The sequence below is a fragment of the Pistacia vera genome, unplaced genomic scaffold, assembly GCF_008641045.1.
Source record: "Pistacia vera cultivar Batoury unplaced genomic scaffold, PisVer_v2 Contig939, whole genome shotgun sequence".
In the NCBI taxonomy this organism is placed as follows: domain Eukaryota; kingdom Viridiplantae; phylum Streptophyta; class Magnoliopsida; order Sapindales; family Anacardiaceae; genus Pistacia; species Pistacia vera.
The window spans coordinates 85,891-157,979 of record NW_022196822.1 but is presented as its reverse complement, the minus strand read 5'-3'; the positions used below and the strand labels follow the sequence as shown (position 1 = coordinate 157,979).

Sequence of the window (72,089 nt, the reverse complement as noted above, 5' to 3'; positions counted from 1 at the left end):
GGGTAGTGGATTAGTTGGTTAGATGGGTTAGGTTTGGGGGCTTCTGATATCATCATTTTGTTGTTGTGGGGCAGAGCTCCATTACTTTACCGGTTCAATCCAATTCCAACCCCACCTACGGATTCTACACTTATCTCCACGCGATTTATATGCCTTTCATCATACTTTTTCTTAGTTATGAAGAATAAAATAATAAAAAAATGGTTCAACCGTTGGGTCGAACCTGTTGGACCAATAGTTCATAACAAAAAATTCAATCTAATTACGGTTCAAACTGTGTCATTCGAAAATTCTGATTTTTTAGTCGAACTGACTCGGCTCGATGACTGGTTCCTGATTCAACCAGTTGAACTGGTTGGGTCGGAGTGGGTTTTAAAACCATGATTTCAACCCCACGCACGGATTCTACACTTATCTCCACACGATTTGTATGGCTTTCATCATACTTTTTCTTAGTTATTAAGAATAACTATTTTAACTAAACTTCTATGAACAATCAAAATCACCAAGTTGAAATTTGGTTAATTGATTCAAAAACACTCAAAACCGATATAAAAATTGGTTAACTGATATTGGGATATTGTAACTTGCTTTCCTATTTGTTTCTAGGTAAAATTATTTAATAAAGAATACAATTGTAATATAAATAGAAGTATGGGAGTTCTATTGGGAATTGAAATATGAATCCTATTAAAAGTAGAATATCCTATATACTATTTATAAATAAAGGGATGAGAATCAATTCAAAAATGTGAGAACACAATTGGGTGTGTTTGTTTTTTAATTTTGAGTAGTATTTTTATAAATATAGGGATGAGAACCAGATTTGGCCTGTCATGCACTGTTATGGTCGGATTTGGCCGTTGACGATTAGATCTGGTCACATCTGGCTGTCAACGACGACCACATATCAGCCGTCATTAATAGCTAGATGTGGCAAAAGATCCGGCTGTCAACGGCCAGATATTTGGCTGTGGATATGCCATTTTTCAGCTAGATTGGCGCACAACCGACCAGATCCAGCAGGTAGTACGCTATTACGTCAGATTCTGGCTACCTTTCGACAGTAGTTGTCGGAATTTGACAAATGTGGGTGGGTGAGGGTGTTTTTGTTAATTTATAAAACTTTTTTGTTGGCGATGTTTAGTTAAATAGAATATATATATATATATATATATTGAAAACAGGGTCTTCGACGTGCACGTCAACTAATTCCTTTAGATGACTAACACAAAATTCCATCGTCATAATCACTTACTTAAATCTTGGGAGATAAGATGATTCGAACCTGAATAGCAGCATGTATACAAACTTATGGGAGTTCTATTGGGAATTGAAATATGAATCCTATTAAAAGTAGAATATCCTATATACTATTTATAAATAAAGGGATGAGAATCAATTCAAAAATGTGAGAACACAATTGGGTGTGTTTGTTTTTTAATTTTGAGTAGTATTTTTATAAATATAGGGATGAGAACCAGATTTGGCCTGTCATGCACTGTTATGGTCGGATTTGGCCGTTGACGATTAGATCTGGTCACATCTGGCTGTCAACGACGACCACATATCAGCCGTCATTAATAGCTAGATGTGGCAAAAGATCCGGCTGTCAACGGCCAGATATTTGGCTGTGGATATGCCATTTTTCAGCTAGATTGGCGCACAACCGACCAGATCCAGCAGGTAGTACGCTATTACGTCAGATTCTGGCTACCTTTCGACAGTAGTTGTCGGAATTTGACAAATGTGGGTGGGTGAGGGTGTTTTTGTTAATTTATAAAACTTTTTTGTTGGCGATGTTTAGTTAAATAGAATATATATATATATATATATATTGAAAACAGGGTCTTCGACGTGCACGTCAACTAATTCCTTTAGATGACTAACACAAAATTCCATCGTTATAATCACTTACTTAAATCTTGGAAGATAAGATGATTCGAACCTGAATAGCAGCATATATACAAACTATAGATTTTAACAAATGTTATATTTTTTATTTTTTATTTTTTTTTTGAACATTTTTTTTTATTTGTTGACTTTATGACAAATCCCTTGAATTTATCATTAATTAAAATATCATAAAAAATAAATCTCAAACACATGCAACAAGCATGCTTGCACAATCATAAAAATACGAACAAGTAATAAAAAAAATCTAGAAGAAATTATAATATACTATATAACTATCTTTACTTATTTTAATTTTCAAGATGTTGAGATTAGTCATAAAATCACGTGATTTAATTTATTTTCCGTTAATAAAAAATAATAAAAATAAAAATAGTCGAAATATATTAGACTACAAATCGACTGTTATATGTCATTTTTTTTTTTTCATTAATGGAATTTTCTACATGTGTCAATCCCCGGTTACATCATCTGTTAGACTTTTAAGTTTTACGCTGCCGCCACGCGGCACTACAAACCACGTCAGACACAGAGACACACGCGCTCCCTGTCCCACGCACATCAATCACTTTCTCCCAAAACACCCCACCTTATCCGCCAAATCCCACAGTGTTTCCCACGCCCCCCACCCGCTCGTGCAATAAAATCCCCTCCCTCCCGAAATGTAGCCGTTGGGAAATCCGTCGTGTCCACTTGCCGACATCCAAGGCTACCCTAAACGACTAGTCGGTTATTATTATAATAATAAGAATAAAATATGAATAAAACGTAAACATCAAGCTGAAATGAATGACCCACCCTTACAGCACAGCACAACGCTTCGTTTTAGCCTTTATATTTTATGAAACGAAACAAAATAGATTTCGTCTCTCTGTAAATTTACTTTCCTTCTCCACAAACACTGACGATTCTTGTTTCTGGAGTTGTCTATAATTATTCCTTTCTTTTAATTCTCTCTTTTATAGTTTTATCAGTGCGTGGAGATGATCATATAACATGATACATGAACCCTCTTTCTTACTGTGTTTATCATGCAGGTGCGCCTATTAGGATATTGTGCTGAGGACTCCTTGTTTTTGGTCTATGAGTTCATTGAGAATGGCAATCTAAGTCAGCATTTACAAGGATCAGAGAAGGAGCCATTGCCATGGTCAACTAGAATGCAAATTGCCTTAGATTCAGCTACTGGACTTGAATATATCCATGAACATACTGTTCCTGTCTACATTCATCGCGATATCAAATCAGCAAACATATTAATAGACAAAAACTTCCGGGCAAAGGTTGAAACAGTCCAAGCCTATACTAATAATATTCTCTGCAATTCCTTTTTATTACTAAGTTTAGTTACTCTTGGTTAAAGGTGGCTGATTTTGGGTTAACCGAACTGATTGATTTCGAAAGCGAGTTATCACACACGGAACTGTTAAACCTTTTGCATTATGGTCCTACACTTTTAATATAATTACATTATGGTCATACACTTTACACTGATGTGGACTGATGTGGTCATACGGTTGTGTCTCTTCTCTTGGGCAGTTGTCTTTGATGCGTATTAAAATGAGACTTTACAGGTTCCCATTAGACGCAAATTTTATTTTAGATTCAAAACCATCACTCTAAAATTGCAGTCAGTGGAAGGTCCTATATTTTGAAGAAGCAAGAAGATTAAACAACAATTGCTATTGCTGGAGGTTTGTCATTTACTTTTGCATATATTCCATGGAGATTTTTTGTTGAAGTTGATTGTATTATCAACTTTTATATGAATATTGGAATATGAATGTATTTTACATTTGGTATCAGAGCATTGTTTGAATCTCTGCCTAGCATGAAAATGTTAGTTGCAAATCTGAAAAATATTGCATAAAATTCGGATTTTTTTCATTAAAACCTGTACTGTAAATCAAGCATAACTTTTATTATAAATAGAGTATGTTTTCGATTTTAATGTCATTGGAATCCTTGTTGAAAAAGCTTTCCAACGGTATATTATTTGTCAAAAACGGAGTTCTAGATGCAAAGTTATACTAGTTTAAAGTTTTGTTCGAAATTATTGTTTGGGTATTTTCGGAAACTATTTACGGCACCGATTTAGGACAAAATTGTCATTTGGGATGTCATCGATATAAGTTAAATGTCCACATTCAAGTTTCCCCTTTAGAATGCCAAAAAAAAGGCCGAAAACGGGCTGTTAATATTTGTAAAAAACTGGGTAAAAAGTTACAGAAACGGGTCAAGAAGAACCGACCCAATAAGATAAATGGGTCAAGCTGACCCGGTCAAAGTCAACAGTCAAAACGAATCAAAAGACCCGGTCATACTAGCCCAAAACCCGATAGGTCAACCCGACACGATCAACGCGGCCAACGGGTCAGATCAGTCAATGAACCGGTCAACGGGTCAATCCGGTCAACGAACCTGTCAACGGGTCAATCCGGTCAACGAACCTGTCAAGTGGTTCAGACCGGCCTGATGGACCAAACCGGGTCAACCCGACCCGGCCAAACGGGTCAAATCGACCCATGTCCAGACCCGACGCATGGAAGAGTTTTTGCTTACGTCAGGCGCGTGAGGATGTGTGCTTAGGTGCGTGACGGCGCATGCGAGTAACGTGTAGGCGCATGGGAAAGTAGCAGTTTGAGCTGCAGTGCTTGGCAGTGGTACCTTGTTTAAGTGCCCACATTATGAAAATTCTAATCAATTTGTTACATGATAATTTTGGTGTTCAATTTTTCATTGTAATTCTTTTCCAATGAAGATGAATTTAGTATATGGAAACACAAAAAATTCTCTCTATAGACCTCTGACAGTAGGAAAATATATTGTAATATTAGGATTAAGCGTTTATCAGCAGGCTAAAAGCTTAAAGCTCTTACCCAGGATGCAACTTTGCAACTTTATTTTCATATTCCATCAATGAGGCAATGACATTAACAGCGCAAAACCCACGTTTAATAGGGCCGGATATGTGTTGGACGAGTAAGCACCGAAGTCATGTTAGGATCCTACATCGGGATCTTATACCTATCAAGTGTAGTACTTAAGTTTAGGGGCTCTTCCATTTATCATACTGGTCTTTTGGGTTGGGCTCTCCCTTGGGCTTGAGTTCTAACATTAATATTCTCGTTGAGAGTTGGATTGCGAAAAAGGTTACAGATAGGATAGATTAAGGTGCAGTGTGCTCTCCTTGGAAGAGGATACTACTTCGAATAATTGATATGTGAGTGAAGCCATCCTAAGGGGGAAAAGGCTTCCGTCAGGTTAATGTCGATAGAGTGAAAGTCATTATAGACGTCGGCTCTTGAAGAGAATGTAATGCTAGGATCTCACATCCACCAAGTGTGGTACTTAAGAATAGAGACTCTCCCACCTATCAAGCCAATCGTTTACGTTCGGTTCTCTCTTGGGCTTGAGTTTTAACATGTCACGTAGATGGAGTCTCTTCATGGGAAATTCATGACCCCATAATGTCAACACAGAAATCAGGAGAAATAAAAGAAACAAAAACACACAGCCATTGTTTCAGCTACAGCATGAATAAATTGAGCAGCTGATTTAACAAAAGTAACTACTTCTATTCAGGTAGTTAGATTAGGTATACATCAATTATATACTGTTCTTAATATCCTTTATTTCTTTTATGTGAATTGATGGGCAGCAATATCAGGAATGACCTTTACTTAATTTCTGGTTCATCTTTTGTGTTTTGTTGATTTCAGAAGACACCTAAAGAAACCAAATAGAATACAAGCCAAGCAAAGAAAGCTTCTTCTACATACAAACAATTGCAGAAAGTCCAAATTTTTTTTTTGGCTGTTTCCATTAATGAACAGTAAACTTCCAAATCACAAGTCTACTCCACCTTCTGATAAAATATTATTATTGAGGAAGAAACTGGAATGGCGGTTGAACTAAAAACATTTTGTGTCACATCCTGATAAGCTGGAAGCCACAACAATTATCATTCTTGCTTTGCCCTCCATTGATAATATCTTCTACAGTGTTTTATTTCTCTTTCACATTTTCCAGTTTTAAAACACCACCCATTATAAGATCCAATCGATTGCAATATGTAAAAAACTCAAAAAAATTCATTCTAAAACTAGTATTAAATTAATAAAGCTAAAATGGGTCAAAGAATTGATATTTAAGCCAGCTGGGGTTTATGTTTTCATTGGATTTTCTGATATGTTCAATGTTAGCCTGCTGTTATTGATCTTAATTTAACCATAATATAGAAAGAAAAAAGGGAAATGGTCAATCCAAAATGTCACCCACCTGAAGAATCTTGAGGATTAATTGATTAAAGCATAAAATGTTGCAATAATTCATAGTCAATCTGTTTTTTTTTTTTTTTTTTGGTATCCAAGGGTGTTCAAGTCAGCTTGAACACACATCAATTAGTCCTTCTGGACCTTGAAGTTAATAATCAGGTAAGCCTCTAGTAGTTACGCCTTATTAGTAGTCGCGATGACTCAAATTCAGGACCTCTTGAATAATATACCCAAGAGTCACAAGTAAACTGCCAAACTACCTAAAGGTGATTAATTCATAGTCAATCTTTCTTGTGGATATCCTAAATTTTTTAAGTACAGATTAAAGGTGAACGTTTAATCGTCAACTTTATAAACCTTAAAATCAAAATTAAACTATGAATCATTTTTTTTTTTATAACCGAGATGTCCGAACTAGCGTTGAATAACTATAAAAGCACAATGAGTCAGAAACCTCTGGATAACTACCCAGATAACTAAAGTCTTGCCATCTACCTATAAAACTTTATACTTTTTTTTGTTCCTTAATGATAAGTATTGTATAATGAGAATCATTTTTGTTCCTTATTAATAAATACTTTATACTTTTTTCTCCTTCTAATTCCATTCAAAATTATTAGATGAAAGTAGTAATAGGTAGTTGGTTGGTGGTTTTACTTTTAAAAGTCAAATTTTTAAACTTTAACTTTGGGAATTGAAAAAGGGATCTCCATTTCAGAATGTCACAATTAAATCTAATTAATAAAATCTAAAATCAAAGAGGGTGACATTAAAGACACCGAAAACCTTGAAATTCCAGTTAACATTATTAAAACTCTGGCTCTGGACAATGGACACAAAGCTTGCACAAGGATTTTAATGATGATATAAACTAATAGAAATTTAAATGGAGAGCACGTTGAAATCAAGGTCATGGTTTGGGGCACATCTCTCTGGTCAAAAATTGCAAATTAATTAGAAAAAAAATAAAAAATAAATCAACATAAAATAATATGTGAAAATAAATAAAGGTGATTTGGTAGGGTAGTGGTTTAGATGGGTTAGGTTTGGGGGCTTCTGATATCATCATTTTGTTGTTGTAGGGCAGGGCTCCATTCCTTTACCGGTTCAATCCAATTCCAACCCCACCTACGGATTCTACACTTATCTCCACGCGATTTATATGGTTTTCATCGTACTTTTTCTTAGTTATTAAGAATAAAATAATAAAAAAAGGGTTTAACCGTTGGATCAAACTGGTTAAACTGACGGTTCGTAATAAAAAATCCAGTCCGATTGTGGTTCAAACTGCGTCATTTAAAAATTTTGGTTTTTTAGTCGAATCGACTCGGCTCGATCATTGGTTCCCAGTTCAACTAGTTGAACCGGTCAAGCCAAGCCGAGTTTTAAAACCATGATTCCAACCTCACCCATAGATTCTACACTTATCTCCACGCGATTTGTATGGCTTTCATCATACTTTTTCTTAGTTATTAAGAATAAAATAATAATAAAAAGGGTCAAACCGGTTAGACCGACGATTCATAACAAAAAATCCGATCTAATTGTGGTTCAAACTAAGTCATTTGAAAATTTTAATTTTTTAGTCGAATTGACCCGGCTCGATCATCGGTTCCCGGTTCAAATAGTTGAACCGATCGGGCCGGACCGGGTTTTAAAACCATGATTCCAACCCCACCCATAGATTCTACACTTATCTCCACACGATTTATATGGCTTTCATCATACTTTTTCTTAGTTATTAAGAATAACTATTTTTACTAAACTTCTATGAACACTCAAAATCACCAAGTTGAAATTTGGTTAATTGATTCAAAAACACTCAAAACCGATATAAAAATTGGTTAACTGATATTGGGATATTGTAACTTGCTGTCCTATTTGTTTCCTATAAATTATTTAATAAAAAATTAATTGTAAATATAAATAAAATTACAGGAGTTATATTAGGAATTGACATATGAATCTTATTAAAAATAGAATATCCTATATACATTTATAAATATAAGGATCAGAACCAATTCAGAATGTGAGAACAAAATGTATTTGATGTAGAGTTATTAACATCATAAGTAGAGTGCCTTAGAACTAAGATTGTTTCCGTTCTAGGTATTGGTGGATGTATGTGGGTTATATCGACTGCGTAATATCATATTTCTTTGTGTGGTATATATTATATTCCTATATATTAATCTCGAATCATGTTTTTTTGTTGTGCGATCTCTTAGCAATGATTCCCAATTGGCTTATGAAATTTTTAGGTGTTAGCCCTATTCTAATACTTACGTGGTCACTTGGTGTTTGCTTGTTATCAATTAATAAGAGTAATGCTACAGTCATCGAAGGTTACGCACCGAATCTGTGCACCGAATGACGTGACAAAATCTTGACCGTTGATTCTTTATTAGTTAATATTAATCAACGGTCAGGATTTTGTCACGTCATTCGATGCACAGATTCGATTCGCACCTTCAGTGGCTCTATTATTTTCGTACTAATAATATCGGGGGTGAGCTACTTTGAGTTGCCCAAAACCTTTGCAGTTTATATAGGAATCATTAATTTAATCTTTGAAAGTTGAGTTTTTTTTTGGCCTTCTCAGATTTTAACTTCAACTCTTCAACCCTAGTAAAATGTAAATATGACTTCCTAATTTTTCTTTAATTCCCTCATTCATTAAATTTTACAATTTGGCCTCTCAATATAAATTTCTCGGCTCCATCAACTTTTAGTGCAGATAGCTATAAAATTAGCATTAATAGAAAATATAATATTTTGAAATAGGGTCTCCGACGTGCACCTCAACTAATTCTTTTAGATGACTAATACAACATTCCACCGTCATAATTACTTACTTAATCTTAAGAGATAAGAGGATTCGAACCTGAATAACATATATATACGAACTAATGAACTATATTTAACAAATGTATATTTTTTTTTATTTTTTTTTTAGACACCTTTGTTTTTTATTGTGACTTTAGACAAATCCCATAAATTTATCATTAATTAAAATCAATAAAAAGTAAATCTCAAATACATGCAACAAGCATGCTTGCACAATCACAAAAATCGAACAAGTAATAAAAAAAATCTTAGAAAAATTATGTACTATATAACTATCTTTACTTATTTTAATGTTCAAGATGTTGAGATTTTGATTACCATAAAACACATGATTTAATTTATTTTCCGTTAATAAAAATAAAATAGTCGAAATAAAGTAGACTACAAATCGGCTATTATATGTCAATTTTTTTCATTAAAGATAAATAAATTGCATAAATCGTTTTTCTTGATGCAATTTTCTACATTTGTCAATCCCCTTACATCATCTGTACTTTTACCCAAAATTCCGAGGGTCGGTCCAATCCGAACTGGGTCCGAGCTGTCTTTATGCCCACTACACCCACGCAGACGACGCTGCAGCCACGCGGCACTACATGTCTACACACCAGAGACACACGCGCTCTCTTGCCCACGCACATCATCACTTTCTCCCAAAACACCCCACCTTATCCGCCAAATCCCACTGTGTTTCCCACGCTCCCCATCCGCTCGTGCAATAAATATCCTCCCTCCCGAAATCTCACGAAATGTAGCCGTTGGAAATCCCTCGTGTCCCATTGCCGATATCCAAGCAACCCTAAACGGCTAATCGGTTCAATAAAATTGAATAAAACGTAAACATCAAGCTGAAATGAATGGCCCACCGCTACAGCACAACACAACGCTTCGTTTTAGCCTTTATATTTTATGAAACGAAACAAATAGATTTCGTCTCTCTGTAAATTTACTTTCCTTCTCCACAACCACTGACGTTTCTTGTGTCGGTTGTCTAAATTATTCCTTTTTTTTTTTCTCTCTTTATTTTTTTATCTGCGTGGTAACGTGCGTTGTGTGTTGTGCTTGTGTTTTTCCGGGAGGATAGTGGTGAGCGTGATTCTAACACCAACATTCGACACGTGCGTAACGTTGATTGATCAAGAGACACACGTGAATGGATAGAAAATATGAAATAAATGCAATGGGAGCTTTTTAAAGTGGTTCGGATGCTAAGGTAGCAAGTCCTACGTCCTGATTTGTATTAGTATAGTGGGTCGGTCACAACAGCAGACTGACTTACAAATGATTGGGAAAAGTAAATACAAAGTTTGTATGAAGAGAGAGAGTTTCAGTGTAAAATGGTCGAATCCCCTTAAGAGGGTCTTCCTCTTTTTATAACGGGATAATGCGTGTAATCATCATTAAATCATTGGGTTGGTGTGGATGTTAGGACCTAATCCGGCTTTACGTCCCATTGCCCACTTCCCAAGCCGATTTCACGCGATTTGGAGCAGGGAAATGGACACGTGGAGCTCCATAGCGTTTGGCGGTCTGACGTGCGCTTACCATTCTGACGGAGCAGGTCAACCTCACCACGTGACCTCCCATGTCAGCCCTTGTTTTTCCCAGATAAAGGTGGAAAGTAACCCGCCCGGCCCGGCCCGGCCCGGCCCGCGGCGGTTTACTTGTTTTGGCGGGCTGGGCTCAACCCGCCCGCCAACAAAGGCGGGCCGGGTTAGGCCCGCCAATTAAGGGAAAGTGGCTGGCCCAGCCCGCCCGCCAGCCCTAACCCGCCGGTTAGGCACGGTCCGGGCCGGTTAGCCCGATTTTATTTTATTTTTTGGTTTTGTTTTTTTAATTTATCTTTTCAAAAAATAATTATAAATAATTGTTTTTAGTTACACTTTCAATATCAATGATTCATTCATTCAATTTTTTTTTTTTTTGTTAACATTTCAAATATTAATTCAATTTTATACAATAAAATTGTAATATAAGAAAAATTAGACTTATTCATTATCAAAAATAAAATAGAAATTACAACATTATTGCCTCGTTAAAAACCTCACCGAAAACCCATGGGAAAAACTTGGTAAAGAAAAAGAGTGCAATAATTGACAATTAATTTACAAATTACTTTTACAAAACAACTAATTGGGTGGTTCACTAGGACTCCCTCATCTGTATCATCTATATTACAAATTGAAATGATTCTATTAAAGCATGTCGATAACCTCGTATTGATCTTGATGGGGCGATCGTTCCCAATCTCGAAGACATGTGAGGACTTCAATCATTTTTGGAGCAAGTTTAGTCCTCCTTTCATTTAAAATCCTTCCACTTGCACTAAATGTTTGTTCGGATGAGACGGTTAGACAGGAACACAAACATCTAAGGCAAGTCTTGATAATACCGAAAAATATTTTTCTGGCTCCCAAACTCTAAGAGATCAAAGTGACCTGTTGAAAACATTTCGGGGGTTGCCAAATATTGTTGAAGTTCATTACTCTGCGACTCCATGGAGGACAGCATATTAGTTGTTGTTGTTGTTGGTGGTGGTGCGTCTGAAGAGGAGGCTGTGCTTCGGACTCGGTCCTCTTCGCCTATTCATTGCATTCCAAGGAATAAGTCTTCATTTGTTCTTCTGCTACAGCTTCTCTGGATATTTCGCCTCTTGCGACTGCGGTTCCCATACCTGTTTTCATATTGGAATATACTTCGAAAAGACTATTTTTTACCTCTCCTATTTGATTGATATATGATTCGTTTTGTAAATTTTCACTTAAATTGTCAAGACCATTTTCAAACGGTGCAATTTAATTCTGGATCAAATATAGCACCTAAACAATAAAGAAAAGGAACGGGTCTCCAATATTTCAAAAAATTTTTTCCATTGCCTTTATTGGTGCATGTAAAATTTCATCACTTTGTTTTTTGTAAATAACTCGGAAATTTTTATAATTGCATGTATTACCAATGGACTAGTAGGGTATACACACCAGAAAGTTGTAAAGTGGCTTGGTAAAAACTTGTGAGAAAAGAATGAAATCTTTAGCTATCTCCAACATTTTCTACCAAATGATGAGGACCTCTATATTTGCTACAAAATAACATTATTTTAGCAAAGGTAACAGAATCAAGCATTAAATAAGTACTATTCCATCTAACAGGCATACTAATGCAAAAGTTCTAGGAGACATATTGATTTTATACAAGCTTCTTGAAATTCAGCATTTCTTTTATTCTACGTAATCACCAAGCTAAAGATTCCCTAATTCTATCAATTTTTTTTAATTGTTTTCATACCACTTTTCACAATTAAATTAATAACATGACATGCACAACGTTGGTGAAAAAACTTCAAATTATTATATAAAAGATATATTTTGAAAAAATTCTATAGCTTTACTATTAGACTTGCTTATCTAAAGTTACTTATCACTTTATCAATAATATCATAATTTCTAAAACTTCAATAATTTTATTATAATTTCTAAACCACTATGATCCACATCCATTAATCTAAATCCTAAAAAAGATTATATTTAATTTAAATTCATTACAAAATAATGACTAGTCACACAAATATAATTTTGTTTAGCTCTACCACTCCAATATCAGCAGTTAAAGCCACACTAATATGACAAGTATGAAATTTATTTTTTAATTCTAATTTCATTTTTTTAAACATATTATTAAAATCATTTCTAGTTGCAGTTTTAGAATAACTTTTAAATCCTGGAAAAATGAATTTTGAATATCTTTCAAAATATTTATCTTCTGCCATATTAATAGGTTGACAGATGCAGCAATATAAGCTAACGTGTTCCCTATATACATCAGAATTATAACACCAGTAGTACCCATTTAGTTATTTGAGTTTGATTGCTTTCTCTATTTCCATTTTATTAATATGTTTATTAGCATGCCTTTAATTTACTAGTACCTTACCTGATCAGCTTTTAAACATTTGCACAATATTTGCATCTTGCTTTCTTGACTTGAACCCATTTTCGTCTCGAAAACTTGTCGAAATGCGCCCAAACGTCTGATGTGTGTCTGTTTCGCTTTCGACGGCAGTTGATGATCCCGCCTCAGCTTGAGATGAGTTAGACGAGGACGACGATTACGAGGACGACTTCTGAACCACCGGGCCTGTTGGAATCGACGCCATATTTTGAGGTGTATCGGATTCTGAGACTGGGATTGGGACAGCGGGACTATTTGAATCTCCGCATTCATAGTAAAATCAGCGGGACAGGACTAGGAATAGTTTTCTTCCTCATTGAAATTGATGGGGAAATATCTATCCATTGTAGACTTGTAGTTGAAAAAAAAAATGATGTAGAAGAATAAAAAATAAGAAAGAGATTTGGAATATGAATTGGAAATATGAATTGAAAATTGCAAAACCTAATAAAAATTAAAATAAGAGCAAATTGATAACAAAATATTAGAAATAAATGAATAATTGAGACTTGAGAGTTGAAGAATAGAGAATATGAGAAAATGAGAGAATTTGAGTTGTGAGAAAAATATGAGAGTTTAGGTCCAATTTATAGAAAAAATTAGGGAAAGAAAATGACGAAAAAGACCCCTCCAACGCTATAAAACGGCTAGATTTCAAGGGTAAAAAGTAATTGAAAAACCCTAAAAAATATTAATAATTTTTTTTTTTTTTTTTGGGCCAACCCGGCGGGTTGCCGTTGGCACAGCCAACCCGCCAACAACCCGCCGGGTTGCGGGCCTCTTCCAAAAGGCCAAATAGCAACCCGGCGGGCCGCGGGTTACCATTGTGTAACCGGCCCGCCATTAAGGCGGGCCGGTTTGAGCCCTCCTTTTCACGGGCCGGTTTAGGGTTGGCCCGCCTAACCCGGCCCATATTTTCCACCTCTATTCCCAGACATAACAATCCCCTAGTTTTTAAGGTTTGAGAATCGAACCTTGGAAACTAAGTCATGCCAGGATTGAGGTTCTCGTAATTTCGACCTGAATGGAGAGCTCGGCATGGCCTTTGCGAACACGACCTTGCACAGTCTTTGCCAAACGACCTGACAATCTCATCCTAGCGACCTGGATTCATCGGACGTTTCTTACTGCCTTAGGTTGGAGATTCGATGAGCCTGTTTCCGCACGGTCAACGCTCTGCACGCGTTTAAGCGTCTGCAGGCGCATTAAATGTGTTGCGTGCTAACCCGGCGTTGTTTTGACAGCATTAATTGCACGACACATTCGAAACGACGACCCTCATTACAACGTTGAATGTGACGTGGGCGCATTTAATGCGAGAGAGAGAAGGCTATCGTTTCGATTCCGAGGGGTGGTAACCGTCGGTTCACTTCCATATAAAAGCCCAAATTTTTCAGATGATGCCACCAGAATCCCTCTGCCTCAAGCAAAAAATCTTTGCAAACCGGAAGCTCTTCTTTTCCGATTGGCATCGCTCCGGTATCCAAAACAAGATCTTCCTCGGTCACCGCCCCAGAAGGTAAGGTCTTTTTCTTTCTTCCTCTCCCTCTCTTTTGTGTTTGGTTGGTGGGCAATGGCGTTGGGTTCCCTGGTGTTTCACCAGAGACGCGACGCCATCGCCGAATTCGAGCCGTGATGGCGGCTCGAGTTACTGTTAGAGTTTAAGGGATTTGTCCCATGCCACCGTGCGGGACAATGCATGCTAAATGACCTGTCTGTCGTGTTGCAGACTCTGGAATGGACCGTCAACGTCCAGACCCGAGGAAGGAGCCAGTTCATCCTCGCGGGACGTTCCAGCGGACGCCCTTGATGTCTTCTCGGTTCTCACCCGAGAAGAGTTTGATAGGACAAAAAGACAGTTCGACGTCTGGGCGAGATGTTCCACACAACACCCGGTCGTCACGGCATCCTTCTGATGGCCTAGCTGCGATCTCTGAGAGATCTTCAAGGGTGGAGGGACGATTCCTTCCATCCTTTCATTAGGTCGGTCCTGGACCACTTCGGTCGCACCAATGCAGTTGACGCCAAACGCGTATGTCATCGCCGTCGCTATGTAGATCGCGTGCGCGAGAGTGACCTGGGCGCTAACGCGGTGGAGCTCGGTATCGCCTATACTTAAAAAGAGCAAGGACAAGGATTCCTATTACTTGTCCCGGTGACCTACCTTCGCCTCAGGGATACATAGCTTACCCAGCAACGCGGGGGCCTCGAGACAAAATTCTTCTTTTTCTGCCATGATGGCCACTGCCGCTTTCAGAAACAAGTAGGTCTTCTTTTTATGTTCATTCTCTGTTCGTTTTCTTTATTATAACGACCTGTGTGCTTTTGCAGTTAACAAGACGACCAGCGAAGGCCTGCTCGCTGACCCGGACAGGCTCTTGTCTTTTGGAGTCCTTCCGAGAGAGTCGGGACACGAGGAAGCTCGTGACAATCGCGAACTTGCGAAAGTACGGTTTTTTTCAATAACGACGCGTCTTTGGAGCCCCTAGAAGAAGGTAAGTCACACTGATTCCCCTCAGTTCGTAGAATAGTTTTTGTTTAGTTACTAATGCACTTGCATGCACGACCATGCCTCCGAAAGAGTCCGACAGCCCCACGCACCGTTCGTCTTCCCTCGATCGAGGAGAGAAAGGGCGACCGAAGCTGCTCGCCCCACAACGTCACAACCGACGCGAACAGCCGTGCCTTCCCACCCCATCCTGAGCAAGGGAAACCAAGACAGAATAGGTCGTCAGCCACCGCCTGCTCGCCCGAGCGGAAGGCCCCGGCCCAGCGGTCGAAGAAGAGGAAGCAGATCCAGTCGATGATTCAAAGACCGAATCTAGGAAGAGCCCTTGAGGTCGCGACAGGACTCAAGGAGGAGGTCGGGCAAGGAACCCCGGACAAGGCGATTGCTGCCGACAAGGTGAAGGGTGCACCAATGCTGGACTCGTTGGGGAGTCTGCCCGAATACCGCAGCCGATAGTTTATTCTCTACTCGAGTGTGGGCTATCGGAGTCATATGATGAGTTCGCAGACCACCGCGACGACCTGATGACCACGTTTTCCAGCATCTAAGCAAGGTAATCGAACTGTTCTCAAAGCTTGTAGCCTTTTTCATCTATTCACTTCTTGCTCGCAGGCTTTGCTTGCGATGATGTCTATGGAGAAGACTCGGCTAGGGGCCGCGAAGGGGGCAAGTGATCTAAAAAGAGGTCACGAAGCTCAAACAGAGCCTGAGACCGTTGAGCGAGAGAACGCAAGCATTTGAAGCAGCGAACAGGTACCTGAACCAAGGATGCCGCTTTGTGACCATGGACTTCCAAAAGCGAGCTTGAACGACGTGTGGAGGAGGGAAATGAGCTTCAGAGGACAACCGCTAGGCTCTCTAAGGAGGTCGGAGAGAAGGACCAGGATCCAGACGACCTTAACACGGGCTCAGTGAGCAGAACAAGAAAGGACGGCCTTCGAAAAGGAAAGCTAGCTCCGAGGCCGAACTCTATGAAGTCGAGGAAAAATTGCTTCACTGACTGAAGAGATGTGGATCCAGTCAGAGGAGTCGAGGATAAGGCCGCCGCCTGAGTAATCGGGTCCATTTACAGCCTGCGACCAAGAACCCTGATCTGGTATTTTTGACCTCCCAGAGGGGTGGCAAGAGGCCTTGCGGATCTTGGCGGAGAAGATGAGTAAGCACAGCGGCCACCCAAACATCCGACCAGCAAGGGTTCGGCCTTGCTTCGAAGGATCCCCCCGACTAGGCATAGTGCATGCGCTCGACTCCATTGGAATTAATAGGCCTTGACATTTTGTTGTAAATAAATGAAAATACATTTGCTTTCAATTGCTGTTCCTTTAGCATACTAAGTGCAGTTTACAATTTTTTCATAAGGCAATATTACATGCGAATTGTTACAATCGAACAAATAATACTTTACATCAAAGAGGGAACTACACAGACTAAGAATTAATTTGAGAGCTAGTTCGGGATTACTAATATTATGGCCGGAGGTGCTCGGCATTCCAAGCTCGGGGTTTTTGGAACCGTTTAACCTTTTAGATGGTAAGTTCCCGGTCTGATCATCTTGTCGACCCGGTACGGACCTTCCCAGTTAGGTCCTAAACCCCCGCACTTGGCTCCCTTTTTCCAAGGAGAACTCTTTTAGCACAAGGTCTCCAGCCTGGAAGTCTCTTCGTTTGACCTTTGAATCGAAACCTCTTCGCACGTTGCTGGTAGGCTGCTATCCTTAGCGAAGCCTTGCTGCGGTGCTCTTCAACGAGATCCAAACTTGCCCTCATAAGTGCTTCGTTTTCAACCTCATCGTACAAGTCTCTTCAAGAGAACACTTCCTACCTCCACAGGGATCATTGCTTCGCAGCCATAGCTACGAAAAGGGGGTTCTGAGGTGGAGGTTCTAGGAGTTGTCCTGTACGCCCATAAGACCTCGGGGAGATCGCAGCCCAATTTTCTTTGGCTGCCCCAAGTTTAGCCTTTAGAGTGTGCTTGATGGTCTGTTGACTGTTCTCAACTGGCCATTCGTTGCGGTCTGGCGACTGCGCGAATTTTTTATGGATGCCTAGCTCGTCCAGAACTGCTTGAACCCTCGTTATCGAATTGCTTCCATTATCCGAGATGAGGGGTGTGGGAATTCCGTAGCGGCACACTATGTTCTTGAAAAGGAGTCTTTCAGCTTTCTGGTCGGATCGCGGCCAGCATTTCAGCTTCCACCCATTTTATGAAATAATCTACCGGCCCACGGCATACTTGACCCTCCTTTTCTCGACTGGCATGGACCATAGGTCGTTCCTTCACATGGAAAATGGCCAGGGGCTAGACATCATTCAGCTCGTGAGAGGGGGCTCGCGGAATGTTCGCGAACCCTGGCACTTGTCCATTTCTTGACAAAATGTGCGCTCTTCTTGGATCCGGGTCCAATAATACCCTGACGAACAACCTTGTTCGCAAGAGATCGCAGCTGTGTTGTTCCGCTAGTCCCTTCGTGAATTTCCCTCATGACGTAGTCTGCTTCTTCACTGGTTACACATCGAGGAGAGGGGCACTGAATCCTCTCCTGTACAGCTGGTCCCCGATGAGCGTGTAACAAGCAATCTTGCTCGCAGGACCCTTGCCTCGACCTTGTCGCTTGGCAGGTCCCATCCTTGAGGTACTGGACAATGGGAGTCATCCAGAAATCTGGTTGAGTCACATTTACGGCCTGTTCGGTTGGCTGATAGTTGGAGCATTAATGAACGAACATGAATGTTATCGGAGCTTCTGAATCCAACGACGAGGCTATCTTTGCTAGGGCGTCCGCTATAGAATTGTCATCTCTGGGGATCTGAGTGATTTCAAAGTGTTTGAACGACCCGAGAGCGGTCTTAGCTTCTTCTCGTTAGCGGACCATGTTCCTTCCTTTGCTTGTATTCCCCTAAAATTTGATTGACGACCAGCATGGATCACTGTAAATGCTAATCCGGTTGCACTCATTTCTTTGGCAATTGGCAACCCGGCAGCAGGCTTCATACTCACTCATTGTTGGTCGCCTTAAACCCGAACCGGAGAATACCATGAATTCGAGCCCCCTCGGGCTTACAAGGAGAAGACCCCACTGACTCTTTTCCTGTTCGATGACCCGTTGACATAGAGGTTCCAGGTCGACAGATTCTGGATACTTTCCTGCATGACTTCGCTAGGCTGCTCACTTGGGAGATAGGAAAATTCTGAGATGAGTCTGCAACACTTGCCCTTTAATGGTCGACCGGGGTTTGTACTTCAGGTCGAACTGGCTTAATTCCATGGCCCATTTGAGCAGTTTACCCGAGGCTTCTGGTTTCTGGAGGACCTGCTGAGGGGTAATTAGTCATACGTGGATCGTATGGGTGAAGTAAGGTCGCACTTTCTGGATGTGATCAGCAGAGCAAAGCTAGTCGCTCCATTTCTGGATACCGCATCTCGGCATCCGACAGACGCTTGCTCGCATAGTACACTAGCCATTGCCATTTTCCTCTTCCCGTACTAAGCTGCACTGACCTGAACTGAGATACGGACAGGTAGATGAGCAGGATTTCCTTGGAGAGGCTTAGAGAGGAGAGGTGGCTTCCCGAGGTATTCTTTTATACCTGGAACGCCTGTTCGATTCGGGAGTCCATTCGAATTCTTATTGGCCTTCAGAACATTGAAAATGGTAAGCAGCGTCTGTTAGTCTCGATATGAACGACTAAGTGCCGCTATCTCGCCATTTAGACTCATGACCTGTTTCTTGCTGGTCGGGCTCTCCATATCGAGCAGAGCTTGAATCTTCTCGGGGTTATTTCATCCCCCCTGATGACCATATATCCCAGGAACTTTCCTGACGATACCCCGAACGAACATTTGAGAGGGTTCAGCTTCATTCTGTATAGTCGGAGTATGTCAAACATCTCTGCGAGATGTGCAATGTGTTCTGAACGACCCGGGATTTGACCAGCATATCATCCACATAGACCTCCATTGTCTTTCCGATCTGGTCGGAGAACATTCGGTTAACCAACCTCTAATAGGTCGCGCCAGCATTCTTGAGGCTGAAAGCATAACTTTGTAACAGTACAGCCCCCGGTCCGTAATGAGGACGTATGCTCCTCGTCTGGCCTTACATCGGGATTTGATTGTATCCCGAGTAGCGTCCATGAACTTAGCAGCTCGTGCCTCGAGGTGGCAACAACGAGCTGGTCGATTCTCGAAAGGGAAGCTGTCTTTTGGGCAAGCCTTGTTCAGGTCGCTGAAGTCAACACAGGTCTGCCACTTGCCGTTTGGCTTCTTTATCTGACCGGGTTGGCAACCCAGGTCAGGTAGAGTGCCTCTCGGATGGACCCATTTTAGAGGAGGTTTTCCACTTTTGATTTTAGTGCAGCATACCGCCCGTCCATTGCTCTTCTTTTCTGGCGAACCAGTTTGGCCTCACTGTTGACGTTTAATGCATGGCAGATAAGTCCGGGTTGATCCCGACCATATCTGCATGCGACTGGCAAACCGTCAATGTTTTCCCTTAAGAAACTTATCAGTTCGGAAGTGAGCTGAGGGTTGAGGCAGCTTCCAATCCTTAACACTTGGCTCGGCTCTTTTGGTCAACCGAAATCTCGACGATCTTCAACCGGGCCACTGGGAGGGATTTCCTGGATTCACGGATCTATGTTATCCTCACTGGACCAGGCTGTGGCTAGATCCGGCTGATTGCCATAGCCTGGCGAGGCATACTCGCAAATGCCCTTGCCTGCCATCTGCACCGCTTTTACGTAGCATTCGGAGATCGCTCTACGATCCGCTCACTTCCCCTATCCCCGTTGGAGTGGGGAACTTCATCTTGAGGTGGTATATGGAGTGACCGCCTTGAAGCTTCTCAACAGGGTCGCCCAAGATTCCATTAAAGGCCGATGGGCAATCCATGACCGAATTCGGTAACCCTAGTCACCCGTTGTAGTCTCAAGCGTGACTGGTAGCTGGATCGTTCCTTTGGGGATCAGGTGGTCCTGTGTAAAACCGTAAAGAGGTATCGAGGCGGGCTTTAGGTCAGCCTCGTCTAGGTTCATTTTCTTGAAAGCGGTCTTGAGCAGGATGTTCACCGCGCTTCCGTTGTCCACAAGCATCCTGCAGACATTATGACACCCATCAGGGGCGTGATCATCAGGGCGTCCTCGTGAGGATGGTGCAAGCGAGCTGCTTCCTTTTCACAGAAGGTGATCGGCTCCTCCTTTCGAGCCTTTTGCGGCCGCTGCGAAGTGTTCATCACCCTGTCGGTCGTGATATGCTTCGCGAGCGTACCTTTCCTCGCCACCTCCGTGTTTCCCACGAGGTGTGGGCCTCCGAAGATTATGTTAACATTACTGTACCCGCTGCGATCACGACGCTTTTTCTTTTGCTTCCCTTGGTTCTCTTTTGGAGAGTCATCAATATACTCCTTGAAGTGCCCTTTCTTGATGAGCTCTTCAATTGCCTGCTGAGCTCGGCGTCATCAGTGTGATGTCCGTTATCCCGATGGAAACGGCAATACTTTTTGCTGTTTCTGGCCGTAGCAAGGGTTTTCATGGTTTCCGGCTCACCGAGTAGGCTGGCCTCCTCGGATTGTCAAGGATTGCAAATATGGACACGTTCAGTGGATTGTAGGAGCTCTATCCCGATCGCGACGAGGAACAGGAGCATAAGACTTTTGTGTTCGTAACGGGTTTCTTTCCTTTTCGCTGATCACCAGCGTCTTCTTTGCGATCATCTCCCCTATTTTCTCCCCGCCAGACATACTGCTTGAAGTGCCGTAATCGCGACGGCGGAGTGCCGCCAATGAATTCTCTATTCGTAGATATTTTTCTGCAAGGTTGTAGAATCTGGTGAGGGAAACATCGTCCTCACCTGCAGTTCTTTCCACGGTCGGTTTGCGGCGAACTCCGCATTATAAGCATTCGGATGGATGACTCTTCGGGGGCATGAGCCACCTTGTTGAGTTCCCTGTGGAAACGGTCGATGTAGGATTGCAAGGATTCGTCTCTTTCTTGCCTTATTTTGCTGAGATAGCTCAAAGGCATCGAAAATTTCCGATTTGCTTGAAATGCCGCAGAACGTCGTGCTCATCTGGGGCCACGAACTGATCGATCCCGTTGGAGCGACCTTAACCACTTGGCATGAGAAGTCAGTGTTACGGCCAAACAGCGATATTTTGCAAGATTCGTACCTGTGTAGCTTCATCAGGTCTTTGAACTCATACAAATGATCCTGCGGGTCATTGTTCCCATCAAACGACCGCATGTCGGCATTTTGAACCCCGACGGGAGTGGGGCAACTATACTTCGGAGAGAAAGGGATGTTGAGGTGACCTGGCCTGCTCGTTTTGTTCTCCCTTAACCTGTCCGAGCTCGCTGTAGCTCCTCAATTTGTGGTAACGGAGCCAATTGGATTACTTTCACCCGTGCGAGTCCGCCTTCATGATACGGTTCAGGAAAGTACGGAGTTCGACTCCTCTTCGCCTCGGCCGGCATTTCCGGCCGCACTCGACACATGCTGACTAGAGGCATGTGAAGGCGATGGATTGTGCGGAGCATTTTCACGACCCTCGCGTGGGACAACTGCCCCGCGAGGTGTAGGGACCACCCCATGATAGCGATCGGGATCGTTCTGCTGGCGGTGGTAGGAATGTAGCGCCCGACACTTTTGCTTGGGTTCACCTGCGACATGGCATAGACAGCTCGGGATTCACTTTTTCGTCGAGTCCTCACTTTGCCGCACCCTGTTCGGGCACGTTTTTGTTTGCTGGTCCTTGAGAGCCCGTAGGCTTACTTTTTGCCACTTGCTTTCGCTTACGTCTACGCGTTTCAGTGCTCGCGGCCCAGGCTATTTCCCTTTGCCGCGCTTTCGCGCGACTTACAGGCGTTTTTGGCGGTTGCACCGCCCCAGCTGTGGTAGATGATATGCCTTGGTCCAAACGTCCAGCCTCTGGTTGACCGTCTGGAGAGTATTGTCGAACCTCTCAAGTAGCTTCTGATGGCGGGTCAAGCTGCGAACTGCCGGGATATCCACCGCAACATTTTGTGAAACTGAGGTATGCTTGAAGGGGTATCCCCCTGGGCTAGGGGAACTCCCTCAGCTCGCTGGTTAGCTTGCTCAGTTCAGATTGGCGGGCCATTTGTTGCTGTAGGACCAGTAGGTTAAGATTCTCCTGAAAGGATAACGCTAAATCAGACCCTCCTTCAGCGCCAAACTGTTGATGCGTGATTCTAACACCACAAATCGACACGTGCAACATTGATTGATCAGAGACACACGTGATTATGGATAGAAAAATATGAAATAAATGCAATGGGAGCTTTTTAAAGTGGTTCGGATGCTAAGGTAGCAAGTCCTACGTCCACTGATTTGTATGTATAGTGGGTCAGGTCCAACAGCGAACTGACTTACAAATGATTGGGAAAAGTAAATACAAAGTTTGTAAAAAGAGAGAGAGTTCAAGTGTAAAATGGCCGAATCCCCTTAATGAAGGGGTCTTCCTCTTTTTATAACGGGATGAATGTAATCATCATTAAATCCTGGGTTGGTGTGAATTCAGGACCTAATCCGCTTTATGTCCCATTGCCCACTTCCCAAGCTGATTTCACGCGATTTGGAGCAGGGAAATGACACGGGGAGCTCCATAGTGTTTGGCAGGTCTGACTGCACTTACCGTTCTGAGGGAGCAAGTCAACCTCATCACGTGACCTCCCACGTCAGCCCTTGATTTCCCAGGCATAACAATAAGTTTAAGTATTGTTTAACTTCTGTTGAGTTTTCAAGCCATCGAAACGCTCCCTCTCATTCTCAGATCCAAGAATTTTAAAATTTCCTATATAACTTAAGTTTTTACATGCCTCTTGGTTATTTTGTTCAGTTTGAAGATGTTCTGAGTCAGCCTGATCCAAGAGAAGATCTTGAGAAACTTGTCGATCCGAGGCTCGGTGATAATTACCCTCTATTCTGTCCTCAAGGTAATACTGATCTCAAAGTCATGGAGTTTGGAGTATGGTGTATTATTAATGAATGATTTGATGTTTTGGTCACAGATGGCTGAGCTTGCCAGGCTTGTACACGAGAAGATCCTCAAGTAGGCCAAGCATGAGGGAAATTGTGGTTGCTTTTACAACACTTTCATCTGAAACAAAGGAATGGAATGTCAGCGCATTCCATGGAAATAAGCTCTGCTCAATCTAATGTCAGGAAAGTAGCAGTTTGAGCTGTATGTGCTTGGCGGTGCCTTGTTTAATTGCCCACGATGAAAATTCTAACCAATTTGTTACATGATAATTTTGATGTTCAATTTTTCATTGTAATTCTTTTCCAATGAAGATGAATTTAGTATAAGGAAACACAGAAAATTCTCAATAGAATATATTGTATATTAGGATTAAGCGTCAATCAGCAGGCTAAAAGCTTAAAGCTCTTACGCAGGATGCGACTTTATTTTCATATTCCATCAATGAGACAATGCATTGACAGCGCAAAACCCACATTTATCAGTGGCCGGATAGCGTTGGACGAGTGAGCACCGAAGTCATGTTAGGATACAATCGGGATTTTCACACTCATCAAGTGTGGTATTTAAGTTGAGGTTCTCCCATTTATCATACTGGCTTTTAGATTGGACCCTCTTTTGAGCTTGATTTCTAATATTAGTTTCTCTTTGAGAGTTGGGTTATGAAAAGGGTTACAGATATGATGATTAAGGTACAGTGTACTCTCCTTGGGTGGGGATACTGTATAAATACTGATATGTGAGTGAAACCATCCGAAGAGGAAAAAGGGCTTTCGTCAGTCAATGTCATAGAGTAAAAATTGTTATAGATATAGACTCTGAAGGGGATGCAATGCTAAATTTCATATCCACCAAATATAGTACTTAAAGCTTAGAGACTCTCCCGCCTATCAAGCCAACGTAAAACCAATCGTTTGCGTTGGACTCTCTTTCCAGTTTGAGTTTTAACATGTCACGAAGATGGCTCTCTTCGTGGGAAATTCATGACACCATAATGTCAACACGAAATCAGGAGAAAAAACAAAAACTACAGCCGTTGTTTCAGCTACAACATGAATAAATCGGGCAGCTGATATAACAAAAGTAACTGCTTCCATTCAGGTAGTTAGATTAGGTATACATCAATTAATCTGCTCTCATATCTTTTTCTTTTATGTGAATTGATGGCCAGCAATATTAGGAAATACTTTTTACTTAATTTCTGGTTCATCTTTTTTGATTTGTTGAATTCAAAAGACACCTAAAGAACCAAGTAAAATACAAGCCAAGCAAAGAAAGCTTCTTCTACATACAAACAATTGCAGAGTCCAAAATTTTTTTAGCTTTTTTCCATTAATCAACAGTAAACTTCCAAATCACAAGTCTACTCCACCTTCTGATAAAATATATTATTATTGAGGAAGAAACTGGAATGGCGGTTGGATTAAAAACATTTTGTGTCACATCCTGATACTGGAAGCCATAACAATATCTTTCTTGCTTGCCCTCCATTGATAATATCTTCTACAGTGTTTTTATTTTTCCTTCACATTTTCCAGTTTTAAAACACCCATTATAAGATCCGATCCGATCCAATCGTTGCAATATGTAAAAACTCAAAAAGTTCATTCTAAAAATTATAAGCTGAAATGGGTCAAAAATTGATATTTAAGCCAGCTGGGGTTTATGTTTTCATTGGATTTTCTGATATTTCAATGTTAGCCTGCTGTAATTGATCTTAATTTAACTATAAATAAGAAGAAAAAAGGGAAATGGTCAATCCAAAATGTCACCCACCTGAAAAATCTTGAGGATAAAGCATAAAATTTGCAATAATTCATAGTCAATCTTTATTGTGGACATCCTAAATTTTTTTAAGTCGAATTAAAAGTAAACGTTTGATCGTCAACTTTATAAACCTTAAATCAAAATTGAACTATGATCAATTTTTTTTAACCGAAGTATCCAGATTAGTTTTGAATAACCATATAGCTCAATGAAACTATCCATATGGCTAAAGTCTTGCCATCTGTCTATAAAATACCTTTTTTTTTTGTTCCTTAAGGATAAGATGTAAATGAAATCATTTTTGTCCTTATTAATAAGCACTTTATACTTTTTTCCATTCAAAATTTAGATAAAAGGTATTAAAATAGTAATAGGCGTTGGTTGGTGGTGGTCTTTTAAAGTCAAAATTTTTAAACTTTAACTTTGGGAATTGAAAAGAATTTTTAATTATCAATGAACTAATAGAAATTTAAATGGAGAGCACGTTGAAATTAAGGTCATGGTTTGGGCCACATCTCTATGGTCAAAAATTGCAAATTAATTAGAAAAAAACAAAAAAAAAATCAACATAAAATAATATGTGAAAATAAATAAAGGTGATTTGGTAGGGTAGTGGTTTAGTTGTTGATGGGTTAGGCTTGGGGCTTTGATATCATCACTTTGTTTTGTAGGCAGGGCAGGGCTCCATTACTTTACCGGTTCAATCCAATTCCAACTCCACCTACGGATTCTACACTTACTCACACGCGATTTATATGGCTTTCAACATACTTTTTCTTAGTTATTAAGAATAAAATAAAAAAAAACGATTCAATCCTAGCCGAACCGTTGGCCGACATTCGTATAAAAAATCTGATTTAGTTTTAACTGGATCATTTGAAAATTTTGATTTTTTAGTCGAACCGACTCGGCTCGATCACTGTTTCCTTGTTTAACCGTCGGGCCGAGCCGAGTTTTAAAACCATGATTCCCACCCCACCCACGGATTCTACACTTATCTCCACGTGATTTGTATGGCTTTCGTCATACCTTTTCTTTGTTATTAAGAATAACTGTTTCACTAAACTTCTATGAACACTCAAAATCACAAGTTGAATTTGTTAATTGATTCAAAAACACTTAAACCGATATAAAAAACTGGTTAACTGATATTCGGATATTGTAACTTGCTTTCTATTTATTCATAGGTAAATTTACTTATATAAAAGAATCAATTGTAAATATAAATAGAATATAGGAGTTCTATTAAAATTGAATATGAATTTTATATATATATATGTCTCCGATGTGCATCTCGATTAATTTTTTTAGATGATTAACACAATTTTCCGTTGTCATAATCACTTACTTAAATTTTGGAAGATAGAAAATTCGAACCTGAATACAACATATATCAAACTATAGATTTTAACAAATGTTATATATATTTTTTTAGAACATTTGTTTTTATTTGTTACTTTAGACAAATCCCTGAATTTATCATTAATTAAAATATCATAAAAGTAAATCTCAAACCCATGCAACAAGCATACTTGCACTATCATTAAAATCGAAGTAATAAAAAAATCTAGAAGAAATTATACTATATAACTATTTTTACTTATTTTAATTTTCAAGATGTTGAGATTTTGATAGTCATAAATCACATGGCTTAATTTATTTCCGTTAATAAAAAATAATAAAATAAAAATATTCGAAATATGTTACTACAAATCGACTGTTATATGTCATTTTTTTTTCATTAAGATATAATATTGCATAATCTTTTTCTTAATGCAATTTTTCACATTTGTCAATCCCTGGTTATATCATCTGTACTTTTACCCATAGTCCGAGGGTCGGTCCAAATCCGAACTGGGTCCGAGCTGTCTTTATACGCCACACACCCACGCAGACGACGCTGCAGCCACGCGGCACTACATGTCTACAACCACGTCCCACCAGAGACACACCGCGCTCTTTTTTCCACGCACATCAACTCTTTCTCCCAAACACCCCACCTATCCGCCAATCCCACTGTTTTCCCACGCCCCCACCCGCTCGTGCAATAAAATCCCCTCCCTTCCGAAATGTAGCCGTTGGGAAATCCCTCGTGTCCAGTTGCCGACATCCAAGGCTACCCTGCCTAAACGGCTATCGGTTCATTATTATAATAATAAAATAATATGATAAAACGTAAACCACAGCCGAAATGGATGACCCACCGCTACAGCACAACACAACGCTTGGTTTAGCCTTTATATTATATTTTATGAAACGAAACAAAGTAGATTTTGTCTCTCTGTAAATTTACTTTCCTTCTCACACACCACTGACGATTCTTGTTTCTGGAGTTGTCTATAATTATTCCTTCTTTTAATTCTCTCTTTTATAGTATTATGTTTTATCAGTGCGTGGTGGAACGCGTTGTTGCTTTGTGCTTGTGTGTATCCTGGAGGATATTTCAGTAGTTGTCTTAACTTCTGTTGAGTTTTTCAAGCCATCGAAACGCTCCCTATTCATTCTCAGATCCAAGAAGTTTAAGACTTTAGTTGTGTTATCTCTTCTTTGGCGCCGTTTTGTTCTTTCGAGGAGACGAGTGATAAGGTCGTTAACTTGAAGAAATCACGCAAAAAGAAGGATATTCATTTCCTTTTTTTTTTTTTTTTTAATTTATATTGTATGTTTTTTTATGATCGGGCTGGAAAAATCTTTGTGATGGTGAAATGAAGTAGATACGAGAAAAATTAAGTGACCGTTATGTGAATAATAACAGGAAGGTCTTAGTTCAATCTAGTGAAGTTTCTATTTTTAGTTATTTTTTATTTTTATTTTTATTTTTTTGTAGTTTCGATTTAAGTTTAGCGCCGGAAAATGAAATGATTAATTTGGAAATAGCATTGGGATTGTGTTCTAATTGTTTTTAAGTTCTTGTTGATTCTGAGATTTCAATTTTTGATGAGTATTAAAGTGTTGCTCGTGACAGGGGAAGTTGAATTTTGTTGGAGATATAGATGGCGACGATCGCAGATATAGGTTTCAGCAGCCTTAAATTCTTAGTGCCTTCATTTTCTTAATAGCATTTGCAATATTGAGGATTCAGCCGTTCAATGATAGGGTGTACTTCCGAAATGGTATCTTAAAGGGTTAAGAGAGTCCAACGCAGGGGGGGGCACTTGTGCGAGTTTGTGAATTTGGATTTTAGATCATATATAAGGTTCTTGAATTGGATGCCGGTTGCATTGAAGATGCCGGAACCTGGCTTATTGAGCATGCTGGATTGGATTCAGCTGTGTATTTGCGGATTTACTTGTTAGGACTTAAGATTTGTTCCTATAGCATTGTTGCTTGGACTGTTTTGGTGCCATTAATTTTACAAATGCACATTGGACGTAGCAGCCAACTATCAATGTGACTTCAAGCAATATCGATAAGCTTTCAATATCAAATATCCCACTAAATCACAGAGGTGTGCGCTCCTCCTCTAACTTTTCTTTCCTTTCATATCTAGATGTTAATCAACTCTGGAGCTGGAGGATTTTATACTATCTTGATTGAAATATGATAATTTGCTTCTGAACAAGAATTATGTTTTATTCTGACCTGCAGGTTTTGGCTCTATTGTGATGGCTTATGCCTTTACCTTTGGAACTGCTATGGTTGATGAGGAGTATGAAAAAGTTGCTGCTATGCGGTTGGAGTTTGTTGCAGCAGAAAAACGTCGACCGGATCATTTACAGTACGACTGTTCTTTCCTCAATAAATTAGTTCGAATATATGATTTTTTTTCAAACAATTTTGAGATTGATGAGATTTATTTGTTATATTGAAGATTTTTTTTTAAATTATTACTTATTATTTATTTTTTATATCGAATAGATTTTATTGTTAAGGTGCAATTCTGTTATAGTAGTAATAGCTGTATATTCACTTTGAAAGACAAAGTCACGGAAGTGGGAAACTTTCTACTCTACAAGTTTTTTGTACTCTACCAGAATATCATATGTCAATATTTCTTACCATCTGCACTGGTATTATGGTTCTATCACTTTGTAATCATAACTGAAAGTTACAAAACGAAAATACTTGATTTAATCATCAAAGCTCATAAGATATGACAACTGGATCTTCATATATCATGCTTTTGATCCAACTTGTCTGATGGAATCTTGCTTCACAGGTCCTTGTTAGGAATGTTCCCCCGGACCCATGATCATGTTAGTGAGCTTGTGGAGCATTTCTTTTTGGTGAATCACCCAATCACTACCTAACACATCAGGTTGAGTTTTGTTGATATCTGATTTCATCGAATCTGATTTATGGTCAGAAGCCATGAGTTATACATTAAATTTTGTACAACACATGTTTATGAGTGATATTTTTTGGGGACTCCACTTCTGATTTGATTCATGGTATATTTATGTAGGTGGTAATCAACGCGAACAAACTTGCCAAATTGGTGAAGAAGAAAAAAAGATGCAGAATTGGCTGAATACTACCAAATAAATATGAAAGAAATAATTCGAAGAGGCCGGTTATGAAGGTAATATACTTGAGATGTTATGTCATTGTAAATTGTAGTTTGCTAGTTTATTTGTATCCTTTTAAGGTTTAACTTTTTGTGATATCAATGCGATGTTTTCTTTGACCGACTGGTTTCTTCGACTTTGTGGAGCAAATGACGCAATTGATCATCACATATCTGAAATGAAAATTGTCAACAGAGTGAGTATTTTCCTGTTTGTCTCTATATTTAAATAATTTAGACAGGACAATCTAGTTGATGCTCTATGCCAAAACAATCATGGTACCTTTTTTTTTTTTTTTTTAACTTTATCTGGCTTTGCTGTGCTCACTTTTTGTAAATATACATACTGGTTGCTGTCTCAGTATATTGTTTCTTCAAATATATACCCTACCAAGCAACTAGAAAATGCCTGAGTTTGGAACCAAATTTAGTTAAACACTGGCAGCATTATAGTAGTCATCAAACTCAAACATTTTCTACCACATTGAGCGTTTGCCAATCTGTACGAGTTGGTAAACAGTTGACTGTATCCTTTCTTTCCCTTTTTTTCAAATACTGTGAATTTCTCAGTAAAAATCTAGCCTGTCTCATTATTTTGACCCATGGAAAATGGTTTTTTTCCCTGGTAAGAACAATGGATAGATGTTTTGTATTTTCAACATTACATGTCTGCTCTTCATATTTAGGAGGGCTGAGCATCCAATTTAAATTTAAAGCATGTCTATGTTTCTTTAGGCCTTTCAATCAACATGAAGCTTAGTGCTATCATGGATGATATTGATACAGTGATTTGCTATTTTATGCTTGGGTCCATATGATATGAGAGGTTTCTGTATTTTAGTGGCTTCTTTTGTTATATTTCCTTTCACGTCATTACTTGAGGACAAGTTTGATTCAAAGACATTATATTTTGGTGTTGTTCAGATAGCAGAAGAGAGAAAAGGGTTGTTAATGATCCCGTCTATAATGCCAGCAGCATTTGTTTCCTTTAAAACTAGATGGGGTGCAGCTGTGTGTGCACAAACTCAACAACCAGAGATCCAACTATGTGGTTGACAGAGTGGGCCCCAGAGCCCGTGATGTCTTTTGGAAAAATCTGGCATTCCATATGTTTCACTCAGTGTTAGAAGGCTGATTATTGGTGTTGCATTCTTTTTCCTCACCTTCTTTTTCATGATACCCATTGCATTTGTACATCTCTTGCAAGCATTGAGGGAATTGAAAAAGCAGCACCATTTCTGAAACCCATAGTTGAAACGTAAGTTTCTATCATCCTCAAACACTTTTAGTATTCGATTGCATTACTTAACCAACTGATGTTATCTTATATTCATGATGCAGCAACTTTATTAAATCAGTCATTCGGTTTTCTTCCTGGTATTGTATTGAAGCTTTTTCCATCTTCCTGCCGACGATATTGATGATTATGTCTAAGTTTGAAGGATTTGTATCTCTATCTCTCTAGAAAGAAGATCAGCTTCAGATATTATCTTTTCATTTTGTGAACGTCTTCCTTGGGAGCATAATAACTGGATCTGCTTTGAGCAGCTAATTCTTTATAAGCAGTCAGCAAATGAGTATGTTTTTCTTACTGACTACTTATTATCTTCTTTGTTTTCTGTCCTCTTATTTTAGAATGCTATTACGTGTCTGTTTCGGTGCCTGGTGTGGGTTCCAACCTAAAAAATATTCATTTCATCCTTAAGTAAACTAAGTGGGTTACTAGCTACGAGTGATTGCATATCATGGATTACTATGCGACAGTGACTGCATAATCAAGTCAGCTAGTGATTTGGTTGTAATGTCTTCATCCAATTTTTAACGTTCTTCAGTTTTGTGAAGATGAAGCTTAATCTTTCTCTTTTGGCAGTATTCCCAAGACATTGGAGTAGCTATACCAATAAAAGCAACTTTCTTCAACTTATAATGGTCGATGGATGGGCTGGTATAGCTGCAGAGATTTTAATGGTGAAACCATCGATTATCTACCACTTGAAGAATTTCTTCTTGGTGAAGACTGAAAAGGACAGGGAGGCGGCAATGGATCCAGGAAGTATTGGTTTCAACATGGAGAACCTCGTATACAGTTTTATTTTCTGCTGCCTTGTCTATGCGACAGTGACTCCTTTTTTGCTCCCTTTCATAATTGTTTTCTTTGCACTGGCCTATGTTGTTTTCCGTCATCAGGTAAGAAGTATTTACCAACCCACCTGTGTTTTTAATTTTTAATTAAATGAACTATATGCTACAGCTATTGTTTTCATACTAGAGTTCTGTTTGTTAATTTTATTTTAAAATGTAGGTCATAAATGTTTACAACCAAGAGTACAGAGCGGTGCAGCATTCTGGCCTGATGTCCACAAAAGAGTCATTGCGGCATTGGTTATATCACAGTTGCTTCTTATGGGGCTGCTGAGTACAAAGGAAGCTGCTCAAGCAGCACCATTTCTCATTGCTCTTCTCTTTACGATATGGTTTCATAGGTTCTGCACCGGCCGTTATGAATCTGCTTTGTTAAATTTCCATTACAGGTTTGTTGGTATTCCCTATGTAAATTTATGGTTATTGACCAAACAGAATTTCAAATAGTAGCGGTTTTTTTCCTTTTCTAAGCAATCTGGAATCTTGTTTCTTCTGGGTTTCAGGAAGCAATGATGAAAGACCTTAGAACGTGCACGGGAACCAAACATTAACTTGAAAGGTTATCTTCAAAAGCATACATCCATCCCGTCTTCAAAGCTGATGATGAGATGAAGATGAAGATGAAAAGGATATGCTGTATTGGACTGGGGAAAAGGAAAATGTGTTAGTCCCACAAAACGCCAGTCCCGTAAAACACACCGGTGCCCAGCAAAATGAGTGGTGCCACCTCTCACCACTACTCATTGCCTGACACTGTTCACGAAAAGTCAGAGCCCTGATTCTGTTTAAGGCTTAATACTTTTCCATACACATTTGAGCTATGCACAGCGAAGGATGACAACATTGTAATTAAATTGAGAAAGAAGAGCATAGTTTCTTGTATAGACAGAGTGAAAGAAGGGAGAAGCGGCCACTTGAACAGAATTTTAATTTTCCAGCAAGAAGCAAGTTCTGGATTTTTGTGGCAGGCAGTTGAAAGGTACTTCAATGATGAATGCATATCAGTGAGGAATTGTTTAGATTGTGTGAAAAGGTGGATGGTTTATTAAATTTATTTAATTTGTTTGTATCATTGCACAGTGTGTTCAATGTATGTAGTTTCACTCAACATAATAAGAAATTTGGGCTTAAAACTTAGTCTTCTTCAATGGTCGAGCAGTCTCAATTTCACTACTGGATTTGCGAATGAATGCTGGCCTGGACTCCTTGAATGGCATGAGCAGCATGCGGGGAGACCCGCACGTACAGTTTTTAGGGGGATTTGGTCTAAAGCAAAGATCGGCCTACGCCCACCTGACTAGAGGGATTATCTTATTTTGATCGTTCAAAGGGCGATCGTGGAGTCATTGAATGACGTCCTCCATATGAAATATGGCGACCACAACAACATGTCGTAGAAGGAGATAATAGCTCTATAGCTTCTTGAACCCCAAAAAAAAGAAAAAGTTCTATAAAATTGAAATAGCGTAGTTGATGTGCATGTAGAGGTGGCAATGGATTGTGTCGACACGGCTCAATGGCACAACACGAAAATTTTGTGTCGTGTCATGGGCTTAGGATTTGGTATATGGGTTGGTACGGTCCACGAATTTAAAAAAAATAAAAAACTAAGAATTTTTAAATTTTTTGAGGAAAACCTATACTAATCCATGAAACGTAACACGACATAGTCAATCAGGCCATGGGTCATGTCGTAAGCTTTGAGTTTTAGTTGTTTGGCACGATATGACATAACTCACATTTTTGTGGGCTATGGCACAATAGACTATGAAAATTTTGACCTAACACGATTTATTGTCATCTTCGAGTATATAAATTGGTTCGGATATCTCTGTTAAAAAAAAAAAAGAAAGAATAGCCTTAACATAACACATGTCGGCACTAAAATCAACAGTGTTGAATGTATTATTCGCCTTTTTACCGCCATATCTTTTCCTCTACTATTACATTTACACTAAAGTAATATTATCCTAAGTGTGCAGCCGAAAGTTGATGGCGTACAACTTTCCGTGCTACAAGGATAGACAGGTGTCATTACTATATAACTAAAACGAGTGAAAAACGCAGAGTGTGAACATTGCCTCCAATTGTCGACGAACTTTTCTTTCTCTACAGTAACCATCGATTCTTATTTGTGGAGTTGTCTTTTTAATTCTCTCTTTTTGTCTTCGCATCAGTGCGTTGTAGATCGTGCTTATCCTCCTGGTGGATATTTAAGTTGAAGAATGTTCTTAGCTTCAGCTGAGTTTTCTAGCCATCAAAACACTTCCTAAGTCATCTTCTTTCCACTAAGCTTGAAGAAATCACGCAAATAGTATGAGCTTCATTTTCTTTTAAAATTTATATTTGTTTTCATTTCGTTTTTGTTCTTGATTGATCGAGAAGAGCTTGAATTTCATTTTATTTGTTTTTTAATTCTTTGTAGTGGAAACTTAGAGAGTGAAATGAACTAGATATGAGAAAAATGAAGGGATAGCTAATAACGGACTAAATGTACTGTTTTTTTAGTAAAAGTTTAGCGCCAGAGAATGAAAATGCAATAGTATGATTCAAACATTTCAATTTTGATGAACATTGAGCGAAAATAGGGAAATTGATTTTTATTGTTATTATTTTTTTTTTTTTTTGTGTGGGAGATATAGATGGCGACGCTTGAAGATATAGCGGTTTCAGCAGCTCTTAACATTCTCACTGCCTTCACTATATTAATAGCGTTTGCTATATTAAGAATTCAACCGTTCAATGATAGAGTATACTTTCCGAAATGGTATCTTAAAGGGTTAAGAGATTCAGATAGTCCAACTCACTCGGGTGTTAGAGCATTTGTGCGGAAGTTTGTGAATTTGGATGGTATATCATATATAAGGTTCTTGAATTGGATGCCGGATGCATTGAAGATGCCGGAACCTGAGCTTATTGATCATGCCGGATTGGATTCAGCTGTCTATTTGCGGATTTACTTGATGGGACTTAAGATTTTTGTTCCTATTGCATTCCTTGCTTGTGCTGTTTTGGCACCGCTTAATTTTACAAACAGCACATTAGGCAAACAAGCCAAGCAATGGAAAGTAACTTCAAGCAATATTGATAAGCTTTCAACTTCAAATATCCCGTTTAAATCAGAGAGGTGTGCTCTCTTCCCTTTCCTTTTTTTACTATCTTGATTGTAATATGATGAATTGCTCCTGCACAATAATTGTGTTTATTTCTGAGTTGCAGGTTTTGGGCTCATATTGTGTTTATTTCTGATTGTAGGTTTTCGGCTCATATCGTGTTGGCTTACGTCTTTACCTTTTGGACATGCTATGTGTTGATGAAGGAGTATGAAAAAGTTACTAGTATGCGGTTGCATTTTCTTGCAACAGAAAGACGTCGGCCCGATAAATTTACAGTATGATCGTTCCTTTCACAATAAATTAGTTCAAACATATATTTTGTTTTCAAACATTTTTCAGATGATGTGATTTATTTGCTACATTTAAGAAAATTTATTGTTTTAATTATTTTTAACGCTGGAAAGAAATCATTTTTTCGGTGCACGTTTTGTATTAGTAGTTATAGCTGTTAGTATTCACTTTGGAAGAGAGAAGTGGAAAGCTTTACAAGTTTTTTGTATTCTGCTAGGAAATTGTGTGTCAATATTTCTTACCATCTGCAACTGGTATTAGGTTCTATTACTTTGTATGCGTAACTGGAAGTCACAAAAAGTAAAAAAAAACTTAATATATTCATCAAAGCTCATTAGATATGACAAATGGATCTTCATATACTATGCTTCTGTGCCAAAGTTGTCTGATATCTAATTGCTTCACAGGTCCTTGTTAGGAATGTTCCCCCAGACCCGGACGAATCTGTCAGTGAGTTTGTGGAGCATTTCTTTTTGGTGAATCACCCAGATCACTACCTAACGCATCAGGTTGAATCTTTTTGATGTCTGATTTTAGTAATGCTACCTGATTTAGGGTCAGAAGTCATGAATTATGGCATGTTTAAAATATTTTGTATTTCAATGAAGTTCTCTGTGTACTACACATGTTTCATGACTGATTTTTTTATTGGGGAATCACTTTAGATTTAATTCATGGTAAACTTTTTATGTAGGTGGTAATCAACGCAAACAAACTTGCCAAATTGGTGAAGAAGAAGAAAAAGATGCAGAATTGGCAGGTATACTACCAAAATAAATATGAAAGAAATAATTCAAAGAGGCCGGTTATGAAGGTAATATTCAATTTGAGATGTTATTATCATTGTAATATGTAAAGTTTGCTAGTTTATATGTATCCTTTTAAGGTTTGACTTTTTGTGATATCAATGTGTATGTTTTCTTTTACCAGACCGGTTTTCTTGGATTTTGTGGAGAAAAAGTGGACGCAATTGATCGTCACATATCTGAAATTGAAAAATTGTCAACAGAAGTGAGTATTATTCCTGTAATGTCCTCTATATTGGTCTCGTGTTTCATATTTAATTAATTTAGAGAGGACAATCTTAGTTGCTCTATGCTCAAAACTAATCATGTTGGCCTTTTTTTTTTTTTAACCTTATCTGGCATTGCTGTGCTCACTTTTTGTAAATATAACATACTGGTTGCTGTCTCAGTATATCGTTTATTCAAATATATAGCCCTATCAGGCAACTAGAAAATGCCTGAGTTTGGACAAAATTTAGTTAAACACTGGACTGCTTTACAGTAGTCAATCAAACTCAAACATTGTTCTACCATATTAGAGCCTTAGCAAAAGCTGTACAACACTCTGTCTCACTTGTTCTGTGTCATTGGTGAATCGAGTTGGTAAACAGCTGACTGTATAATTTCTTTCCCTTATTTTTCAACGGCTGAGAATTTTCGGTAAAACTCTGACCTGTCTCATTATTTTGAACCATGGAAAATGGTTTTTGTCCTTGGGGAATAATGGATATATGGGTTCTGCATTTTTCGACAATTACGTGTCTCATTCTTCATATTTTGGAGGGATAGGCGTTGCAGTAAATATTTAAAGCATTGTCATAATGTTCTTTAGGCCTATCAATCAACTTGAATATTTAAGTCTATCATGTGATGGAGTTGATACAGTGTTGTGCTTTTGCATGCTCAGCTTCATGTGAATTAATAAGAGCATTTTATTGGGCTTCTTTTGTTATACCTCCATTCAACATTATTACTTAAGGACAAATTTGATTGAGACATTATTTCGGTGTTGTTCAGATAGCTGATGAGAGAAAAAGGGTTGTTAGTGATCCCCAGTCTATAATGCCGGCAGCATTTGTTTCCTTTAAAACCAGATGGGGTGCAGCTGTATGTGCACAAACTCAACAGACCAGAAATCCAACTATATGGTTGCCTGAGTGGGCTCCAGAGCCTCGTGATGCCTATTGGAAAAACTTGGCAATTCCATATGTTTCACTCAGGATTAGGAAGCTGATTATTGGTGTTGCATTCTTTTTCCTCACATTTTTTTTCATGATCCCCATTGCTTTTGTACAATCTCTTGCAAGCCTTGAGGGAATTGAAAAAGCAGCACCATTTCTGAAACCCTTAGTTGAAACGTAATTTTCTATCATCCTCAAACACTTTTGAGTAGTATTCAGATTCCATTACTCTATATAAATAACTGATATTATCTTAATTTATCATGCAGCAAGCTTATTAAATCAGTCATCCAAGGTTTTCTTCCTGGTCTTGTGTTGAAGCTTTTTCTCATCTTCCTCCAGATGATATTGATGATTATGTCTAAATATGAAGGCTTTGTATCTCTATCATCTCTGGAAAGAAGATCAGCATCTAGATATTATATTTTCAATCTTGTAAACGTTTTTCTTGGGAGCGTAATAACTGGAACTGCATTTGAACAGCTAAATTCGTTTATAAAGCAGTCAGCTAATGAGTATGTAATTCTCTCAGACTAATGATTATCTTCTTTGTTTTTTCTCCTTCTATTTAGTAATGCTAAATAGAAAATGGAGAGAGAGGGAATAAAGAAGAAGGAAAAGAAAAACAAAGAAATTGCATTTGTTGGAATATAGGTGTTGAATTCATCTCATCTATATTGGTACAAGACTTCTGCTATTGTATGGATATTTGTTTTTTCCCATTCCTTAAGTAAATTAAGGGGTGGATTACCCTCTAATAAGTGATAGCATAATCAATTTAGCTATAGATTTGACTTGCAGATGTCTTCATCCAATTTTTTATTGTCTTTCAGTGTTGTGAAGATGAAGCTTAAATCTTTTTTTCTTTTGGCAGAATTCCTGAGACAATTGGAGTAGCTATACCAATTAAAGCAACTTTCTTCATAACTTACATAATGGTCGATGGATGGGCTGGTATAGCCTTAGAGATTTTACGGTTGCAACCACTAATAATCTACCACTTGAAGAATTCCTTCTTGGTGAAGACTGAAAGGGACAGGGAGGAGGCAATGGATCCAGGAAGTATGGGTTTCCATACTGGAGAACCTCGTATACAGTTTTATTTTCTGCTAGGCCTTGTCTATGCGACAGTGACTCCTCTTTTGCTCCCTTTCATAATTGTTTTCTTTGCACTGGCCTATGTTGTTTTCCGTCATCAGGTAAGAGGAATATTGTTATTAACAGACAGTTCAATTTACACAACGATTTACTTGTGCATGTGGTCATGTTCATGTTAGGAAGACGGAAATTATTCTCTTCTAAGATTCTTGAAATAATGTTCTGCCAAATTACTGGGGCATGCGAATTTTTAAGTGCTTTTAGAATGTGCTTTGTAATTAAGTATTTACCAACATTCCACCTTTGTTTTCAGAATGTGTTTTTTTATTAAATGAACTATACGCTACAACTATTGTTTTCATACTAGAGTTCTGTTTGTTAATTTTATGTTAAAATGTAGATCATAAATGTTTACAACCAACAGTACGAGAGCGGTGCAGCATTCTGGCCTGATGTCCATAAGAGAGTCATTGCAGCATTGGTTATATCACAGCTGCTTCTTATGGGGCTGCTGAGTACAAAGGGAGCTGCTCAATCAACACCATTTCTCATTGCTCTTCCCATACTTACGATATGGTTTCATAGGTTCTGCACAGGCCGTTACAAATCTGCATTTGTTAAATATCCATTACAGGTTTGTTGGTGCTTACATACTGTAAATTTGATGGTTAATTACTACAAACAGAATTTCAGAATTCTGTTATTCTTTTTCTAAGCAATCTGACCCATTCTAACTTTTCTTTCTCAGGAAGCGATGACGAAAGATACTTTAGAACGGGCAATGGAACCAAACCTTAACTTGAAAGATTATCTTCAAAATGCATACATCCATCCAGTTTTCAAAATGGATGATGAAGATGGAAGCAGGGAAAACGAAAATGTTTTAATCCCCACAAAACGCCAATCCCGTAGAAACACACCAGTACTATCGCGCAGCGAAATTAGTGATGCGTCCTCACAATCTCCCTCTTTGCCCGACACTGTTCGCGAAAGCTCAGAGCCTTGATTCTGTTTAAGACTTATACTTTCCGTCCACATATGAGCTATGCACGTCGAATCAGTGAAGGATGACAAACATTGTAAATAAATTGAGAAAGAAGAGCATCATAGTTTCTCTGTATAGACAGAGTGAAAGAAGAGAGAAGTGACCACTTGAACTCAGGTTTCCATTTTCGAGCAATAGAAGCAAGTTCTTGAAATATTTCCCATTTCCTATTTCAATCTTTATGTGCTTCTTAGAATCAATGCAGTGTGTTCAATGTAGATTTGCTTCAATTTTCAATATCATAAGTTGTCAACAATTGTTTTCAAATCTAACATTGCCTGGTTAAATAGATTACTTGCGGATGACACCATGTCTTCATTTATCTTTTGTTAGTACAAACGTGACTTGGAGGATGGGTGGAAATTTCCAATTGTTATACTAACAAGTAACAACCAGGAGAAAGCTACAAAAGCAGCCATTATAAGGGCTTTTGGCACAGCACAACAAAACATCCCCCGCTTAACCATGTGATTCATGTTATAAGCTCATTTTAAAACCCGGATCGGACCGGTCGGTCGGACTGGGACCCGACAATCTCTCCGGTCCAATTCAGGTTCTAGGGGGGTTTTTGCTATATTTCAAATTTATAGGGACTAATATTTTTTAGGGGTATTTTTAAGTATTTCAAAAAATTAGGGAATAATTGGAATTTTTGTGAACTTTTAAAATAAATTAAAAATTTAAGGACTAATTTAAAATTTATTAAGGGTATTTTTGTAATATACTAAAATTTAAGAGACTAATTTACAATTTTTTAAAAATGCTTTTGTTGTTGATGTCACCAATCCAATTGGCTGGGTTCAACCGATTGAACCAGTCACCTTGTCGGGTTTTACAATGAATCGGGTTTTAAAACAATGGTTTTAAGTAATTGTATGCTATTATGTAAAAACTTTAATAAAAGTAATTGCAGCTTGTTCCCTAGAAGGACTAAAATATTGATAAAAATATTGTAAAGGACAATTTGATATTGTAATAATATCCCTTTGTCAATCACCATCGATATTAAAAGAGTGAAAAAGCAGAGTGTGAGGAATAAATTGCGTTTAATTGAAGAATTGTATGTTTCAATTCATTGATTTTTAATACATAGTTACAGTCCTTATATAGGTAGAATATAATCCATTGAATCTTCTAATTATGTCAGTTTCAAATTACACAATATACTGATATTGACACCGTCCTGAATTTTCTCATCCTGTAGGATCCGGGCGCTGCCACAAGACTCGGATACCCGAGACGTGCCATATAGAAAAACTGTGAAACCTGTTAAAAGACTTACTTTTTTTGAATAACATCATAGTATTTCCATTTCCAACATCTCAAAAACATACACCATCTTTCGTTTTACAAAAGAAAAGATTTAGGGAAACTTATGGTATTAGGTTTTCCACTTATACTATACGTTCCATAGCATAAACAAAAGGAAATACATGATGGAAAACATGAGTTTTTGAAGCGGAAATCCAAAATACAATACGACATAAATATAAACCCACATAAAAAGACGTCGACACGTGGCACAACCCTGAGCGGAGACTCACTACTCGGCCGATCTCCGAGAGGTCTTGGTGAGGGGGGGAAAACATTTAAAAAAGGGTGAGCTGAAATACTCAGTGATTGGGGGAGATGGGAGGTTTGTAAAAGTTTTATAAAAAGAAATAATGATAACATACAACAATTCTTAAGCAAATCCTGACGATAATATAATTCTATGAATATGCAAAGAAAGCAACCACCCCATTCACGTATACAATATGTGATTTATTTATAACCATCTTGCACTCAGTAAACTGTACTCTGACTTACTTCCTTTAACTGTATCTGATTCTGAATAAAACCTCAACATTTGGTATTAGAAACTCTCACCACAACTAGTACCTTGGGGAAAATCTGTCATACCTGGTGGGCGTCCCACATGCAGGCAGAGCGAGGGACACCTGCACACCCGGCAAGATCTATCATAGCGTGGGCAGAACCTCTGAAACTATCATACCTGGCGGACCACTCAACGCCTAGGCAGAGCATTGATAACTGTCATACGCATGCGTAGAGCCATAAACTAGATTTGATAATCTGTAACTTTGAGGGATGGGTACTTCGTAGGGTGGTTTTAGCACTACAACAATCTCATGCATAATCTCAAGTAACATGTAAGTCAAGAGCATATTACATATGTGCTTATAAATCATACATATATGACATAATATTAAAAAATCACATATAGGGGTGAAACTATAATTTTCTAAACATATTTCAGAAATTGATGGTTTAACCCAGATTAAAAATTACTTCAACATTACATTACCATAGCATATGTCGGACATCAATCATCAGCAATTATCACTTTAAAAAGCCAAAAACTCAAATAACACACGATAATTATAATTAAACCAAAGAGCTAATAATTAATACAGGGGGAGTTTGGTTCAAGAATGTTAGATTACTAGGAATGTTGGATTACTGGAAAGATAGATTACCTTGGAAGATTACTGGGAATCTTTAGGAAAATGTGTTTGGTTAGTTGATGGGTATATGTTTGGTTATGGGGAATAAATTGGTGGGTATGTTATTTAAATTACCAAATTGTCCACTCTTCAAATATTAATATAATATTATTTTTATTATTAATTTTTGAATAATTTCTTTTAACCCTCAATATTTTAGATTTAGTTAAAACACCCCCGCTTATATAAAACTTTAATTTATTACGAAATCACCCCCACCTCTTGCTGCCACTGCCGCCGCCACAAACCACCGCCGGAAGTCTCTAAAGGTCCCCGTCAGTCGCTCGCCATGACCAAGAGGCTCCGATATGGTTTTTTCTGGCCATATTGATGGCCGAAAAAGGCCATATCAGACTAGATCTATTATGGCCATTTCCGGCCAGATCTATTCCGACCAAAAACAGCTAGATCTCGCCCAAATCTGGCAGTTAACGGCCAGTTCCATCGATTTAGCTGGAAATGGCCAGAATAGATCTGGCATGATATGGCCGTTTTTGGCCATCAATATAACCAGAAAATGCCATATCGAAGCCTCCCGGAGCCTTCCACCGAATCTCATTCTTTTTTAGCGACTTTGGCGACTTTCTGGCGATGGTCTGTGGTGGTTGGCTCACTGTCGGCAGTGGTGGCTGGGTGTAGTGGTGGTGGCGGTTGGGTGACAGTGGTGGTCTGTAAATTGTTTTAAATATAAGGGCATTATTGTCCAAAATTTTAATTAAACAAGGATAAAATTGAAATAAGATATTAATTTAAATTTCTTTTAAAATAGGGGCATCATTGTCCAAAACTTTTATTAATAAGGGATAAAATTGTAACAAAAGAAGATAACCCTAGTAATCTTAAAATACCTAAGAAAATGGAGGTAATCAGATTACCTCCAATATTACCAATAGTAACCACTATTGGTATTTGGAGATTACCAGTATCTTATAGTACTTGACAACCAAACATGGTAATCAAGTAATATAAGATCACTTACCCTCAGTAATGTCAAATATCTCCCAACCAAACGCCCTAAGGATATCTCATATTAAAATAAAATAAACATGTCCTTCCAAACAAATAGCCAATACCATCATTTTTCCATTATCAATATCTGCACTTTTTAACTTTTTTTTTTTTCCCTAATTTCAGCCCAACCGAAACAACCTTTTTCAATATGTCAAGTTCACATTCCAATCACACACCTCAGCACCATTTTACTTCATTGACATCATGCAACTATAAAATATAAAAAATAAAAAAAAAAAAGAAAAGAAAAGAAAAGAATATAACACATGCAAATATAGAATCTTAAGCTGTTAGACATGATCCTGGAAAATATGCAGCATAAACCTTGAGCAAAAGAACCAGATTTGAAAACTTTTCCCGAACCATTACTGGGCCGACACATGCAAGCAAAAATTCACACCAATTTCAATTTTCCCTCAAACACAATATGCTAGAATTTCACAGCTTGACATACAAACAAGATTTTGATTTTTTAAAAGGGTTTTTAGTTAGATCCACTCACTGTTCTAACAGCCGAAGCTCCCTGCACTCTCCTCCACTCTTCTTTCTCACTCTACCATTTTTAGCTGAACCCATCTCCTCTCTTCTCTTTTTTCTTCTTCTTTCTTTCTATCATCTCTTCTATCTTTTCTCTCTTATCTTCTCTCTTTCTCCTTTCGTTTTCTCTTCTCTCTTCTTTTTTCTTTTTTCTTTTTCTGCTCTGTTTTCGCTTTCTCCCTCAGCTCTCGTCTTCTTCTTCTTCATTTGGGTGAACAACCCTTTTCTTCTTTTTTTAAACGAAACAGTCCCCTTTTTGTTTCTTTCTAAAATTTCAATCTGCCCCCCAATTTCTTTTAATATCACTAACCCCGCCACATAAGCTTTTCCTAGCAAAAGTGTCAAGATTTTTCCCTCTTGATACATGCAAACCCATCAGAATTTATTTTTTTTGTTTTCACCCATTAACGCAAACTTTAAAAACTAACAGAAATACCCCTTTCTTACAACAATACCAAAAATCAAATAGAAAGAATTAAGTAACTAAATTAGGAAATGGGGTTTTACAACTTCCCCCCTTGAAAAGAATTTCGTCCCCGAAATTTCACTAACCTTACTGAAAAAGGTATGGGTACTTAGTCCGCATGACATCTTCAAGCTCCCACGTTGCCTGTTTGATCTCATGATTCTCCCATACGACTTTTACCCAAGGAAAGGTTCTAGTACGAAGCACTTGCTCTTTATAATCCACAATTTGAACCGGCCTTTCCTCGTAAGTTAAGTGCTCATCCAATTGAATCGATTGTTGTTGGAGAACATGGGAGGGATCCATTACATACTTACGGGGCATGGTGACATGGAAGACATTATGGATTCTCTCAAATTCTGGTGGCAATGCCAATTGGTATGCTACTTCACCAATTCTTCCGAGAATCTCATAAGGACCAATATATCTTGGGCTCAACTTACTCCGCTTGCCAAACCTTAACACCCTTTTCCATGGCAAAACTTTTAGAAAACCTTATTGCCCACTTGGAATTCAAGCTCACTTCTCTACTTATCGGCATAACTCTTTTGTCCATCTTGAGCCGCCTTAAGTCTCGCCCTAATAATACTAATCTTCTCATTAGTGCCTTGCACAATCTCGGGGCCTAACAATTTCCTCTCACCAACCTCATCCCAACACTCTGGAGTTCTACATTTTTGACCATATAAAGCTTCATATGGTGGCATCCCAATACTAGAGTGATAACTGTTATTATAGGTGAATTCCATCAAGGGCAAATACACATCCCAACTACCATTGAATTCCATTATAAAAGCCCGCAACATATCCTCTAAAGTCTGAATTGTCCTCTCTGACTGCCCATTAGTTTGAGGGTGGAATGCCGTGCTAAAATTTAGTTTGGTACCTAAAGCCTTCTGTAAAGTTGGCCAAAATCTAGATGTGAACATGGGATCCCGATCTGATACTATAGAAACATGGGCTCCATGAAGTCTTACAATCTCTGCGACATAGATGCTCGCCAACCTATTAAGTGAATAGGTGGTCTTAATCGATAAGAAATGAGTGGACTTTGTCAACCGATCAACAATCACCCATATACCATCATGCTTATGTGCAGTACGAGGGAGGCCTATCACGAAGTCCATGGTAATGTGCTCCCATTTCCATTGTGGAATAGGAAGCAGTTGGGACAATCCTGCTGGCCTCTGATGTTCAGCCTTAACTTGTTGACAAACTAAACATCTAGAAACAAACTCAGCTACTTCCCTTTTCAAACCTGGCCACCAATAATGTTCTTTTAGAGTAGGGTACAACTTCGTACTACCTGGATGGATAGCATAGGCTGACGAATGAGCCTCCTCTAAAATCTCCCTTTTCAACTCTTCTACATTGGGCACACAAAGTCTATTCCCCATCATTAACATACCATTGCCCTTGATCTAGAAATATGTCCATAACCCCTTACTTACTTCTCCCATTAACTTCATTATATTAGAGTCTATAAACTGAGACTCCCTGATTCGATCCACCAAAATAGGCCTAACTTGAAAATGTGCTAAAAGTACGCTTGACTCATTCATTCCTAACTCAACTCCTAAGGTCCTCAACTCTGTAAGCAAGGGATAACACACCTTCATATGTGCCATGACGCTCGGGGTTTTTCTACTTAGGGCATTCGCCACTACGTTGGCCTTACCAAGGATGAAAATCAATCATACAGTGATAATCCTTGATAAGCTCAATCCACCTTCTCTGCCACAGATTCAATTCCTTTTGAGTAAACAAATATGTCCAATTCTGATGGTCAGTAAAAATCTGGCAAGTGACCCCATAAAGATTGTCTCCAAATTTTCAAAGCAAAGACTACCATTGCGAGTTCCAAGTCATGGTTTGGGTAATTCATCTCGTGTTTCTTGAGTTGCCTGGAGGCATAGGCTATTACTCTCTCATGTTGCATCAACACATAACCCAAACCCTATCTGGATGCATCACTAAACACCACAAATCCATCATTATCAGAAGGCAAGGCAAGTAGGGGGGCTGAGGTTGGCCTTACTTTCAATTCCTGGAAACTCCACTCACAATCGTCATCCCACTCAAACTTTACCTCCTTCTGAGTCAACCTGGTCAAAGGTGTTGCTATCTTCGAAAATCCTTCCACAAATCTCTGATAGTATCCAGCGAACTCGAGGAAACTCTTTACTACTGTCACATTGATAGGTCTCTCCCAATTCAACACTGCTTCTACTTTCTAGGCATCCACATAAATACCATCCGCCAAGATCACATGACCTAAAAATGTAATCTTATTGAGCCAAAACTTACACTTGCTAAACTTCGCATAGAGTCTATTTTCCTTGAGGGTTTGTAGGACCATCCTGAGGTGCTCCTCATGTTCCTCCTCATTTCTCGAATACACTAAAATGTCATCAATGAACAAAACCACAAATCAATCTAGGTATGGGCGAAACACCCTATTCATCAGATCCATAAAAGCTACAGGAGCATTGGTTAAGCCAAAAGGCATCACTAAGAACTCATAATGTCCATAACGGGTCCTGAATGTTGTTTTCGATATATTAGTCTCCTTAATCTTTAGTTGATGGTAACCAGACCTTAGATCTATTTTGGAGAAGACCCTGGCACCCTGCAATTGATCAAACAAGTCATCGATCTGCGACAAAGGATACTTATTACGCACTGTTACCTTATTTAACTACCGATAATCTATGCATAATCTGAAAGTACCATCTTTCTTTTTAACAAATAAAACTGGTGCTCCCCACGGTGACACACTAGGTCCAATCAAACCCTTATCCACCAATTCTTGTAGTTGTACCTTTAACTTTTGTAATTCTCGTGGTGCCATTCTATAAGGGGCCATGGATATGGGGGCTGAATTGGGAACCAAATCTATAGTAAACTCAATTTCTCTATCAGGTGACAAACCAAGAAGGTCTTTAGGAAAAACGTCTGGGTATTCCCTCACTACCAAAATATCCTCTAACCTCAATTCACTGATTCTAGTGTCTACCACATGAGCTAGATAAGCGGGACATTGTTTCCTGAGTAGTCGCTTGGTAGTCATCGCTGAAATAACACAGGAAGGAAGGATACGATGCTCCCCATAGAAAACAAACTTTGGTTTCCCTCGCTTCTTAAAGGTCACCTCCTTATGGAAACAATCCACTGTGGCACAATGCAAGGCTAGCCAATCCATTCCTAAAATCACATCAAAATCATGCATGTCTAAAGGAATCAAATCTACCATAAACTCATGCTTACCAATCCTCGCCACACTATGTCTATACACATACTCAACCACTAAAGAATCTCCAACAGGGGTGACTATTGCTAACTTACACTCTAAGGGTTCTAACTTTCTATTGGCATGCATAGCAAAATGATAAGAAACAAATGAATGTGTAGAACCTGGATCAATTAAAATACGAGCCTCATGATGAAAAACGGTCAACATACCCATAACTATGTCTGGGGTAGCTTGAGCATCATGCTCGGTGAGAGCAAAGACATGAGCTTGGGTCTGAGGTCGCCTTGTTCCTCTTTGTCTGGCACTATTACTACCTGCAACACTACCTTAGGCCTTCTGTACCTGAGATTTCTGTTGTCCCAGAAACTGGCCCTTATTTCCTTTGAAATTCTGCTGAACCGAGGCATTATCACATTGAGCCAAAATGGGACAATTTCTCTTGATATGGCCAAACTGCCCACAATGATAACAACGTGAAGCTCCTTTCTGACACTGCCCCAAGTGAAACCTACCACAACTGTTACAGGGTGATCGTTGACTCCCACTTGCACCACCACTTTGATATCTATTGTCTTGAGTCCTCATATTCCAATTACTATTGTCCACTGAATGTTGACTCTGAGCCTGTCTTTGCATCTGTCTTGAACTGCTCGAGGTCTCGGAAAAACTATCATCTCTTTTTTGATTTCTATTGCTTGGGCCACCAACTGTCCACTCACGGTTACTACGCTTTGGTCTTTGTGGCTCTCTCTTATCAAAATCTCTCAAATTACTCTCAACTCTCATAGCTATCTCTGTCAATTTCCCAAACTCTGAGCAGTAGTGTGAGGCCACTATTGTTCTGATCCTACCTCTGAGGCCCTCCTCTCCTACATTTTGCTCTCTCATCTCTGGTTTTAAACGGGGCAAAAACGGGATAACTCAATAAACTTAATCAAATATTCCTCCACTGACATATTACCTTATGTTAGTCTGATAAACTCACTCTGCTTAGCATCCTGATACACCATAGGAAAATAATGATCGAAGAACTCCTGACGGAAATTGGCCCAAGTAATTGTTGTCGGATCCCCATATCTAGGTTGCACCAATCTCCACCAATGACGAGCCTTACCTTTTAGCAGAAAGGTAGCAAACTGTAGTTTTTGGTCATCGGTGCACTCCATCATCCCAAATACTTGTTCTAATTAATCCATCCAGGAGTCGATATCTATGGGATCTCTCATCCCCTCAAAGTCTGTTGCCCCTAATTTTCTCGCTCTTTTTATAGTTTTTCCTTCACCCTGACGCCCAGACGTCCTACCCTACACTACCCTAGTCATCAGTTGAGGTCTGCTCCATGTTATTACCATCACCTTGGAGCCCTGCATTTTGTTCACTCACTGGTCCTTCCCCAACATTTTGATCATTGGCATCTGATTCTTCTTGGGGTCCCTGAGGTCCTGACCTACGGGTACCCGACTCTTCTACTGTCTCTTCCCCAGGCTCACTCACCCTCCTAAGCACTCTAGGAACTAATAATTCTCTCACGGATTTCGTGCAAGGCTGGCCACATTGACTCATGCTGACATCTACAAAACATAAGCAAATTGGTTTCTTAAACACACTCATGGATGGAATAAACTTCACTAAGGGACAAATTGGCATGTGTGATATATATTTTTTTTTTTTAAAAAAATGCCCTTAAAAATCGAAAACCATGCTCTGATACCAAGTTGACACGACCTGTCCTAAATTTCCTCATCCTGTAGGATCCGGGCGCTCCCACAAGACTCGGATACCCGAGATGGGCCATGTGGAAAAACTGTGAAACCTGTTAAAAGACTTACTTTTTCTGAATAACATCATAGTATTTCCATTTCCAACATCTCAAAAACATACACCATCTTTCGTTTTACAAAAGAAAAGATTTAGGGAAACTTATGGTATCAGGTTTTCCACTTATACTACACATTCCATAGCATAAACAAAAGGAAATACATGATGGGAAACATGAGTTTTTGAAGTGGAAGTCCAAAATACAATACGACATAAATATAAACCCACATAAAAAGATGTCGACGCGTGGCACAACCCTGAGCGGAGACTCATTGCTCGGCACGATCTCCGGGAGGTCCTGGTGAGGGGGGAAAAACATTTAAAAAAGGGTGAGCTAAAATACTCAGTGAGTGGGGGAGAGGGGAGGTTTGTAAAAGTTCTATAAAAAGAAATAATGATAACATACAACAATTCTTAAGCAAATCCTAACGACAATATAATTCTATGAATATGCAAAGAAAGCAACCACCCCATTCACGTATGCAATATGTGATTTATTTCTAACCATCATGCACTTAGTAAACTGTACTCTGACTTACTTTCTTTAATAATATCTGATTCTGAATAAAACCTCAACATTTGGTATTAGAAACTCTCACTACAACTAGTACCCTAGGGAAAATCTGTCATACCTGGTGGGCATCCCACACGCAGGCAGAGCGAGGGACACCTGCACACCCAGCAAGATCTATCATCACGCGGGCAGAGCCTCTGAAACTGTCATACCTGACGGACCACTCAACGCCTAGGCAGAGCACTGATAACTGTCATACGCATGCGTAGAGCCATAAACTAGATTTGATAATCTTGAACTCTGGGGGATGGCTACTTCGTAGGATGGTTTTAGCACCACAACAATCTCATGCGTAATCTCAAGTAACATGTAAGTCAAGAGCATATTACATATGTGCTTATAAATCATACATATATGACATAATATTCAAAAATCACATATAGGGGTGAAACTGCAATTTTCTAAACATGTTTTAGAAACTAACGGTTTAACCCAGATTAAAAATTACTTCAGCATTACATTACCATAGCATATGTCGGACACCAATCATCAACAATTATCACTTTGAAAAGCCAAAAACTCAAATAACACACGATAATTATAATTAAACCAAAGAGCTAATAATTAATACACAAGAATATCTCATATTAAAATAAAATAAACATGTTCTTCCAAAACAAATAGCCAATACCATCATTTTTGCATTATCAATATCTGCACTTTTTAACTTTTTTTTTTCCCCTAATTTCAGCCCAACCGAAACAACCTTTTTCAATATGTCAAGTTCACATTTCCAATCACACACCTCAGCACCATTTTACTTCATTGACATCATGCAACTATAAAATATGAAAAGTGAAAAAAAAAAAAAAAAAGAAAAGAATATAACACATGCAAATATAGAATCTTAAGCTGTTAGACATAATCCTGGAAAATATGCAGCATAATAATCTCAACACTTTGAGCAAAAGAACCAGATCTGGAAACTTTTCCCGAAACATTACTGGGCCGACACATGCAAGCAAAAATTCACACCAATTTCAATTTTCCCTCAAACACAACATGCTAGAATTTCACAGCTTGACATGCATGCAAACAAGATTTTGATTTTTTAAAAGGATTTTTAGTTAGATCCACTCACTGTTCTAACAGCCGAAGCCACTCTTCTCTCTCACTCTACCATTTTCAGCCGAACCCATTCTCCTCTCTTCTCTTTTTTCTTCTTCTTTCTTTCTATCATCTCTTCTATCTTTTCTCTCTTATCTTCTCTCTTTCTCCTTTCGTTTTCTCTTCTCTCTTCTTTTTTCTTTTTTCTTTTTCTGCTCTGTTTTCGCTTTCTCCCTCAGCTCTCGTCTTCTTCTTCTTCATTTGGGCGAACAACGCTTTTCTTCTTTTCTTAAACAAAATAGTCCCCTTTTTGTTTCTTTTTGAAATTTCGAATCTGTCCCCCAATTTCTCTTAATTTCCTAACCCCGCCACATAAGTTTTTCCTAACAAAAGTGTCCAGATTTTTCCCTCTTGATACATGCAAACCCATCAGAATTTATTTCTTTTGTTTTCACCCCTTAACGCAACCTTTAAAAACTAATAGAAATACCCCTTTCTTACAACAATACCAAAAATCAAATAGAAAGAATTGATTAACTAAATTAGGAAATGAGGTTTTACAGACATAATATCAAGAGTATCATAATACTGACAAAAATAGGTAATTACAAAATATTCTACAAAATATTCTGGAGTATCCTAATTTGGGTTTGGGTCAGAACCTGCATACCCGAAAGGAGTTGGGCCGGTGTGATGGAATTGATAGGTTTGGGTTTGTGGGCCTGTTGGGTCATTTAGGTTGTTTGGGTCCATTTGTGCGTTTGGGTTGGGTTGATTGTTGAGTGGTTTGGTTGAATCTAGACCTGTAGTTGGTGTGATGGGTTCCATTTTTGGTTTGGCAAAGAACTAAATTGGATTTTTGTTTTGTAGGTGAGGCAACGACAGTGGAGGAGATTGGACCAAGGAAAGATTGCTAGACAACTTGCTCTGATACTATGTTACAATCTAAAGAAGAAACAGCAAAAGCAATAGTTGGACTACTTAAGACTGTTGGGAAGAGACAATTGAAGCAAGAGTAGCAATAAGTTGCAGAGAATGCTCAATAGAAATAAAACAATGTAAATGAAAAATAATTTCTATAAAAGTATTTTTTTGTATATCTTTTCATTGTATTAATAGTACAATTTATACATAAAAAATGTAACGTGTAAGGAAACAAATAAATACAAATAACTACATAATCAACACATAAATGGAAATAATCTTTTGTTATTAATAATATTGTGATCTTGATCACTAATACTGACCTGATTCAACATTCCATCATATTAGAAACTTTATTTAAGTAATCGCAACTTTGTTCCCTAAAAAAGGACAATTTGATATTGTAATGATATTCCTCTGTCAATCACCATCGATATAAAAAGAGTGAAAAAGCAGAGTGTGAGGAATAGGTTGCACCCTTTCGATTCTTGTTTGTGGAGTTGTCTTTGTAATTATCTCTCTCTCTTTTTGTGTGCCTGTTTGTTGTTTAGACAAAGCTTGAAGAAATCTCGCACATAGTATAAGCTTCCTTTCCTTTTTAAATTTATATTTGTTTCCATTTCGTTTTTGTTCTTGATTGATTGAGAAGAGCTTGACTTCCATTTTATTTTTTTAATTCTTTGTAGTGGAAGCTTAGAGAGTGACATGAACTAGATATGAGAAAAATGGAGGGATAGTTATTTGAATATTTGGATGTAGATTATTTATAACGGACAAAAGTACTGTTTTTTAGTTGAATTTAGCGCCAGAAATGAAAATGAAATGGTCATTCAAAATTTAAATTTTGATCAACAATAATATTATAAGGAAATTGATTTTTTTTTTTTTTTTTTTTTTTTTTTTTTTTGGTTGGGAGATATAGATGGCGACGCTCGAAGATATAGGGGTTTCAGCAGCTCTTAACATTCTTACTACCTTCATTATATTAATAGCATTTGCTATATTAAGAATTCAACCGTTCAATGATAGAGTATACTTTCCGAAATGGTATCTTAAAGGGATAAGAAGTAGTCCAACGCATTCAGGGGCATTAGATCGGAAGTTTGTGAATTCAGATTGCAGATCATATCTAAGGTTCTTGAATTGGATGCCGGCTGCATGCATGATGCCGGAACGTGAGCTTATTGAGCATGCCGGATTGGATTCAGCTGTCTATTTGCGGATTTACTTGATGGGACTTAAGATTTTTGTTCCTATTACATTCCTTGCTTGTACTGTTTTGGCACCGGTAAATTTTACAAACAGCACATTATGCAAAGCAGCCAAGAACCTAACTTCAAGCGATATTGATAAGCTTTCAACTTCAAATATCCCGCCTGAATCAGAGAGGTGTGCTCTCTTCTCTTCCCTTTCATTTTTATACTATCTTGATTGTAATATGATGAATTCCTCCTGCATAAGAATTATGTTTATTTCTAAGTTGCAGGTTTTGGGCTCATACTGTGTTGGCTTACGTCTTTACCTTTTGGACATGCTATGTGTTGATGAAGGAGTATGAAAAAGTTGCTGCTATGCGGTTGCAGTTTCTTTCAGCAGAAAAACGTCGGCCCGATCAATTTACAGTATGATCGTTCCTTTCACAATAAATTAGTTCAAACATATATTTTCTTTTGGAACAATTTTCAGATGATGTGATTTATTTGCTATATTTAAGAAAAATTTACTTTTTGAATTATTTTTAAAACCGGATAGAATTCATTTCTAAGGTGCATGTTTTTGTATTAGTAATTATAGCCGTTAGTATTCACTTTGGAAGAGAGAAATGGAAAACTATCTACTTTACCGGTTATTTGGATAGGGGGTATATAAGATAATGAGAGTAATCTTCATTTCTAAGGTGCACGTTTTTGTATTAGTAATCTTCACGTTTTTGGATCAGTGGTGGCTGGTTGTCGGCGGTGGCTTGAGGTGGATGGGGGTGATTTTGCTACAAATTAAAGTTTTATATGGTTGGGGTATTTTAGTAAAATTTCAAAGATAGGGGGTTAAACAATGATTTAAAAAATAATAAAAAATATTATTATATTAATATTAAAAAATGAGAGCAATTCAGAAATCGATATATTATACTCACCAATTTATCCTCCTAACCAAACATATTATTCACAAATTTATTCGAACCAACTAAACATATTTTCTAAATATTTCCAGCAGGGGCGGATCCAACCCACGCCCACCCTCAATTTTTTTTTTTTTAAAATACTAATATATATAATTTTTGGATTTTGGCCCACCCTAACAAAAATATTAATGGACAAAAATATTCATATGTAATTAGTTTTTATTTTGGTCCACCCTAAAAAAATTTTCTAGATCCGCTACTGATTCCCAATGATCTTCAAGATGAACTTTCTTTCCATTAATATAATATACCCTTATAATAAAATGTTATATGATCTAAACGCCCTCTACAAGTTTTTTTATTCTGCTAGGAAATTGTGCATCAATATTTCCTACCATCTGCAACTGGTATTATGGTTCTATTACTTTCTATACGTAACTGGAAGTCACAAAAAGAAAAACTTAATATATTCATCAAAGCTCATTAGATATGACAAATGTTTCTTCATATACTATGCTTCTGTGCCAAAGTTGTCTGATATCTGATAACTTCACAGGTCCTTGTTAGGAATGTTCCCCCAGACCCGGACGAATCTGTTAGTGAGCTTGTGGAGCATTTCTTTTTGGTGAATCACCAAGATCACTACCTAACACATCAGGTTGAATCTTTTTGATGTCTGATTTTAGTAATGCTAGATGATTTAGGGTCAGAAGTCATGAGTTATGGCATGTTTAAAATATTTTGTATTTCAATTAACTTCTCTGTGTACTACACATGTTTCATGAGTGATTTTTTCTGGGGAATCACTTTAGATTTAATTCATGGTAAACTTTTTATGTAGTTGGTAATCAACGCGAACAAACTTGCCAAATTGGTGAAGAAGAAGAAAAAGATGCAGAATTGGCAGGTATACTACCAAAATAAGTATGAAAGAAATAATTCAAAGAGGCCGGTTATGAAGGTACTTATATTGAATTTCATATGTTATTGTCTTTGTCATTTGCTAATTTATATGTTTCCTTTAAAGTTTCGTTTTTTGTGATATCAATATGTACATGTTTTCTCTTACCAGACTGGTTTTCTTGGGCTTTGCGGAAAAAGAGTGGATGCAATTGATCATCACACATCTGAAATTAAAAAATTGTCAGGAAAAGTGAGTATTATTCCTGTAATGTATATTGCTTTCATGTTCCATTGTTAAATAATTTAGACAGGACAACCTTAGTTGCTTTCATATCTCGGAGGGATGAGCGTTGTAGTATATATTTAAAGCATTATCATAATGTTCTTTAGGCCTATCAATCAACTTGAATATTTAATTCTATCATGTGATGGAGTTGATACAGTGTTGTGCTTTTGCATGCTCAGCTTCATGTGAATAAATAAGAGCGTTTTATTGGGCTTCTTTTGTTATACCTCCATTCAACACTCTTACTTAAGGACAAATTTGATTCAAATACATTATTTCGGTGTTGTTCAGATAGCTGATGAGAGAAAAAGGGTTGTTAGTGATCCCCAGTCTATAATGCCGGCAGCATTTGTTTCCTTTAAAACCAGATGGGGTGCAGCTGTATGCGCACAAACTCAACAAACCAGAGATCCAACTATGTGGTTGACAGAGTGGGCTCCAGAACCACGTGATGTCTACTGGAAAAATATGGCAATTCCATATGTTTCACTCAGGATTAGGAGGCTGATTATTGGTGCTGCATTCTTTTTCCTCACCTTGTTTTTCATGATCCCCATTGCATTTGTACAATCTCTTGCAAGCATTGAGGGAATTGAAAAAGCAGCACCATTTCTGAAACGCTTAGTTGAAACGTAATTTTCTATCATCCTCAAACACTTAGAGTAGTATTCAGATTGCATTGCTATATATAAATAACTGATATTATCTTAATTTGTCATGCAGCAAGTTTATTAAATCAGTCATCCAAGGTTTTCTTCCTGGTATTGTGTTGAAGCTTTTTCTCATCTTCCTCCAGATGATATTGATGATTATGTCTAAATATGAAGGCTTTGTATCTCTATCATCTCTGGAAAGAAGATCAGCATCTAGATATTATATTTTCAAACTTGTGAACGTTTTACTTGGGAGCGTAATAAATGGAAATGCATTTGAACAGCTAAATTCATTTATAAAGCAGTCAGCTAATGAGTATGTAATTCTCTCAGACTAATGATTATCTTCTTTGTTTTTTCTCCTATTTAGTAATGCTAAATAGAAAAAGGAGAGAGAGGAAATAAAGAAGATGGAGAAGAAAAACAAAGAAATTGCATTTGTTGGAATATAGGTGTTGAATTCATCTCATCTATATTGGTACAAGAATTTTGCTATTGTATGGCTATTTGTTTTTTCCCATTCCTCAAGTAAATTAAGGGGTGGATTAACCTCTACTAGGTGATTTCATAACCAATTTAGCTATAGATTTGAATTGCAAATGTCTTCATCCCATTTTTTATTGTTCTTCAGTGTTGTGAAGATGAAGCTTAAATCTTTTTTTTTTCTTTCTTTTGGCAGAATTCCCAAGACAGTTGGAGTAGCTATACCAATTAAAGCAACTTTCTTCATAACTTACGTAATGGTAGATGGATGGGCTGGTATAGCCTTAGAGATTTTAAGGTTGCAACCACTGATAATCTACCACTTGAAGAATTCCTTCTTGGTGAAGACTGAAAGGGACAGGGAGGAGGCAATGGATCCAGGAAGTATGGGTTTCCATACTGGAGAACCTCGTATACAGTTTTATTTTCTGCTAGGCCTTGTCTATGCGACAGTGACTCCTCTTTTGCTCCCTTTCATAATTGTTTTCTTTGTACTGGCCTATGTTGTTTTCCATCATCAGGTAAGAGGAATATTTTTATTAACAGACAGTTCAATTTACACAACGATTTACTTGTGCATGTGGTAATGTTCATGTTAGGAAGACGAAAATTATTCTCTTCTAAGATTCTTGAAATAATGTTCTGCTAAATTACTGGGGCATGCGAATTTCTTGGTGCTTTTAGAATATGCTTTTGTAATTAAGTATTTACCAACATTCCACCTCTGTTTTCAGAATGTGTTTTTTTATTAAACGAGATATTTTTTTTTTCATACTAGAGTTCTGTTTGTTAATTTTATGTTAAAATGTAGATCATAAATGTTTACAACCAAGAGTACGAGAGCGGTGCAGCATTCTGGCCTGATGTCCATGAAAGAGTCATTGCAGCATTGGTTATATCACAGTTGCTTCTTATGGGGCTGCTGAGTACAAAGGAAGCTGCTCAATCAACACCATTTCTCATTGCTCTTCCTATACTTACGATATGGTTTCATAGGTTCTGCACAGGCCGTTACAAATCTGCATTTGTTAAATATCCATTACAGGTTTGTTGGTGCTTACATACTGTAAATTTGATGGTTAATTACTATAAACAGAATTTCAGAATTCTGTTATTCTTTTTCCAAGCAATCTGACCCATTCTAACTTTTCTTTTTCAGGAAGCGATGACGAAAGATACTATAGAACGGGCAATGGAACCAAACCTTAACTTGAAAGATTATCTTCAAAATGCATACATCCATCCAGTTTTCAAAACGGATGATGAAGATGGAAGCAGGGAAAACGAAAATGTTTTAATCCCCACAAAACGCCAATCCCGTAGAAACATACCATAGCCCAGCGAAATTAGTGGTGCATCCTCAGTATCTCCGTCTTTGCTCGATACTGTTCGCGAAAGCTCAGAGCCTTGATTCTGTTTAAGACTTATTTGCTTCTATTTTTTCACCATCATAGGTTTATTTTGACTCTGTAAAAATCAATATATGTGCCTCAAACTTGAAGCATGATATCCTGGACTGAATTGTGAGACCACAAAGGTTAACGCTTTAGTAAGTTTTTAAGGATGTAGTTTCATTTGACACATCGTATACCACAAAGCAAATACAAAATGTCATTTAAACTATTTGCTTGCCTGAGTAAACCACTTTTTTCAACCCCAATAATGGTTTAATGACACTTTTCTACTTACATATTTTTAAAATACCATTGTTAACAGTAGCTGATTTTGTTAAATACTGTACAGTTTAGTTTGTTTGTTTAAATGTAAAGTTAGTTACTGTTATTGTTAAAAGAGTTAGTTACAAGTTTCGTTAGTTATTAACTAGAGTTAGTTAACTGCAGTTAGTAGTTTACTGAGTTAGTTTGCAAATATAAAAAACAGTGTGCAAATTGTATTTGTTAACCCGAAGAAATACACAGAAGTTTCCCCCAATTTTCTCTGTTCTACATGGTATCAGAGCAGGAGATTTCTTGCAAATGTTCCAGAAATTGGTTTGATTGAACCTCCATATTCTTCTGGTTCAGCTTGAAAAGGCTCAAGACTCGTCAATTTGTTCAGTTTAAGCTGTAGATTTTGGAAACAGTGAGAGTATGTTTTTCGATTCTTGTTTTTTGGTAGCATTATCGGCGTTTTCAGCCATTACGACTATGAGAGAAACTGAAATTCAGCTCAATTTTGTTTTCAATTTTTAAAGTGGCGGAAAAGCCGTGTCATATTGTCAAGTCTTTAGTTTTTCTCCGGTTTGTTATTCCCGTTTCTCAACGGTTTGTCATTTTGAAATCTAAGCTTAGTTAGCTATGGCAGGAGAATCAGTTCTACCTTTCATTGATCAAATTTGCCCCTCTACGTTCATCCATCTGATACACCAGGGTCAATATTAATATAGAACAAATCATAGGAACAGAAAATTGCGATATTTGGACCAGAGCTATGACTGTTTCCTTATATGCCAAAAGCAAGCTAGGCTTTGTTAATGGAACTTGCACAAAATCTTTAGAACATGATCGTTTAGCTCCACAGTGGAAAAAGGTGCAACTCCTTGGTTCTTGCCTGGATCATTAATTCAGTCTCCAAAGAAATATTCAACGGGATTGTGTATTCAACCAATGCTTTACAAGTCTGGCAGGATCTAAAAGAGCAATATCACAAAGTGAATGGCACTAGGGTTTTTGGTATCCATAGAGAAATTGTGAATCTTACACGAGGAACCAACACTGTGGCAATTTATTTTAGCAAGCTTAAGTCGTTATGGGACGAATTGGATTCTCTGGTAAGTCTTCCTGCTCCAGATAGTGCTTCCGCAAAGACATATCTTGAACACCTTAATCAACAAAAGTTATTATAATTTTTGATGGGTTTGAATGAGTTGTACTTTATGGTCAGAAGCCAAATTCTGTTGATGAATCCCCTGCCGAGTGTGAGACAAGCATATTCCGTAGTGAATCAAGATGAGAGCCAAAGGATTCTAGCAGGATTGAATACTAATGCAGATGTAACTACAACACTCTGTGCTCATAATGGTAAAAATCAGAATCCAGTGTAGAAATATAAGGGAAAGAAACCTTATATTGAATGCGATTATTGTCACCTACCTGGTCACAAACGTGACAATTGTTACAAGCTGAATGGCTATCCAGCAGATTACCAGTTTACAAAAGAAAGGGGAACTCAAAATCCAAATACTTTGCTAATCGAGTGCAATCATAAGATACAGTTGCATAAACGACAGATGCAAAGTCTCCTAATATTCCAGCTAGACGCGTTTTCACATTAGAGCTGTACAACCAGATTCTAGAGTTGCTAGGAAAAGAGAATGTAACCTCTACAAAATCATTCAGCTACAAACCTTGCAAGTATCTTTAATAGTACACATAATATTACATTGCTTGATTTAAATAAAAATGCTTGGATCATAGATACAGGGGCCACTGATCACATAACCTATGACCTTAATATTCTGCAGTCTCCTATTGCCATAAAACCTTCTTCAAAATCCATTGTACGTTTACCTAATGGCACTAAGACTCATATTGCACATATAGGTTTTGCAATTTTGGACAATGGCATACATCTCTCAAAAGTTCTGCATATACCAACTTTTAGACACAATCTGCTTTTCGTCCCAAATTTACAGTTTCTAACAACTATACTATCAATTTTTATCCTGATTTTTGTCTAATCCATACCTTTACAGTGGCAAATTGAAGGGGATTAGTAAGCATAAGCAAGGCCTATATTTCCTTGATTCAATTTCACAAAAATCAATAACGTCAGTAGATGCTTTGCATAAAGCTATTTGCAATATTTCAAAAGGTCTTTGTTCAATAATAATGTACCATGTCATTTTCAGTTAAATAAAGACTCTGAATTTTCAAATATTTTTCTTGCTGCAAATGTTTCTATTAGTGCTTAGTTATGGCATCAAAGTTTATGACATGTTCCTTATACAATATTACAGCATATGCATAAAGATTTTGATGTTTGTAATCCTCTTCACTGCATTGTTTGTCCATTAGCTAAGCAAACTAAGGTTTCCTTCCATCATAGTCATTCAATTTCTACTTGTATTTTTTATTTGTTACATGTAGACGTTTAGGGTCCATATAGGATTCCAACACATGGAAATGTTAGATATTTTCTTACTTTGGTTGATGATTTTTCAAGAGCAACCTAGTTATTTCTCATGCAATACAAATATGAAGTTTTCATTACCATTAAACGTTTTCTTAAAATGATAGAAACTCAATACCATTGTACTCCGAAATGCATTAGAAGTGACGAGGGCCTTGAATTTTTTAATAAAGAATGTCATGATCTATTTCTTAGTAAAGGCATTGTCCATCAAAGCTCATGTGCTTATTCCCTTCAACAAAATGGAGTTGTTGAGAAGAAACATAGACACATCATTGTAGTAGTTAGGGCTTTGAAATTCCAGTCCAATAAACCAAATCATTTGTGGGGATATTGTGTGCAAACATCAGTTTACCTTATAAATAGGTTTCCCTCATTAGTTCTCAAAGGTATATCACCTTTTGAAAGATTTTTTTTGGTCACCCTCCTTCATTGGATCACATCAAGGTTTTTGATTGTTTAGCTTATGCTACCATTCTCACCCTTAAGGACAAATTGTCACTTAGATCTACCCCTTGTGTCTTTTTGGGTTATTCTTTGACTCAAAAGAAATACTATCTTTATGATTTTTCTTCTCATAAAGTTTTTGTCGCTAGAGATGTTCTTTTTCATGAGACCATTTTTTCTTTCATTTGGTCTACATCTCCATCATCACCTTTTCCCTTTGATCCTAAATTTCTGGATATTGAGTTACCTTTTACAAGTACAGTCCCTATTGTCCCTTTATCAGTCGATTTATTGCCTGTTGTCCAGCATGCAGAACCTACAGGGCCTCCCTCTCCATCTATTAATTCCTTTCCACCTCAACCTATCATTCCTCTTAGGAAATCCAATCAAATTAAAAAGCCCCCTATTTGGACTTCAGATTTTGTTTGTCCATCTATTTCTCCTTCCACTTCAACTTCAGCCAATTGCATCCCATATCCTATCTCTAATTTTGTATCTTATAGTCGTATTTCACCAAGCTACCAAGCCTTCTTATCTCATCTCAATCTAGTAGAACCCACTTCCTTTAATAAAGCTTCTCAAGATCCTAGTTGGGTAGTTGCCATGCAAAAGGAGATACAAGCTTTGGAATTAAATAAAACTTAGTCCTTAGTCCCTTTACGCCAAGGTAAGACTCCAATTGATCGTAAGTGGGTCTATAAACTCAAATATAATGCTGATGGTTCCTTGGAAAGATATAAGGCAAGATTGGTGGCAAAAGGGTACACTCAAACGACAAGTGTGGATTATGCAAAAACATTTTCTCCCGTTGTTAAAATGGTTACCATTAGATCCATTTTGTTACTTGCTTCTATGCATAATTGGCCACTTTACCAAATGGATGTGGATAATGTGTTTTTGCAAGGGGATTTACAAGAAGATATTTATATGACTTTGCCTCAAGGTTTTACGGGTGGGGGGAGAGAGCCTATAGTCTACAAGTTACACAAGTCTCTATATGGACTTAAACAGGCATCTAGAGCCTAGAATTACAAGCTTACTCAAGCCTTACTTGCTGGAGGATTTACTTAATCTAAAGTTGATTATTCTTTGTTCATTAAGAGGATGAATTTTCATATTGTACTGGTTTTAGTCTATGTAGATGACATTGTTCTCACAGGGGATATCATTGTCATGATCAACTCCACCAAATAGCTATTGTATTGTCATTTTAAACTCAAGGATTTGGGTATTCTAAAATATTTCTTGGGTTTAGAGGTAGCTAGAACTTCTAGGGGTATTCACTTATGTCAAAGAAAGTATGCTTTGGAGCTTATATCTGAATCAGTCCTGTTTGCATCCAAGCCTTCTACAATTCCTATGGATTCTACTTTGAAACTTATATCAGTTGCTTATGATGACCTTTTCCCTTTCTTCCTGATCTGAGTGTTTATCAAAGGCTGGTAGATAAGTTGCTATACTTATGCATGACTAGACCAGACTTAAGTTTTTCTTTCAATCTCTTAAGTCAATTTATGCATAGTCCCAAACAATCACATATGACTACAACACTTAAAGTGGTGAAATATCTTAAGTCTGCTCCTGGTTTAGGTATATTTTTTTCCAGCTGACAATCTTATGAATTTATTAGCATTTTGTGAGTCTGATTAGTGATCCTGTCTCATGACAAGAAAGTTAGTTACAGGGTACTGCATTTTTCTTGGCAAGTCTTTAATTTCATGGAAATCTAAAAGGTAGGCCTCTATCTCTAAATCTTCATTAGAGGTAGAGTATAGAGCTATGGCCTCCACTGTATGTGAGCTACTTTGGTTAATTCAACTTTTTCAAGAACTTAGGTTTACTGATTTGCTTCATATACCTATTCATTGTGACAACCAGGCTGCTAATCAAATTGCATCAAATCCTATTTTCCATGAGAGGACTGAACACATCGACATTGATTGTCACCTTGTGAGAGAACAGCTCAAATTGGGAGTCATTACCACTACCTATATTCCATCATCTGAAAAGCCTGCAGACTGGCTCACTAAAGCTTTTGTTAGTCCACTACATTCCAGATTGTTAAGCAAGTTGGGTGTGCTTGATCTCTACCACCCTCCAACTTGAGGGGGGTGTTAATAGTAGTTGATTTATTAAGTACTGTACAGTTTAGTTAGTTTGTTTAAATGTAAAGTTAGTTACTGTTATTGTTAAGAGAGTTAGTTACAAGTTTGGTTAGTTATTAACTAGAGTTAGTTAACTATAGTTAGTAGTTTACTGAGTTAGTTTGCAAATATAAAAAGCAGTGTACATATTGTATTTGTTAACCCGAAGAAATACACATTCTCTCTTCTACAACCATTTTATTATCAAAATTTATATTTTGTTTCTGATTCTGACATCGTTGTGACCCTACACCAGTACTATTCTCTTTCCTGATCATCACTCACCAAAACTCCTCAAACTTTACTCCCGTTGACCCCGCCAATCGCCACAATTGAATGACTAGGGTTTGCACAGTCGCGGTTCCCAAGTCAAATTCTGATCAATTCCAACCACCAAAATCTAGTCTTCCATCACCGAAAGACTCATCGGCCTTCCCTCTTCAAGAGCCCCAACTGTTTGGACCGAGTTTGCTTTTTGTTCGTTGCCATAATATAAATTTGGATAATAAAATGGTATTTTAAAAATCCGTGGGTGGAAAAATGTCATTAAACCGTTATTTGGGTAGGAAAAAATCATTAACTCTTTGTTAGTCTCAGCAATTTTTTTTCAAATCTACATTGCATGGTTATACATTGCTTGCAGATGACACCATGCCATCATCATTTATCTTTTGTTAGTACATACACGACTTGGAGGTTGGGTAGAAAATCTCTGATTGTTATACTAAAAACCAAGACAAAGCTATAAAAGCAGCAGCCATTGTAAGTGTTTTTGCCTTTGGCACAACAAATCATCCCTCCACTTAACCATGTGATTCATGTTGTAAGTAATTGTATACTATTATCTAGAAGCTTTAGTTAAAGTAATCGCAACTTTGTTCCCTAAAAGGACTAAAATATTGATAAAACTATTGTAAAGGACAATTTGATATTTTAATGATATCCCTTTGTCAATCACCATCGATATAAAAAGAGTGAAAAAGCAGAGTGTGAGGAATAAATTGCACCCTTTCGATTCTTGTTTGTTGAGTTGTCTTTGTAATTCTCTCTCTCTCTCTCTCTCTTTTTTTTTTTTTTTTTTTAATTTGCATCAGTGCGTTGCAGCTCTCGTGCTTATCCTCCTNTGCCATCGTAAAAAGCTCTCTAATGATGTTGTTTTAAAGAAATTTTAATGGAATCACAAAGCGTTGTTAATCAGTTGTGTATACAACAAAATGACCCTTCTTAGTCATTGAACATGTTCTGCAGTTTTCTGCTTCAATAACCCTAGAGGCTCTCGACGACGAGATTCTTTTTTGCTTGCTTGCATGCAGCCAGTTTCTACCACTTCTTGGCCAATTTGATCAAGCTTCTTTGGACTAATCATGTTGTTTCTGTGAGAGAAATGTATTGGATCTGAAGAACACTGAAAAGCTGTGATTGCTATGGATGGAAGGTTATAGGAAATGAATTTGTTATATTGTAACAAATGTAAAGACAGACCATTCATTATTGTCGCCCTTCTGTAGGGACTTAAGGGAGGCAAACCATTTGAGATCAGTAAAGTTATATAAGCAATTGGCCAACTTAATCAATTATGTTTATTATCTTATACACAAGGTGGAGCCTTTCACGTTCGTGCTGCCTGGAGGTTTGACGCCATGCTGGTTAAGGGCTGCTAGGGCTGGTGGCTCAGAATCTTAGACCAGTGTTCTGAAAACTGGATCGGACCATCCGGTCAGACCAATTCGATCGACAGCCGGCGGTATTTCTGATCTGGTATATTATAAAAACTGGTATTTACTGTTAAACCAGATTGACCCGTGGTTGGACCATCGGAATACTATCAAGTCGCGGTCCAATCATAGCTCCATCCCGCCGAATTCTGGCATCGTTCGACGGAGAAAACACCCCCATTCGACGTGACAGCATCTCCACGACCAAACCTATCCATTTTTAGTGGTCGTCATCCAACCTTCGTCGCTCGCTGTCCACCTAAAGTTTACGTGATCGTTGGATCTCTTTTGTTGATTCCGGCGAGTTCCGACGCCAATGGAACTCCCTAGCACCCACCATTAGATTCATCGGCACCTATACATCAAAAGCCCCAAGATTTCAGCTTCGATTGGCCGTCGATCGTCGCTGCCGCCACCACTCACCAATATCTTCGCGCGACAGTGGTGTTTTAGATAGATTTCAAACCTTAAGGGAGTATTATAGGGGTGTTTTTGACGAATTTCAAACCTTCAGGGACTAAAAAAATTTTACAGAATACGGTCCAACCGGTCAAACCGAAAACCAAACCCTTGAATGGGTCATTGTCCAGTCCGATTTTCAGAACATTGTCTCCGACATTAAAATGTATCCTTCTCAATTAAAAGCTATAAAATGTAGCATAATTAGCCTTCCCCTGTTGGCCTCCCCATGGTAATGAAAATTATTCAATAACCGTTATGTGAATTTTAATGAAAATTCCAACAATGATCATAAGATAGGAAACTTCAAATTTTTTCTTCACATGATCACATCCCTGTCGCAAATCCGGTGTTTTGTACTTTAAAGATAGAAATATATTACATTCTTTTGTAATTTTGAAAGTTTCAAGACAACTTCATCACTGTCGAATGGCTTGGTTTTCATATAGATGATCTGATAGGATATCTTGAAGCCATCTTTGCTTGTATTATTTTATTAAAAAGGAAAAAAAACAGGATTATTCAACAAAAGGGGTTTTGATCTTAACCCCTTAGGAGACATTTGGTTGGGGGTTATAGGAGATTACTAGGATTATGTCATCTTATATTATTTGATTATCATGTTTGGTTATCAAGTAATATAAAATTTCGGTAATCTTTCAATACCAATACTAGTTACTGTTGGTAATATTAGAGGTAATCTGATAACTTTAAGTTTCTTAGGCATTGCAAGATTACCAAAGTAATCTTATTTTTGTTATAATTTTATCCTTTATTAATAAAATTTTAGGACAATAATACCATTGTTTTTAAATTAATTCACATGAATCCGGCCTTTACCATTTTACCCCAATTAATTAACTTTTTACACAAAATTAACCTTGAATTCAAAATAAGTTGCAACCCACCCAAGCCACCACCCCCAACCCACTTGCCGCCAACCAAACCACCGCCATCTATCATCGGAAGTTGTCGGAAGTCGCCGTGAGTAGTCCACCATCATCGGGAGGTTCCGATATGGCCGTTTCTGGCCATATTAATGGTCGAAAACACCCTTATCGGAGTAGATCCAGCCATTAACAGCCAGAATCTATGGCCTTTATCGACCATACAAGGTGAGATATGATCCTTAATGGCCAATCTATTCGGCCAGAATAGATCCTGCCGTTAACAGATCGAATCGGTCGAAAATCCAAATATTGCACTATTTCGGCAGATCTACTCTATAGGTGTTTTTGGCCATCAATATGGCTAGAAACACCATATCAGAGCCTCCTGGTGACGGTGGTGTGTAAACCCTCCCTAGTCGGTATTTGCTAAGTAATATACTTGTATGAATGAACCCCTAATAGTTTATAAATGGTCATATTCCTTACTGAGCGATTTAGCGCTCACCCCACAAATGTTTTAAAATGTTGCAGGTAAGGATTAAGGCATGAAGTTGGGAGAGGATCCAAGGGCGTCTGATGAGCATGAGGGGATGCTTTAATGATGACTATTGAATGGTTTTGCTAATATTTAGTGTAGTAATTATGTTCATATTTCATAATGTAGTAATTATGTCCATGTTCTATAATGGAGTAAAATGCTGTATTAATAAAGGAAATCAAATTACTAGTAAATTTTATAAAAGTGGTGTGTTCTAGTTAAGTATTACTATGGATTCATAATTTACTCCAAGAAAGGAAATTATATTTTTTTTTTTTATACAATGAACTATTATAGTTAAGAAAAAAATTAAACACATATATCTATATATAGTTTTAAGCTACAAGTTTATTCTTTAAATAGGATTTTAAAATAAACTTCTTCCTAGGCGTGCGTTTTTCTAGGTTCTCAATGGCCAAGGGATACTTAGGAAATACCCGATAGGGAGGGGTTTACAGTTGGTATTAGAGGTGATTTGGGCGTTGAAATGATGTTTGATTAAATTGTTATAGCATTTTATATTTAATGATGCTAGAATGGTGTTTATAAGTAATGGAAGTATCATTCCTCATGCGTCCCCAAGATACTCTCTCCAGCCGATTGCTGTAAGTATTTTCTTTACGTTTAGTGAATAGAATTAGCTAATGTTGATTGAAATTTGTGTGTGAGTAAAGGGTATGGCTATGAGCATCCACGAAAGGTTAATAGGAGGGGCGAGGAGAATGTTAATGATGTAGGCACTAGTCAACCAGTAGCACCGACTAGCAGTGCACCCCCTAATAGTGGACAGCTGTGTTCTACCCAAAATGCTTCTGTTTGGATGAGGCTGCATGCAATCAACAGGATGATTTAGAAAGCCAATTACTGAGGCCTTTAGGAGGGTGATCCCGGAGGGTATAAGTAAACCAAGTGAACACAAATCTCTCAGCTCTAGTAGTTCAGCCTCAGCTCCAAATACCAGTTCCACCTCCCGTAAATGGACCAGTTATGCCGATGGGTGGCTACACCTTCTGGACAAGTGGAACCAATCTATAATCTTCTCAAAAGCACCAACCTCCAGAGTTCAATGGTTCAAACGATCCGGCGGTAACAGAGGAGTGGCTAGAGACTGTCGAACGGGCAATGGCCGTTTCCCATGAGTGACAGGAAAAAGTCCGCTATGCCCTATTTGTTGCGAGGAGATGCTCAGGTATGGTGAAAGCTAATGGAGCATACCTATGTGCGAGTAATCTTTCCTGGAATGATTTAAAAGCTATTGAAGCAGAATACGGTCGGCGGACATTGTTATCCGTGAAGACTCAAGAGTTCACGGAATTGAAGCAGGGTAATATGACTGTTGAGAGTATGCTACAATGTTCAACCCTTAGCCCGTTTGCTCCTACTATGGTGAGTACTTAACAGTGCCGGTTAGAGAGATTTATTATGGACTACACCCAAAAATTGCCCAGGTGTGTTATAGCGGGTGGTCAACCTCCTCAGACTTATAGTGAGGCCGTGGAACGGGCATTGAGGGCGGAGATTATGTGAATAAGGAGAGGCAGATGGAGAACCCAAGTTGGTGATTGGTAGTTCTAGTTCAAAGCCAGATAGCAGTTCGAAAGCTGAAGTAGGGAATTTCATCAAGCCCCGGAGGAAAAGGTAAAAGAAAGTTTCAGCAAGGATTCCAAAAGAAGGGTGACAAGAATAGAGGACTCCACAACAACAACAGAGAAGGAATAATCTTCCCCATTGTCAAAAATGTGGGAGGCCAGCATAAAGGGAATTGTCTATTAGGAACCAATGTGTGTTCAAATGTAAACAACCAGGACACATGGCAAAGGACTGTAAAGTTACTCAACTACTTCCCTTCAGACTATTGGAGGTTCGACTGCCAGAGTTTACTCAGTGGCTCAGAAAGAAGCTGAAGCCAATCCAATCTGCAGTTACTGGTCAGTTACAATTCACTCTACCTCTTTATATGTACTGATTGATTCTGGGGCTACCCATTCTTTATCTCATATGGTATTATAAAAAAGACTAGGTTAGAGCCTTGTAAGTGGAATGCTGTTAAAATCGAGGATGCCTAATGGGAGAATTATTTTGCTGATAAGTTGTTAATGGGGGAAACTATAGTGATGATGGGCATGAGTGAATGTTGATTTGATTGTTTTTGATATGCCGATTTGATATGATTTTGGGGAATGGACTCTCTGAGCAAATATGGAGTATTGATAGATTGTCGGAAGAAGAAGGCCAGGTTTAACTTATGTTGGAGATAGTTCACCTTTGGGGAAGGTCATCTACACAGCCTGATGATAAGTGCAGTAAAGGCAATGAAGATGATAAGGAAGGGTTGTACCGGGTACATAGCTAATGTGGTGAATAAAGAAAAGTTTCAAACTTTAGTGTTCGAGATGTACGTATAGTACGAGAAATTCGAAGATGTATTTCCAGAAGATTTGCCAGGACTTCCTCAGAAGAAAAAAAGTGGAGTTTTGTATAGAATTAGCTCCTGGTGTGGCACCAATATATAAAGCCCCATATAGAATGGCTCCAGCAGAGTTACAAGAGTTAAAAGACGCAACTTCAGGAGTGTTAGTAGAAAGGTTTCATTCGACCTAGTCATTCTCCATGGGGAGCTCCTATTTTATTGTGAAGAAAAAAGATGGTTCAATGAGAATGTGTATTGATTACAGGGAGCTCAATAAGGTGACGGTGAAAAAACAAGTATCCTTACCAAGAATTGGACTTGTTTGATCAGTTAAAGGGAGCTTCGGTGTTTTCCAAGATTGATATCGGTCAGGCTACCATCAAGTAAGGGTCGCTGACAAGGATATTCCCAAGACTGCATTTCAAACACTATGGGCATTATGAATTATAGTGATGCCATTTGGATGACTAATGCACCAGCGGGTTTATGGATTTGATGAATAGGATTTTCCATGATGATTGTCTAGATAAATTTCTAGTAATTTTATAGATGATATCCTGGTCTATTCCAAAACAAAGGAAGATCATGAAGAGCATTTGAGATTTGTGTTACAAAGACTAAGGGAGAAAAAGTTTATGCTAAATTCTCCAAATGTGAGTTTTGGTTGGATCAAGTAACATTCTTGGGACATGTTGTTCACAAAAGGGTTATTCAGTGGACCCCAATAAGATTGAAGCAGTGATTGAATGGCCAAGACCAAAGACTGTAAAAGAAGTTAGAAGTTTTCTGGTTTAGTAGGATATTACAGGAAATTGTGGAAGGCTTTGCTAAATTAGCTTCTCCACCACAGCTCTGAAAAAAAGGAAGCCCGTTCAGATGGACTGAAACCTGTGAGAAGAGTTTCCAAGAATTGAAAAGAAGATTAACTACTGCCCCTATTTAACACTTCCAGAGGATGGAGTAGATTATGATATTTACACTGATGCTTCTCATAACGGTTTGAGGGTGGTATTGATGCAAAAAGGCAAGGTAATTGCTTATGCCTCTCGTCAATTGAAAGATATGAAAAGAGGTATCCCACTCATGATCTTGAATTAGCAGCTGTCATTTTTGCTTTGAAGATTTGGGAGGAATTATCTCTTTGGGTGAAATGTAATATTTACATAGATCACAAAAGTCTAAAATACTTTTTCACCAGAAAGAATTGAATACGAGGCAGAGAAGATGGCTTGAGCTGGTGAAGAAGACTATGAATGTGATATTATGTATCAGCCAGGGAAAGCTAATGTAGTTGCAGATGCCCTCAGCAGGAAAGTCTCCTTAGCTCAGTAACTTTTCAGAAGCCACCTGAAACAAGAGATACTGAAGGAGGGGATAGAGTTGGAGTTTGGGAAATTGTCCAAAATGAAGTTCGGTCTAAGTTGTTGGAGGAAATTAGAGAAAAAAACAAGCGAATGACGGGTTAGTTAAAGGAATTGAGCAGCAGTTGAAAGATGGTAGAGAATCAGAATTCAAATGGGTGAATGGAATCTTGAAATTTAGAGAGAGAGTGTATGTTCCTCAGGTATGAAATAAGAAAGAAGATTTTAGAGGAAGCACATAGTACTCTTACACTACTCATCCAGGGAGTGTAAAGATGTATCAGGATTTGAGGAAGAGCTATTGGTGGCCAGGGTAAAGAAAGATGTAATTGAGTATGTGCCAGATGCTGGTGTGCCAACAGGTTAAAGCAGAACATTAACGCCCTTTAGGATTGTTGTAGCCCCTTAGTATTCCTTCGTGGAATGGGAAGATATTCTATGGATTTCATTTTAGGTCTTCCAAAAGTGCAAAGGGGTTATAATGCCATTTGGGTGATTGTAGATAAATTGACTAAATCCGTTCATTTCATTCCAGTTACAGACAAGATCTCTCTGATCAGCTAGGCCGATTATATGTTAAAGAAATAGTAAGATACATGGAGTACCTAATAGTATTGTCTCAGACAGGGATGGTGAAATTTATGTCAGTATTCTGGAGTAGCATGCAGAAGGCATTGGGTACTAGGCTTAATTTCAGCATAGCCTATCATCCTCAGATAGATGGACAGACAGAAATAACGAATCAAATATGGAGGATATGTTACGGGCTGCTGTATTGACCATAAGTGAATTGGTGTGACATTCTCCCTTAGTTGAATTCGCTTTTAACAATAGTTATCAAGCAACCATTAAAATGGCACCCCATTGAAGCTTTGTATGGAAGGAAATGTAGATCTCCATTACATTGGGGACGAAATAGGAGAAAAGAATGCATTGACTCAAGCTCTTGGTCCAGAAATGACAAAAAATGATAGAAGATGTAAAGTTAATCCGAGAGAGAATGAAGCAGGCCCAAGACAGACAGAAGAGCTATGCAGACCGAAAAGAAAGGATATAGAGTTCAAGTAGGAGACAAAGTGTTTGAAAAATCTCTCCTTATAAGAGGGTCATGAGGTTTGGAAGAAAATGGAAGCTTACCCTAGATATTTGGTCCATATGAGGTATTAGAGAAAGTGGGCAAAATAGCTACAGACTTGCCTTACCAGCTAGTATGGACCGGATCCATAATGTTTTCCATGTTTCCCTATTATGAAAGTATGTTAGTGATCCTTCGCATATATTACAAGCAAATGAAGGGGAGTTAAAAGATGAACTAATTTATGAAGAACGTCCAGTTCAGATTCTAGATAGAAGAATAAAAGAGCTTCGAAATAAGAAAGTACCGCTTGTTAAATACTGTGGAGGAATCATAATGTAGAAGAAGCGACATGGGAGGTTGAGCAAGATATGAAGGAAAAGATACAGACCTCTTCGACTGAATTTCGAGGACGAAATTCTTATAAGGGGGGATATTGTAAAACCCACGTTATTATTCTGATGCCCTAAGGTATGAAATTTACCTTTTCAAGTAATTTTCTTTTTTGAATGGAAGGGTAAAATGGTCAATTTACATGTATTTCGAGATGCATCTTATAAAGTGTAAAGGATGAGGTCATTGAAGAGAAATGAGGGTAGAATGGTCATAAAGTTGATTGATAAGGTTAAATGGCATAAACGGTAACCAAGGGTATATAGGTTCTTTCATACAAAACCATAGATTTAAGTGTCCATAAAAGTGCACCAAGGGTAAATTAGTATTTACCTAATAGAATGCTTAATGGTTAAGTGTTTTAAAGAAGTCAAGTGACATTAAATGAGTACTTATCTTTATGTTGTGGTAGAAATGACCAAAACGCCCTTATATGAAAAATATGCCAAATGACCTTTATATCTAACTTTTATGACCAATCACATTAGAGTAACAATGGAATGAATATTACAGGTTTAAAGA

The 72,089-nt window shown here is 38.0% G+C and overlaps 3 protein-coding genes and 1 pseudogene across 6 annotated transcripts; 3 read left to right on the top strand and 1 right to left on the bottom strand.

The window, feature by feature from the left end:
- The first annotated feature begins 28,248 nt into the window (after positions 1–28,248).
- LOC116120503 lies at positions 28,249–33,009 on the top strand (annotated as a pseudogene).
- Positions 33,010–33,928: 919 nt separating this feature from the next.
- Positions 33,929–39,759, top strand: LOC116120501 (calcium permeable stress-gated cation channel 1-like). Of its 2 annotated transcripts, none has more exons than XM_031406444.1 (11): positions 33,929–34,218; positions 34,541–35,031; positions 35,160–35,295; positions 35,719–35,820; positions 36,006–36,125; positions 36,242–36,322; positions 37,114–37,454; positions 37,547–37,792; positions 38,152–38,476; positions 38,776–39,009; positions 39,124–39,759. In XM_031406444.1, the coding sequence occupies exons 2-11, from the start codon at positions 34,547–34,549 to the stop codon at positions 39,379–39,381; spliced, it is 2,328 nt and encodes a 775-aa protein (XP_031262304.1). In that variant the 5' UTR covers positions 33,929–34,218; positions 34,541–34,546; the 3' UTR covers positions 39,382–39,759. The 2 variants fall into 2 exon arrangements, with proteins under 2 accessions (XP_031262304.1, XP_031262303.1); XM_031406443.1 differs by having other exon boundaries at positions 33,930–34,218; positions 34,547–35,031.
- A 7,762-nt stretch (positions 39,760–47,521) lies between these two features.
- LOC116120499 lies at positions 47,522–48,360 on the bottom strand. The gene is made up of 2 exons (XM_031406442.1): positions 48,180–48,360; positions 47,522–48,084 (listed from the first exon to the last, which is right to left on the bottom strand). The coding sequence occupies exons 1-2, from the start codon at positions 48,358–48,360 to the stop codon at positions 47,522–47,524; spliced, it is 744 nt and encodes a 247-aa protein (XP_031262302.1).
- A 4,119-nt stretch (positions 48,361–52,479) lies between these two features.
- On the top strand, positions 52,480–57,358 carry LOC116120502 (calcium permeable stress-gated cation channel 1-like). Of its 3 annotated transcripts, XM_031406448.1 has the most exons (11): positions 52,480–52,946; positions 53,044–53,179; positions 54,236–54,337; positions 54,521–54,640; positions 54,752–54,832; positions 55,160–55,500; positions 55,592–55,837; positions 56,201–56,525; position 56,783; positions 56,838–57,049; positions 57,164–57,358. In XM_031406448.1, exons 1-11 carry the CDS (start codon positions 52,480–52,482, stop codon positions 57,338–57,340), a joined length of 2,208 nt encoding a protein of 735 aa, XP_031262308.1. In that variant the 3' UTR covers positions 57,341–57,358. The 3 variants fall into 3 exon arrangements, with proteins under 3 accessions (XP_031262308.1, XP_031262306.1, XP_031262305.1); XM_031406446.1 differs by lacking the exon at position 56,783 and having other exon boundaries at positions 56,816–57,049; XM_031406445.1 differs by lacking the exon at position 56,783 and having other exon boundaries at positions 53,038–53,179; positions 56,816–57,049.
- The last annotated feature ends 14,731 nt before the right edge of the window (positions 57,359–72,089 follow it).

Excerpts from the sequence above, each read along its gene's own strand:
- LOC116120499 (XM_031406442.1), bottom strand. The coding sequence starts at position 48,360 with ATGGAGTGCACCGATGACCAAAAACTACAGTTTGCTACCTTTCTGCTA. Across the intron at positions 48,085-48,179 it reads GTATCAGGATGCTAAGCAGA|AGATGAGAGAGCAAAATGTA; the intron begins GTGAGTTTATCA and ends GTTTAAAACCAG.
- LOC116120502 (XM_031406445.1), top strand. The coding sequence starts at position 52,480 with ATGGCGACGCTCGAAGATATAGGGGTTTCAGCAGCTCTTAACATTCTT. Across the intron at positions 54,833-55,159 it reads TTAAAAAATTGTCAGGAAAA|ATAGCTGATGAGAGAAAAAG; the intron begins GTGAGTATTATT and ends GGTGTTGTTCAG. Across the intron at positions 56,526-56,815 it reads ATGTTGTTTTCCATCATCAG|ATCATAAATGTTTACAACCA; the intron begins GTAAGAGGAATA and ends GTTAAAATGTAG.
- LOC116120501 (XM_031406444.1), top strand. The coding sequence starts at position 34,547 with ATGGCGACGCTTGAAGATATAGCGGTTTCAGCAGCTCTTAACATTCTC. Across the intron at positions 35,296-35,718 it reads GTCGGCCCGATAAATTTACA|GTCCTTGTTAGGAATGTTCC; the intron begins GTATGATCGTTC and ends ATTGCTTCACAG. Across the intron at positions 36,323-37,113 it reads TTGAAAAATTGTCAACAGAA|ATAGCTGATGAGAGAAAAAG; the intron begins GTGAGTATTATT and ends GGTGTTGTTCAG.